Source organism: Xenopus tropicalis, chromosome 8 (genome assembly GCF_000004195.4).
Source record: "Xenopus tropicalis strain Nigerian chromosome 8, UCB_Xtro_10.0, whole genome shotgun sequence".
In the NCBI taxonomy this organism is placed as follows: domain Eukaryota; kingdom Metazoa; phylum Chordata; class Amphibia; order Anura; family Pipidae; genus Xenopus; species Xenopus tropicalis.
In genome coordinates, this window is record NC_030684.2 from 86,177,091 (window position 1) to 86,238,038 (window position 60,948).

Here is a 60,948-nt window from a genome sequence, read left to right on the forward strand (position 1 = left end):
AATTTTTTATCACAACGATAATGCTTTTAATAAATATACAAATTAGGATTCAGTGCTACTGAATGTGTCTGTAATGCATGAACATGATACAACTGCAGGTGATGGAAGAATTTCTCTCACTGTTTCTCTCTCTGTTGCTTGGTGTTTGACATGCACGGTTCAGAATCGTACACATACTGCCCTAAAGCACTTGCCCAATAGTCACTTTAGGCAGCACTGTGCACTTGTGACGCTGGCCAGCATCACAAAGGTTTAAATAAAGAGTGTTTAACATCTGCTTTTTGTCCACAAATCCATATTTGGTTGTATTTTAAATCATTTTCTTTAGGTTACTGCCTGCTCCTCCTGTTTCCAGTTTAGGCCTCTTTTGGGTTGATTAATTTCCACCTTATGACAGTTGGGGTATATTTATCATGCTGTGTAAAAAGTGGAGTGAATCATTACCGGTGAAGTTGCCATGGGCAACCAATCAGCAATTAGATTTCAACAGTTAGAAAACCAAAGCAAAGCATCTAAATGGCTGCTATTAGCACCATCACCAGTAATGTTTTACTCCACTTTTTTCACAGCATCATAAATATAGCCCTTGGTGTGCAGCTTCCCCTAAGTCCACCAATAAGAGCAGCCTCCAATGAAAAAAGGAAAGAACCTGCGTTTCATTTATCTTCAAGGCAACAAGTGACTCATGAGAGAAGAAAAGCAGCTCGATAATCTCAGTGGTGGGGTAAAACATATTTACAAATAGCTGGCATATGACCGATTGCTTAAAGAGGCTCAAAACACTGTCTTACAAAAAGAATATGCTTAATTATCATTTTCATTTATAGTATATCATAGATATTCTCCTACGATTGCAATGGATCTGCAAAAAAGTTCTATTGCCCCAAATAGGTTAAGCCACAGTAAAAAAAGAAAAAAACATTCACAGTGCTTGTCAGCAAGGGGAAATCACAATATTTATGTAGAAGAAACTACAATAGAGAAAAATATAGTCCAACAGATAGATTATAATTTCTGATATATGTGTAATGCATGTTCCTATACACACGGGCAAGTGAAGTTATCAAAGAGGGCACTGCTGTCTTTGTATGAGGGAGTGATTCAGCATATTGATTGTACTAAGTCAGAGGACTTGACTTGTGCCAGAAGACACGTCACAAAGATAAGGATTTGTCTAAATATGTACCCTATTAGCACAGAAGTACAGCCTAATAAATGTCTAACCCTTTCCTTATGTAGGTTGGCAGCACTCTCCCTAAATGGCCATGGCACGTGTACAATGAAACAGCACATTAGGCTTTAATAATACTGTATCTGTTTTTCTCAATCCTGCAGCACTGTACAACAGAAAGGGTGTATACAACAAACATACAAATTACTTTCTGTGCTGCCATCATAACCATTCTGGCAGAATACAATGATTAATGGATGTATTGCCACCTAGTGGCCACTTATATGAAAGCAGTTATAAAAAACCTGCATTTAGTATGTCAGCAGGAAGTGACCTATATCACAGGAAGTTTTAGGGGCACATTTACAAATCGTATTGGTAACGAAAAAGTCGCGACAATTTACAAAAAGTCGTAAAGGCGACGAACAAATCGCAGAAAATACGAAAAAGTCACAAAATGTTCGTTTTCCAATCGGAATTTTTCCAATTCGGATTCAGATTCGTGGCTTAGTAAATGTGCCCCTTAGTGTTTCAGCCTTATTTTGGATGTTATCTCCTTGTGTGGTGTTTCTTCCTCAGTCCTACGGACATCAATTGTCTGTAAGTGTTATTGCACCAAGACACCTATATACCTATGTAGAAGTGTGTTTATACCTGTTCTCTATATATACAGCATACTGATTGTTGTTGTTTGTATTGCATTTCAGTTTCACAAAAAGCCCGTAAAAATAAAATAGAATAAAAACTTTAGAATCCACCAATAAATATTACAAGAAAGGAACTTCTTCTGTTTATTGAAGATTCTGGCTATTGTTTAGCTGACTGTCTAGCTGCACATACACAGTCTAGTGCCTTGAGGGCAGTACACTTACAAATACGGATCAATACAAGATGGAAAGAGAGCCTAGTTCAATACAGGTTACAATCTTAAATGATAAAAATGCCTGGAAATGAAATCCCAGCAGTATTCGGCGGTACCCTATCAACCTATTGCCCTTTAGTTATAAAAAGCTGATTTAAAGTTAATGGAAGGACATTTACTGCAATGGGCAATGGGAGAGGGCATACTTTTTATCACAACGATAATGCTTTTAATAGATATACAAATTAGGTTTTAATATTACTGAATGTGTCTGTAATGCATGAACTGCAGGTGATGGAAGAGTTTCTCTTACTGTATCTCTCTCAGTTGCTTGGTGTTTGACATACATGGTTCAGCATCGCACACATCACAAAGGTTTAAACAAAGAGTGTTTAACATCTGCTTTTTGTCCACAAATTCATGTTTGGTTGTATTTTAAATCCTTTTCTTTAGGTTACTGTTATGAATTAGGTTTTTCTAGCACCCCTCCACTGCCTGCTCCTCCTGTTTCCATACACAGTAGTCAGCTGAGGAAAATCAATAGAGTTTAGGCCTCTTTTATGGTGATTAATTTCCACCTTATGACAGTTGGCGTGCAGCTTCCCCTAAATCCACCAATAAGAGCAGCCTACAAGGACTCCAATGAAAAGCGGAAAGAACCTGCGTTTCATTTATATCCAAGGCAACAAGTGACTCATGAGAGAAGAAAAGCAGCTCGATAATCTCAGTGGTGGAATGTTTCAGGGACTCAAGCAAAACATTCTGGAAGTCTTTTTCCATATTTAAAAATACTTTTCCTGTAGCTTCTCATATATAATCTACAAACAAATGCTATAGTAAGAATTTATATTTTCATTCATTTAATTAGATATAAACATTGATGTGGGGTAAAACATATTTACAAATAGCTGGCATATGACCAATTGCTTAAAGAGGCTCTGCAAAACACTGTCTTACAAAAAGAATATGCTTAATTATCATTTTCATTTATAGTATATCATAGATATTCTTCTAGGATTGCAATAGATCTGCAAAAAAGTTCTATTGCTCCAAACAGGTTAAGCCAAGCCACAGTAAAAAAAAGAAAAAAAAAATCACAGTGCTTGTCAGCAAGGGGAAATCACAATATTTCTGTAGAAGAAACTACAATAGGGAAAAATATAGTCCAACAGATAGATTATAATTTCTGATATATGTTAAAAGCATGTTCCTATACACACGGGCAAGTGAAGTTATCAAAGAGGGCACTGCTGTCTTTGTATGAGGGAGTGATTCAGCATATTGATTGTGCCAGAAGACACAAGTCAGAAAGATAAGGATTTATCTAAATATTTACCCTATTAGCACAGAAGTACAGCCTAATAAACGTCTAACCCTTTCCTTATGTAGGTTGGCAGCACTCTCCCTAAATGGCCATGGCACATGTACAATGAATCAGCAGATTAGGCTTTAATAATATCTGTTTTTCTCTATCCTGCAGCACTATACAGAAAGGGTGTATACAACAAATGTAGCACACCCTTGGGTGAGACTAATATGTATGGGTAACTCCAGCACACTCAGCGACACCCCAATGACTGACCACAATAATGGTAAACAATAAGATCCCTTTTTCTTTATTAAGTGTAACAAACAAGCAGCAGGGATCTGACTATAATTTACAATAGTAAAGCAATATATATATAATGATATACAAAAGTACAATAACACAATTTAAATTGCTATTATAGAGTATGCAGCAAATATAAACTTGTAATAGATACTAAATCTAATTCCCCTGTCACAGTCCCAGATGATTTGTGCAAGTTGGGGCCCTTGTTGAGTTTAATTTATTGGCCAATGACACTGTTCCTTTCGTGTGCTGGTTAGCAGTATAACTCTGAAACTTAGTAAGGAAACACTTTACCTCAAGGTGAGAAATCACTCGGCAAAGTGTATAGTTCAGCAACAGATGGGTTAACTCCTTAAAGGAGAAAGAAAGGTAAAAACTAAGTAAGCTTTATCAGAAAGGTCTATGTAAATACAGCCATAAGCACTCACAGAAACGCTGCACTGATTTCTCTAAAAAAAAGATTAGTTGTGTCTGTAATTCCTGTGCCACAGACACACAGCTTTCTGTTCTCTGATCTTTCCTGCTCCCCCCTCCCTCAAGAATGCTAAGAACTCACTCCCCCACTTAGGAATGTGCCAATCAGCAGGAAGCTGACTCATAGGGGCAGATTTATCAAAACGAGTTTGAATCCCGAATGGGAAAAATTCGGATTGGAAACGAAAATTTCTGAAGATTGCAAATATCACGAATATGCTTACAAAAAAATCATATTAGTCACGGTAATATCGATTCAAAGCCCCAGCAAGGTCCTCAGCTCTGAGGCATGCTGGGATATGTAGTGCTGTAAACTGTCCATGCAAACTATATATAAGGAGATGCAAGTTTGCTGTGGTGAGCAGTTGTTCATGTTGCTTTAGTTAGGAGTGTTACACTCTCCCCCCACCACAAATCTTGAGTCCTCTCAAGAGCAACATTATAGCATATATGACAGGTACATACATGTGTAGGTAACATAACTGAAATTTGTATATCTACAAAGTAAGGATATTGAAAATACACCACAGATCTACACTGGGATGGGGTGTCACCTGAAGAGTGTGCCTTAGAGGGAACATGGATGTAGGCACTTCTATGGGCCGCAATCATAGTCTTTTGACTTCAGAGAATCATAAGTAAGCCTTTGAGGTGGTCTGATTACTCTGGGTTCTCTAGTGTTAAACACCCTTGACTCTGTACATTCTCCATCACAGTTAACTCTGGAGCCAACATTTGTATCAGTCTCTAGTGTAGGAGGCAAGTTGTGTGCAAGTTCATGTACAGATTCATTTTCAGTTGTGATAGAGGTGTCAGGAGCAACCTCTGAAACCTGGAAAGGCATAACATCAAGATTTTATCTACTATTTATCTATTATCTACTGAATGGTAGTGTGTTGGGGGTTTCCTTAATGGAGAAGGATCTAGGGGTTTTTGTTGATAACAAGTTGTCTAATGCCAGGCAGTGTCATTCTGTGGCTACTAAAGCAAATAAAGTGCTGTCTTGTATAAAAAAGGGCATTGACTCAAGGGATGAGAACATAATTTTGCCCCTTTATAGGTCCCTGGTAAGGCCTCACCTTGAGTATGCAGTGCAGTTTTGGGCTCCAGTCCTTAAGAAGGATATTAATGAGCTGGAGAGAGTGCAGAGACGTGCAACTAAACTGGTTAAGGGGATGGAAGATTTAAGCTATGAGGTGAGACTGTCGAGGTTGGGGTTGTTTTCTCTGGAAAAGAGGCGCTTGCGAGGGGACATGATTACTCTGTACAAGTACATTAGAGGGGATTATAGGCAGTTGGGGGATGTTCTTTTTTCCCATAAAAACAATCAACGCACCAGAGGTCACCCCTTTAGATTAGAGGAAAGGAGCTTCCATTTGAAGCAGCGTAGGTGGTTTTTCACGGTGAGGGCAGTGAGGTTGTGGAATGCCCTTCCTAGAGATGTGGTAATGGCAGATTCTGTTAATGCCTTTAAGAGGGGCCTGGATGAGTTCTTGATCAATCAGAATATCCAAGGCTATTGTGATACTAATATCTACAGTTAGTACTAGTGGTTGTATTTATAGTTTATGTATGTGAGTGTATAGATTGGTAGGTGTGGGTTGGGTGTGCTGGGTTTACTTGGATGGGTTGAACTTGATGGACACTGGTCTTTTTTCAACCATATGTAACTATGTAACTATGTAACTATGTAACTATTTTCAATTAACTCAGGATTTTCTGGAATAAACTCTGGAGCATTTACATTTAGTTCTGTGGTGATTTCCTTACTATTAAAAGGTCTCTCTAAGTCTGTTTCACAGTAGAAACAGTTTAAGCCCCATTCCTCCTCTTCAGATTCATCTTCAATTGAATAGATGTGACAGTCAGTCCTAGGGACAGTAGGGTCTGATACTTTTGTGTGGTTTATCATCTACAGATCTGAGCTCTCTTACTGTTGGGCCAATAGGAAGTAGATGGTTCCTATGCCATGTTTAATAGGATGAATCTTCCCTTCAGGCCTGATCTGGTATACTGGAATGTTTGGAAGCTAAGAACAGATTATATAAGGTTGCAATCCCCATCTGTCAGCTAGTTTGTGTTTTCCTGGCATCCCCAGATTTCTTAGGAGAACTTTGTCTCCAGGCTTTAAGTCATGGAATTTCACTTTCTGGTCATAACAGGCTTTATTTTGCTGATTTCTATTCCTTGATGCTACTTGAGCCTTCTCAAAGGCCTGTTGCAAGTTTCTTTTTAGTCTTTCCACATAACTTTGGTGTGATTTAACAGGGGGATCATCCACAGTAACTCCAAAGGCCATATCTACAGGAAGTATAGCTTCACGCCCAAACATTAAGAAGTAAGGTGAGTAGCCAGTGGCATCATGCTCAGTACTATTGTATGCATGCACTAGGGTTGGCACATGATGGCTCCAATGTGTTTTCTGTTCTGATGTTAGGGTGCCCAGCATATCTAACAAAGTTCTGTTAAACCTTTTAGGCTGTGGGTCCCCTTGGGGGTGATATGGAGTTGTTCTGGATTTCTGCACTCCCAGTAGCAGTTCATGGACAAGTTTACTTTCAAAGTCTCTGCCTTGTATTCTATGTGGTAGCCCGTAATAAACAAAGAATTTTTCAACCAACACTTTAGCTGTTGTGTATTGACTGTTAATGTATGATCACTAGATGGTGCTGTTACATGTAAAAAACTGATATGTGTCATCCGGTTCTGCTAATAATTGTTTCCCCTAGCATTGCCTGTCTATCCTTTCCTTCCTCCCAACTTGTTCAGCCATGTTTTGTTCTAAGTAAAGCTTGTTCCACTACCAGCTGCTGTGAACCTCTTTTATAATACTGTGTCCAGAATACAACCAGCGCCGGATTTCAAATTCAGCCGCCCCTAGGCCGTCCCCCATTCGTGCCCCCTGCGCATGCGCGAACAAACCCCCCTCCCCCGCCGTGTCGATGCAAGCGCGCATGCACAGGCATTTAACTCCCATACGGAGCAGTGGGGAGAAATCCCCATTGCTCCGTTTGGGAGCAAAATGTCAAAATTTTGTTGCGGCGGGGCAGCATGCTGCCCCTAAATTTGTGCCGCCCTAGGCCCGGGCCTTTGTGGCCTCGCCACAAATCCGGGCCTGAATACAACACTGGCGACAAGGATTGGGATTAACACATTAAAAAAAATCTACAAGAGTCAGTGAGAAAACAGAAACCTTGAGACCTTATTGCTCCATAATGGTGTCCCTGGGCCACATAGAAGAGTTTGACAGTGCCAGGCCATCCTCCTGGGATTCCTATGCAGAGAGGTTGCATTTCTTTCTAGAAGCAAATAATGTGACAAACCCTATGCAGAGACGTGCAGTGCTGCTGAGTGTCATAGGCTCAAAGACTTATGAGATTGTGCGCTCTCTGGTATCCCCCGCTAAACCCAGTGTCTGCTTATTTGAGTAAATTATTAAGCAACTTAAAAATCATTTTGCACCCACCATATCTGAGACTGTTAAGAGGTTGCACTTTAACAGACGCAGCCAGCAGCCAGATGAGAGTATTGCTGCCTATATAGCAGAGCTGCACAGATTGGCAGAAAGTTGTAATTTTCGCAGCAGCTTGGAAGACCGTCTTGTGTGTGGGGTCAGGGATGCAGAACTGCAAACAAGGCTGCCAGCAAAGCACAACCTAACCTTCGCTTTGGCCCAGGAGAAAGCACTTGCTTATGAGGCTGCATATGTGCATTGCAAGGAAATACAGTCCTCATCCAGTTCAGTTATTGCACCGGAGCTGCATCAAGTGTATAACAAGCCTGATGTTAAACTGCAGCCTGCATTAGCACAAGTATCAGATCAAGCAAAAGTAATGTGCCATAGTTGTGGGGGAGGTCACCTGCGTGGCAACTGTCATTTACAAAATGCTGTGTGTCACAAATGCAAGCGTCATGGCCACATACAGAGAGTCTGCCGCCAAGATGATAATCTACAGAAACCCAAGCAAGCCAGAGCAAATCTGTCTGGGAATGCAACCCATATAGTGAAAATCCAAAATGACACCATTGAGAAGGAGGCAGATACAGGTATCTATGTCTCTGAAATAATAAATAGTGTTGAAAATCAGCCAATGCGCAAAAAGAAATACACTGATGTAATACTACAAGGATCTAAGTGTAGAATGGAGGTAGATACAGGCTGTGACTATTCCTTAATTTCAGAGGAAACCTTCCATGCATTATGGCCCACTAATTGCCCACCTATTTTACCATGTGACGTTAGACTTGTGGATTACAATAAAAAGCCTGTGGATGTTGTGGGCGCATGTTTTGTTAAAGTCCACTATGAAAAAGACAGAGGAAAACTACGCCTCATCATTACTAAAGGACAAAGAGCAAGTTTATTAGGAGCAGAGTGGTTTGAACCCCTGGGCATTCAGTTAACTGGAGTAAATTACGCAACAGCAGACTCTCTGCAAGCGGTCATCAAAGACTTTAGCAGTGTATTTGAAGAAGGCCTAGGTAAATTTAAGGGCTCACCAATATCATTCCTACTGGATCCCAAAGTTGTCCCAATACGCATGAAGCCACGGCCTGTGTCCATCCATATCAAATTCCTGCTGTCAAATTCTCAGCACCTTCGCTAAGGGGAAATTATTTGCCAAACTTGATTTAGCACAAGCATACCAGCAGTTGCCAGTGGATGATGCAGCTGCTGATGCACAAACAATTATCACACACAAAGGAGCATTTAAAGCTACTAGATTGCAGTTTGGCGTTTGCATTACAGCAGGCGTATTCCAGAAATTGATGGATGACCTTCTTTCCAGCCAGATCAGGGGGGAGGTCGGGCTGTTGATGCAGGGGCTTTTTTTTGTAAGGGGGTGGGACGGTATGGGTGCACGAATGATGTGCAGTTTTAGGTGTGGGGGTGGAATGCAATATTGATAAGGGAGACTGGGGTATCACCACGAGACCTAATGCTATAATTTATGGTGGGGCGACTAAAACTAAGGAGGAGAATGTCTATGAAGATTCTCATTCATCCAGGTCATGATATACAGTATCTAGTAGAATTAAGTCTAAAACAACTGGACTTTTCTGAGTTTTTTCTTGAAAACGTTTCACCACTCATCCGAGTGGCTTCTTCAGTTCAAATGACTGGTAGGGAATTCCCCGGTATTTAAACTCTTGATGGTAGTAGAGTCACAGACATCCAATCACAATGGTTCCATTGAACTTGTTCAGTTAGGTGTTAGCTGAAACTGACAGGTGTAAGAAGGTATGAGAATGCTCAGTACACTGTGTAAGTTGGAGTGCTGAATTAGAAGCACTCTAGCCCCATTTTACTTTAATAATAGCAGCAGCACATGATATGGTGTCGGGTGTCTCTCCACATGAGTTAAGAGTTGTTACATTTGTTGCAAGTTCTCCAAGGCATTTTCCCTGTTACTGCTCAGTTGGAGTTTGAATAGGGGGAATTAGATACATTTTATATGTCGGAGAAACTTGCAACATTGTTTCGTTTTGTTTTGTGTCAGCCTCAGTAAGTCAGTAGTGAGCAGTTGATGCTCTGTGATTAACATTTGGATCGCTTTTCACCCCCTGCAATTTTTAATTGGGATATTCTTTTTTCTATGAGGATCATTTTTTGGGGGGGGGGGTTTATTTAAATTAATAAAGGTTACATTTTAATTCTGATTTTTCCAATACTCTTTGTTAACCAACTGACCTAATAATTTAATTAAGTAACTGTGCATGTGATTGAAGTCTAGGAGGGAACACCTGCTTGGGTGTTTCCTAATTTGTGTATTCTTTCCAGCCTGCCAGGGGTGGTGCCATATTTTGACGATGTCCTCATTGGAGCAGACTCTGTGGAATCATTAACTGAAAGGGTGAGAGCAGTATTAAAGCGATTTTCAGATGCTGGATTAAAACTTAAGAAAGAAAAATGTGTTTTTGGGGTACCAATGTTGAGTTCCTTGGATACAAAGTTGATGCACTTGGAATACATCCAACAGATACAAAAGTGAAAGCCATTCATGAAGCTCCAGTTCCCAAAAATAAACAGGAGCTGCAAGCATTTCTTGACCTATTAAATTTATACCATTCCTTCTTGAAAGACAAAGCTACTGTGGCTGAGACACTGCACAGACTACTAGATAAAAATGCTACCTGGAAGTGGTCGGCCCTGCATGAGCAGGCATTGAATGATGCCAAGAGACTTTTATCATCAGTGTGTTAGTACATTATGATTTGCATAAACCTCTTACCCTTATATGTGATGCTTCTCCCTATGGAATAGGAGCGGTTTTAAGTCATACTCTAAGTGGTGGTCGTGAGGCTCCAATTGCATTCTATTTATGGACCATGAGTACCACAGAAAGGAATTATGCTCAGATTGATAAGGAAGCTCTAGCCATTGTGGCAGGTGTAAAAAAATTCCATGAGTACTTGTATGGCAGAGGTTTAGCTATTATTACTGACCATAAGCCGTTGTTGGGACTTTTAAAGAATAATGGGCCTACTGCACAGATAATTTCTCCACGCATGCTAAGATGGTGTTTATTGCTGAATGCTTATAACTATGAGTTGCAGTACCGTCCAGGGAAAGACATAAGTAATGCAGATGCGTTAAGCCGTTTGCCTGTAAACACTCCTGATTTTCAAGTACCGGCCTAGTCCGAGGTCCTCATGCTAGAGTCCTTACCCAGCTACCGACCCAGTATTGTCTTGAGTGTTGAACTGGGTATGGAGGGGGTGGCCAAAAATAAGTTTAAAAGAAGAGTTCACACCTTTTGAGAAACGCCAGCATGAACTCTCTGCATACAAAGGGTGCCTTTTGTGATAATTCCCAAAGCTGGGCAAACCCATGTTCTCAAAGCCCTGTATGAGAGTCACCCAGGTATTGTAAATATGAAAGCCCTTGCAAGAAGTTATGTCTGGTGGCCTAAAATGGATGAATGTATTGAAAAATGGGTAAAAAGTTGTGTTACTTGCCAATCCACCCGCCATGCCCCTGCTAAGGCCGGGGTACATCCATGGGAAGTGAAAAGGAGCCCATGGTCTCGGCTACATATAGATTTTGCAGGGCCATTTCAAGGTCAAACATTCTTCCTTGTAGTGGACTCCTTTTCAGAATGGTTTCAGTTGAATCTGCAACCACCCATGCAGTCATTCAAGTGTTGCGGAAATTGTTTGCCACACATGGACTCCCAGACACAATTGTATCAGATAATGGAGCACAATTTACATCTGCAGACTTTAGAGCATTTATGGAAAGTAATCTTATTCGTCATGTTACAACAGCATCATTTCATCCATTTTCAAATGGGCAAGCTGAGCGAATGGTCCAGACTACAAAGGATGCATTAAAAAGGATACTTGATGGTGACTGGAATTATAGACTGGCAAAATTTCTGTTGCAGCAGCATATAACTCCTTCCACTAGCACTGGCTGCAGCCCTGCAGAACTTTTGATGAACCAACGTCTTAAAACCTGTTTGGACAGACTGCATCCTGACCTGGCTTCAGATTTACAAAATAAACAGGAAGATCAATTCCATAAAAATGCACAGACCTCCACAGTGAGGATGTTTGAAGCAGGTAATACAGTGTATGCCAGAAATTATGCAATGGGACTAAAATGGATACTAGCAGTCATTGTTGAATTCACGGCCCTGTCTCATACAAGGTTAAGACTGCGGATGGCCGTGTTATTCAAAGACATGTTGATCAGCTGCGGAGCAGACTAGGGGACAATGCTTGTCCTAACACTGAGGGTAACCATGGCCAGTCTGGATTGCAAAGTGACTTAACTCCTCTAGCTTTCCCAGAGGAAGAAATTCCTGCAGCTGAACAGACAGCAGATGTACCTATGAGGGTACCCGAAAACACTGAGGCCAATCTACTAGGAGAGGTCCCACTGGAGCGGCCCCGAAGGGCCATTCAAAAGCCCCGCTACCTAGAGGATTATGTTATCTAGGAGGGGAGGGGTGTTGTGTATTGACTGTTAATGTGAGATCACTAGATGGTACTGTTACATGTAAAAAACTGATATGTGTCATCCGGTTCTGCTAATAATTGTTTCCCCTAGCATTGCCTGTCTATCCTTTCCTTCCTCCCAACTTGTTGGCAGTTCAGCCATGTTTTGTTCTAAGTAAAGCTTGTTCCACTACCAGCTGCTGTGAACCTCTTTTATAATACTGTGTCCAGAATACAACATTAGCTACTGTGATAGCATATTGATCTTTGGTTGGAAATTCTTGAGCATACCTAATGAAATGATCTGTGATTACTAGGATGTTGCTGATGCCACCTTTATCTGGTTCAAGTGATAAAAAGTCAATACACACAAGGTGCATGCACCTTTTACTTTCACTGGTACCCATAGGGGCATTATGGGTTTGTAAAGTCTTTCTCTGTATATACCGCAAACAGGACCTGCAGTATTTTTCCAAATCTTGTTTCATGCAAGGCCAGTAGAAGTGGTCTCTTACTAGTTCTAAAGTCTTTTCATAGCCCAAATGACCATGTTCATCATGTAATGACACAAGGACACTTTCTTGTTTTTGTGAAAGCAGTAAGTGCCATTTATCTTGGTTTTGTTTATTGGGAGCCCTTCTATAGACCATCCCATCTCTCAATGTTAGTCTTTCTCATTCCTTTATCAAAACTCTAGCCAGTTTTGAGTACTTCTGCTTGTATCTTTTTAAGAGCTTCCAGGCTACTTTACAGAGAAGGTCATCTCTTTGATCCCTTATTATATCTTCTTTAGAGAGAGGTGGTAGTGAGGTAGCCCGAATAGAGGTAATATTGCCATTGTGCAGGAATGCAGAAAATTCACAGTGCTTGTCAGCAAGGGGAAATCACAATATTTCTGTAGTAGAAACTACAACAGGGAAAAATATAGTCCAACAGATAGACTATCATTTCTGATATATGTGTAACGCATGTTCCTATACACATGGGAAAGTGAAGTTCAGGGAGTGATTCAGCATTTTGATTGCACTTGGTCAGAGGACTTGACTTGTGCCAGAGGACACAAATCACAAAGATAAGGATTTACAGTGGAGGAAATAATTATTTGACCCCTCACTGATTTTGTAAGTTTGTCCAATGACAAAGAATTGAAAAGTCTCAGAACAGTATCATTTCAATGGTAGGTTTATTTTAACAGTGGCAGATAGCACATCAAAAGGAAAATCGAAAAAATAACTTTAAATAAAAGATAGCAACTGATTTGCATTTCATTGAGTGAAATAAGTTTTTGAACCCCTACCAACCATAAGGCTGATGCCACACCAGGCGTAGGGCTGATTTTTTCGGCAAGCGGAAAAACGCTTGCCGAAAATTCAGCCCTACGCCTGCTACTTGTGCCTGCACCCGAATGAATGGGATACGCTCGGGTGCAGGCACATGTAGCCGATATACGCACGAAAACGCGAGACTTTGCATTCTCTCGCGTTTTCGTGCGTATATCGGCTACATGTGCCTGCACCCGAGCGTATCCCATTCATTCGGGTGCAGGCAAAAGTAGCAGGCGTAGGGCTGAATTTTCGGCAAGCGTTTTTCCGCTTGCCGAAAAAATCAGCCCTACGCCTGGTGTGGCATCAGCCTTAAGAGTTCTGGCTCCCACAGAGTGGTTAGACACTTCTACTCAATTAGTCAACCTCATTAAGGACACCTGTCTTAACTAGTCACCTGTATAAAAGACACCTGTCCACAGAATCAATCAATCAAGCAGACTCCAAACTCTCCAACATGGGAAAGACCAAAGAGCTGTCCAAGGATGTCAGAGACAAAATTGTAGACCTGCACAAGGCTGGAATGGGCTACAAAACCATTAGCAAGAAGCTGGGAGAGAAGGTGACAACTGTTGGTGCGATTGTTCGAAAATGGAAGGAGCACAAAATGACCATCAATCGACCTCGCTCTGGGGCTCCACGCAAGATCTCACCTCGTGGGGTGTCAATGATTCTGAGAAAGGTGAAAAAGCATCCTAGAACTACACGGGAGGAGTTAGTTAATGACCTCAAATTAGCAGGGACCACAGTCACCAAGAAAACCATTGGAAACACATTACACCGCAATGGATTAAAATCCTGCAGGGCTCGCAAGGTCCCCCTGCTCAAGAAGGCACATGTGCAGGCCCGTCTGAAGTTTGCCAATGAACACCTGAATGATTCTGTGAGTGACTGGGAGAAGGTGCTGTGGTCTGATGAGACCAAAATAGAGCTCTTTGGCATTAACTCAACTCGCTGTGTTTGGAGGAAGAAAAATGCTGCCTATGACCCCCAAAACACCGTCCCCACCGTCAAGCATGGGGGTGGAAACATTTTGCTTTGGGAGTGTTTTTCTGCTAAGGGCACAGGACAACTTATTCGCATTAACGGGAAAATGGACGGAGCCATGTATCGTGAAATCCTGAACGACAACCTCCTTCCCTCTGCCAGGAAACTGAAAATGGGTTGTGGATGGGTGTTCCAGCACGACAATGACCCAAAACATACAGCAAAGGCAACAAAGGAGTGGCTCAAGAAGAAGCACATTAAGGTCATGGAGTGGCCTAGTCAGTCTCCGGACCTTAATCCAATAGAAAACCTATGGAGGGAGCTCAAGCTCAGAGTTGCACAGAGACAGCCTCGAAACCTTAGGGATTTAGAGATGATCTGCAAAGAGGAGTGGACCAACATTCCTCCTAAAATGTGCGCAAACTTGGTCATCAATTACAAGAAACGTTTGACCTCTGTGGGTTTTTCCACTAAGTATTAAGTCTTTTTTTGTTAGAGGGTTCAAAAACTTATTTCACTCAATGAAATGCAAATCAGTTGCTATCTTTTATTTAAAGTTATTTTTTCGATTTTCCTTTTGATGTGCTATCTGCCACTGTTAAAATAAACCTACCATTGAAATGATACTGTTCTGAGACTTTTCATTTCTTTGTCATTGGACAAACTTACAAAATCAGTGAGGGGTCAAATAATTATTTCCTCCACTGTATCTAAATATGTACCCTATTAGCACAGAAGTACAGCCTAATAAACGTCTAACCCTTTTACTTATGTAGGTTGGCAGCACTTTCCCTAAATGGCCATGGCACGTGTACAATGAAACAGCACATTAGGCTTTAATAATATCTGTTTCCCTATCCTGCAGTGCTGTACAACAGAAAGGGTATATACAACAAACATACAAATACGGATCAATACAAGATGGAAAGAGAGCCTAGTTCAATACAGGTTACAATCTAAAATGATAAAAATGCCTGGAAATTCTTTTGAAACCCCAGCAGTATTCGGCAGTACCCTATTAACCTCCAACAGGTAGATTATATTATTATTTCTGATGTATGGGAAATACATGTTCCTATACACACGGGCAAGTGAAGTTATCAAAGAGGGCATGATTCAGCATATTGATTGCACTGAGTCAGAGTACTTGACTTGTGCCAGAGGACACAAGTCACAAAGATAAGGATTTATCTGAATATGTACCCTATTAGCACAGAAGTACAGCCTAATAAACGTCTAACCCTTTTACTTATGTAGGTTGGCAGCACTTTCCCTAAATGGCCATGGCACGTGTACAATGAAACAGCACATTAGGCTTTAATAATATCTGTTTTTCTCTGCAGCGCTGTACAACAGAAAGGGTGTATACAACAAACATACAAATTACTTACAAATACGGATCAATACAAGATGGAAAGAGAGCCTAGTTCAATACAGGTTACAATCTAAAATGATAAAAATGCCGGGAAATTCTTTTGAAACCCCAGCAGTATTCGGCAGTACCCTATCAACCTATTCCCCTTTAGTTATAAAAAGCTGTGATTTAAAGTTAATGGAAGGACATTTACTGCAATGGGCAATGGGTATTCTGACTCCAATTGCTGTGAGACCTCTCCCTGGGCCTGTATGGGCTGGGCACAACCACTGTGGCCGATCTTTGCCGGATAGCAGAACTCACCAGACTCTTGGAATCAACAAAGGTTCTTTATTTGGTGTGGGTGAACAAATGTTGGATTGGATTAACAAATGCCGGAGGTCAAAAAGGATTTTGCTTTCCTAACCCCTGGAGTAGCTCCTCACACATGGAAAGCAGGAGCAGGAATGGCATGATGGGAGGAACTGACATCACATATAAGGAGGGGAAATGGGAGGGTATACAGACGTAGAAATAAACAACTTGCAATTTGACCTTTGTCACTAGGTGGCATTATAACAATGTATATGCATATAAACCATTAACTTTAAACATAATACACAAATATTAACTGCTGGGGTATCTTTAGATACCACTATATTATAAACAGAACAGCAGTTATGAAAGTGCAAAATAAACATTAGTGCAATTTTGCTTGCAGATCCTTCCTGTGACCTGGAAGACAAAAGAAAAGAAACCAGCATGCAATGCAACAAACATGGCATTGTAAAACTGTATGTCTATAGTAGGTTTCCTTGGTTATCAATGATAGTCTTTTACTTTAAGCAAATTCAAAGCAAATTAAAGTTCAGTGCTCAAAAGGTAAGAGCAGTATAAGTTCAGTGATGGAACGACTGAAAGTCTTTGTGGTACCATCCTTGCAGCTTGCAAAAAATGATGAGTTGAGGCTTTGGAACCTTGCAATAGCACACTTAAGTCTTGTCCGCTTAGAGAAGCGTTCAAATAGCTGGTAACCTAAGTTGAATTCTTGCTCAGTTCTTGTAGCAAGGGTTGAAACATAAGGGTCAATCTCAGGATCTAGGAGACTGAAGACATCTGTAGTAGTTGTAGCCTCTGAGAGATCCAGTAAGACTTCAGGACCCATTAGCCAGGAAGTACCTGCAAAGATAACTGTGGACACTGGCCTGGTTGCATGGTCCAGGTAATATGCTAAATTAGTTAGCATATTATTTACAACTAAGAGGCAGATTTAGCAAAATGTACATTTAGAGCTTAATACAAAACCTCTAAAGTTTGAAAGTAGGCATCGGCAAAGGGGCATCTGCCATTGACTTCTACATGATCTCGGCTAGTTTTAGCTGGCGAATTGTCGGATTCAGATTTTTAGCCACTTTGACAAATCTCAGAAAAGTTGCAACTTTTTTTTGTGAATTTTAGTACTAAAAATCTGAATGGTTAGTAAATGACCCCTAGGTGTCCCTTGAACCTACAATTCAAGGCATATAATTACATGCTTTTCATTTGCATATTAGGCTCAACATGGATAATGCAGCACATAAAGGGAGCCCTCACCACCTGGTTTTCCTTTCACATACAAAAACAATATTTCCTGGGCCAAGGCCAGGGGCAAATTGATGTAAACAATTTCTGTAAAGTGCTGTGGTATATATAATTGCTACATAAATAAAGGACAATAAAAACAGCATACCTCTTTCCAAACAAATGAAATAGGTGGTTGTAGGTATAGGGATCATTGGGGTATTTTGATGACATGAGGAATTCCTATTGAGTATGAACATATTAACAAGTATTATTAATATTTTTGATTTAATCTTGACAAGCACAAAGTCCAAATTAGAATTACAAACTGCCTGCTTTGATCATATGGGGCCATGCAAAAGGAAGCTACATTTTGACAACATATGTATGTATTTATGTAGGGCCTGTATATGTATTGGTGATGTGGTTTAAAAAAGAGGTGTTTGGTTGAACAGAAATGGTAATTACTTGTTTGGCCCTCATACATCTAGGTACTATATTATATGTTTTCTACTGGACATCATGTTACTAAAACATGTAAGGTTCAGGTTTAGAGCGGATGCTCTATTAGTATTTCAGGGTGTGTCAGGATGCAGTTGGATATGGAGTTGCTTGCCACATGATGACATCCTCCTTGGATATTATAGTTTGTACATCAAACTCCTGCAGTGTACTGAAAGGCTTTGTTAGCTGTGTCTGGCAATGGAGGCATCTCCTATAACTTCCCATCTGCAGACCAGTAATCTGTCTGTAACCCTTGTAAGGCTGTGTCAGGGAATCATTTTATTAACTTATCTTGGCAATATAACAGAATACTCCTTAATGCATATTTGCGTAATAACACAAAAACTCCATTACTGTATTTCTATAATGATTTCTTTATACCAAATATTGCAATTCCATAATAAACTGACCGTATTAGATACATTTTTTCAATGCCACTTATTAAAACAAGAATGATGTCACCTGTGAAAAGACTCTTAATATGATGAATGAATAAATACATTTATCAGTGCAATGGAACTTCTGCAAAGGCCTGTATGCATTTAGTTATATTTTTATGAATGCTACAAAATATTATTTTATGCATAGTCACACCATTAATCAATAATTTGTCAAGTGTCCAGCCCATCTTTTCAGTCCAGGACTTAAGGGATTCTGTCATGTTTTCTATGGTGTTGTTTTTATTACTAAACTACACTGTTTACATTGCAAATAATTTATGCTACTACTTAATATTTAAAAGTTAAAAGTTGTAATATTGGTGTGTAGGCAGCCATCTCAGGATCATTCTGCCAGAACTGCAAAATAGAACTGCTTTCAGATAAGCTATTGTTTCTCCTACTTAATGTTGTCTGGAGGAATCTTGCCTGAACTTGGATTTTTCCTGCTTGGGCGCTATTCTCATACCTATCAATAGGTGGGGCATGGAAGGATTTTTATCAATGCAAAAAGTTTTTGCATTGCCAATTTTTTGGCAAGCTGTGTTTTTTCTTTCCCAGATTTAGTGGTTTCCCATAATTTACGCTGTTTTGATGCAGTCCTCTGGAAAACATAAAATTAGTGTTCCACTTTAGTTCATTTTGATCCATACAATGCAGAAACCTTGAAGCCCCTCCCTTGTGAGCTCTGAACTTAAAATATTCTCTTTTCTCAACTCAACAATTCATCCCATTCCTGATGGCAGGAATTCTCTGAGGCTTCTGTCTTTCTCTAGAACTCCCTGCCTCAAGCTATCGGACTCTCCCCTTTCCTTTAAATGCTCCCTAAAGACCCACCTGTTTAGGAAAGCTTATTCAGTGTATCTTGATTGATCAGACATCATAAATCATCAAAAATAATTTCCATATTCCTTATGTTTCTAATGTACCCTAACCCTTTAGATTGTAAGCTTTTGTAAGGAGGACCTCTAAGCCCATTTTACTCTGTAACCCTTATTTGTTAAATTATTGTAAGACCCCTGTTCATTAGAAATTAATGTAAAGGGCTGCATAACTTGAAGGAGCTGTATAAATAAATGATGATGATAATGTATTTGGGGATAAAGTTCCTACCATCTCACTGCATTTAATGTATTTGAGTTGTCACTCAATGTATTTCACATCACCCAATGGAAAACCTATTACTTGTGGCAATCTGATTACTCTCTGAAAAATATGAAAAATCATTTTCCCATTTGATCCCAGCAGGTAATATTTTTTACAAGTGGCGATCCAAATGTTAGTCAAGGGAAAGGTATTTCCAGATTTGTTGCCTTGAAGTAGCGCAGATCTCCAGGTCAGCTACCACCCTGAAGTTTTACGGCACTCTGGGACATCTGCGCTACCCATGATTGGTAAGCTTTTTTTTTTGTCAGTGTGAATTGTGGGCAGTAAAACATATAAATTAGATATCTGCCATAAAAAGCAGGTAAAGGCAATTTTCAGAGGTTACATGATTCATATGTTTAAAAGTCAGAGATTCCCACAAACAAAGGTAGTTTTAGGAGATTTGTTGCCATGAGGGCAACAAATCTCCCTGTGTGCCATCATCCTAAAGTTAATGGGAGGCAGTATTGCCAATTTTGCCTGTTTCTCCTCTCAATAAAATACAGGAGGCCATTTCTACCAGCAGTACTATTAGCCAAAAGCCAAACAGTGACAGCAGCATAGAAACATGGAGGTGCCATCAGTTCAGGCAACTGAATCCTTTAGCAGAGCTGTCAGGGAGCTGCTATCTTGTTACCTGCCCAGGGAACCTGGGAAAGGCCTCATGTCAAATTTCAACATTAAAAAAAATCTGTCTGCTTTGGAGTACTACTAACTAAAACATATTAAAACATGTTTTTGTGTGACAGAATCCCTTTAACTTACCTGTGTACGTGTGAATAAAATTATCTATACATGGACAAGTGGAAATGTTTTTATAATAACAAAACAGAGAGCATTTAAAGAATCACTGAAGTATTAAACTGTGCATGTTTCTTATATAAATTCACTTTTATGCTTGGTATTGATGTAAATATTACACATTTTTACCTTAACAGACTCTGGGCTGGTAGAATATATCATGACTCGGTGCAATATGCCCTGAAATCATACAGGAAAGTTGAGTTAATTAGGTAGATTACAAGTAGAATTGCTGATACACTTTCTGTTTAGCCCACTCAGTTGCACATTTGCTGCCACCATGACACCCCAGCACTATGTTAGCAGTATACTGTAGACACTAGAATGCTTGCAATATATGCACATAGCTTTATTTGCCTGATTGTGTAAGTTGCTGCATGGCAATTGCATTTACTTAAGGAGTTCCAGGTGTTCATTTTTCTGCAGGTTTAGGCACGACAATGGTATTGTTTGTTTTATGTCATCTCTGTGTTCCAATATTCACATAAGGACTGTTGCCCTAACAAACAGCATGTAATTACAACAAATGGCACACTCAGGGCCATCTTCAGGAGAGGGAAAGGTGGGACTGGTGTCCGTGGTCTTAAAAAATCTTGATCCGATGGGGGCCCGGACATATAGTGAAAGTTACACAAATTGCATAAAATACATATAAAGGTATGTTAACATGAACTGTTTATATTGGAATCAAGTTATTCTTTATGACCAAAAGTAGGTAGATGACTGCTTTTAAAGTCATACACTTTTTCTTCCACATTGCTTCCAAACAGAGCTTTGGTTTTATTTCTCATTCATCTGAAGAGTATATAAACTTAGTATAGGATGCATTATCCAGAGAACTATTATTTTAAACTTCTCAAACTATAGCAATGCCATTTTTGATACACAGTAATATAATAGATAAGTTCCATATTTTATAATACACGGTAATATAATTGATAGGCCCAGGTTTAGTTACCCATACTAACCAATCAGATGTTTGTTTTTAAAAAGCAATAAGAACTGCCTACTGATGTTTGCTTTTGTTTAATATAACATTAGCAAACATTCCCCTTTTAATTATGTTATTCATAGCCTCTTCTCTAAACAAACACGTTAGCCTTTATACCATTTTTAAGATTTATAAATGGTATATGCCATTTGGGATTCGTTTACTGAGTGATGGTCCTATGGACCAATTGGTGGATAGGAGCTAGAGTATGAATAATATTAGATCAGTGTATGAACAGTCTGTGGCTGGTGAAATGTCATAGTAGTAGAAACCAGTTTTAAAGGAGACATATACCATCATTTTTCAGTTTATCTTAAATTGCAGCTAACATAAAATAAAGTGTATTTTATACCTACTGTTGAAGAAGGCTGTGTAATCCCTGCACAAATGCTAAAGCCCCTCCCTTTCACAGGGCTTCCGGCTGGAAAATAGTCTGTCTTTAGCTAGGGCCGCCGGCCCTAGCTTCTTTCCTATACAGACGCTGCAGCCACTGAGAGAGGACTGGGCGTGAGACGTGGGCGGCGCCTTTGATGACGTCATTTCCCCGCCCACGTCAGTCACGCTGGGGTCCTTCTCAGTGCTGCTCCCGGCCCGCCCTGCTTTCCTGACTAGCGGCTCAGTTGAAGGAAGATTCGCTGCGTCTGTGACATGCTGGAATGTAAGGCACCTTGATTCTCTTTCTTAAAAAAAAAATTATTTACCAAAAAAAACGTTATTTACAATGAAGGAGTCAGATCTGTTTATTCATTAGACTGTACCTAATGATAAATGATGTGTGTTATTTGCTTGCAACTCCCTGCATCCATGTTAGGTTCCAATTATATATAGTTACAACTCCCTGCACCCAATCCTACAGTGTCCCTGCCCATCAGTATTACGTTCTGCAATCGCTATGAGAGTTTTTTTTTACATGCAACTCCCTGCAACTTGTACTTTGACACCTAAACTGTTTTTTTTTGGGTATTTTCCCCTGCAACAACTCCCTGCAACTTGTACTTTGACACCTAAACTGTTTTTTTGGGGGTATTTTCTCCTGCAACAACTCCCTGCAACTTGTACTTTGACACCTAAACTAGCTTTTTTGGGGTATTCTCTCCTGCAACAACTCCCTGCAACTTGTACTTTGACACCTAAACTGGGTTTTTTTTTGGGTATTCTCTCCTGCAACAACTCCCTGCAACTTGTACTTTGACACCTAAACTGGGTTTTTTTGGGGGGTATTTTCTCCTGCAACAACTCCCTGCAACTTGTACTTTGACACCTACACTGGCTTTTTTTGGGTATTTTCTCCTGCAACAACTCCCTGCAACTTGTACTTTGACACCTAAACTGGGGTTTTTTTGTATTTTCTCCTGCAACAACTCCCTGCAACTTGTACTTTGACACCTAAACTGGCTTTTTTTGGGTATTCTCTCCTGCAACAACTCCCTGCAACTTGTACTTTGACACCTAAACTGGCTTTTTTTGGGTATTTTCTCCTGCAACAACTCCCTGCAACAACTCCCTGCAACTTGTACTTTGACACCTAAACTGGTTTTTTTTTGGGTATTTTCTCCTGCAACAACTCCCTGCAACAACTCCCTGCAACTTGTACTTTGACACCTAAACTGGGTTTTTTGGGGTATTCTCTCCTGCAACAACTCCCTGCAACTTGTACTTTGACACCTAAACTGGTTTTTTTGGGGTATTTTCTCCTGCAACAACTCCCTGCAACTTGTACTTTGACACCTAAACTGGTTTTTTTTGGGTATTTTCTCCTGCAACAACTCCCTGCAATTTGTACTTTGACACCTAAACTGGGTTTTTTTGGGGTATTTTCTCCTGCAACAACTCCCTGCAACTTGTACTTTGACACCTAAACTGGGTTTTTTTTGGGTATTTTCTCCTGCAACAACTCCCTGCAACTTGTACTTTGACACCTAAACTGGGTTTTTTTGGGTATTTTCTCCTGCAACAACTCCATGCAACTTGTACTTTGACACCTACACTGGCTTTTTTTGGGTATTTTCTCCTGCAACAACTCCCTGCAACTTGTAATTTGACACCTAAACTGGCCGTTTTTTTGTATTTTCCCCTGCAACAACTCCCTGCAACTTGTACTTTGACACCTAAACTGGCTTTTTTTGGGGTATTCTCTCCTGCAACAACTCCCTGCAACTTGTACTTTGACACCTAAACTGGCTTTTTTTGGGTATTTTCTCCTGCAACAACTCCCTGCAACTTGTACTTTGACACCTACACTGGCTTTTTTAGGGTATTTTCTCCTGCAACAACTCCCTGCAACTTGTACTTTGACACCTACACTGGCCGTTTTTTTGTATTTTCCCCTGCAACAACTCCCTGCAACTTGTACTTTGACACCTAAACTGGCTGTTTTTTTGGTATTTTCTGCAACAACTCCCTGCAACTTATACTTTGACACCTAAACTGGCTGTTTTTTTGGTATTTTCTCTTGCAACAACTCCCTGCAACTTGTACTTTGACACCTAAACTGGCTGTTTTTTGGTATTTTCCCCTGCAACAACTCCCTGCAACTTGTACTTTGACACCTAAACTGGTGTTTTTTGGTATTTTCCCCTGCAACAACTCCCTGCAACTTGTACTTTGACACCTAAACTGGCTGTTTTTTTGGTATTTTCTCTTGCAACAACTCCCTGCAACTTGTACTTTGATACCCAAACTGGCTGTTTTTTGGTATTTTCCCCTGCAACAACTCCCTGCAACTTGTACTTTGATACCCAAACTGGCTGTTTTTTGGTATTTTCCCCTGCAACAACTCCCTGCAACTTGTACTTTGACACCTAAACTGGCTGTTTTTGGTATTTTCTCCTGCAACAACTCCCTGCAACTTGTACTTTGACACCTAAACTGGCTGTTTTTTGCTATTTTCTCTTGCAACAACTCCCTGCAACTTGTACTTTGACACCTAAACTGGCTGTTTTTTGGTATTTTCCCCTGCAACAACTCCCTGCAACTTGTACTTTGATACCTAAGCTGGGGTTTTTTTTGCATTTTCTCCTGCAACAACTCCCTGCAACTTGTAAAGATCAGGCAGCAGCACTTGACAGCTATGTGCAGACTGGTAACAGATACACAGGCAGGGGGGGGGGTGGGAGGGGCTTCCCTGCTACAGCAGAGTTCAGCCTGTCAGTCAGTGCTGTGACAATTTCCTGTGGGAGAATGAAGAGACACTCCCATCTCTCATTTCAGTTTAGCTTCAGAGGAGTGAAGATCTCTCTGCAGCTCTGATATAAAAACGATAAATCGTTTTTTTTTCTGCCAGATTACATAGATTGAAGAAAGATGAATCATATAACTGAATATGAAGGTGATATGAAATGTCTCCTTTAAAGAGAAAAAGGGAGGATCAGCTCAGACTCATTACCACTTATTCTTCAAGGTCTGGGGGGGATTCTGTTGCAAGATCCCGTGGCAAGACTAGGGCCCAACCTGGGTTTTCCTTTAGGAGGGGTTGTTCTATTGGCAGAAGGGTTTCCCCCAGTGTTTGTTAAGAATGAGGTTAAATCTACATCAGGTACATTGCTGGATGTGCAAGGCTCATACAGCTGTAGCCATAAAAGGTCTAGAGCTTCACGCTCTTTTACATCAACATATGATTCAAAAGTCTATTATATTAAATACTAAGACAACTGCACAATTATGTTTTAAAAAGTATGTTGTATACCTGGCCACCTGTGCCTGTGGGCCACAATATGTTATTAAAATGATATGTGCCATGTCTAAAATAGTCATGAAGCATATTAATGGTGTAACAAGAAATTATATGGACTCCGCAATATCCAGGTATCTAGAGTGCCATAATGGCAGGACCAATGTTTCCTTTCAAGTTATTGACAGGGCTCCAGGACATTAGGGGAGGTAACGGAGAAAAAAACCTGTGTAGCGAAGCCACGTGGATCTTTAAATTAAATACCATTCATCCCCATTGTTTAAATTCAGTTATTTTTAAACGGTTTGACTATTTTCATTTAACGGTTCTTTGAGGTAGAGGTTTAGATTTTATATGATGTTATAAATTAAAAGAACCATGAGGGGACACTGCAGCTTTTGATGCAGTGGCAATAAACCATGAAATGCATTAAGCTGAGGTTCTTTTCACTAAATGCTCCTTGTATTACTCCCACATTGATGTTTTCTAAGAAGTCTTAACCCTTTAAGTGCCACAGAAGGTAGATTAAACATTCTGTGGATAAAAGTACCTAAGAGCCACTCATCGTAGATTTGGGTCTGGGAGTGATGGAGTGGCTTTTAAAGCCGTTCTTTCCTTCCCCGCTCGTTCCTTAAGCCTTTAGGCAATGATCCTAAAAAAAAAATTTATTGCCACTTTGAATGGTATATTTGCTAACCGCACTGTGTTATTTTGGTGATTATATTTTTGATGATTTTGGTGCATTTTAGCCATTTTATTGTACTTTCAGATTTGCACAGGTGTTGTTCCTTTTTTTTTGTCCAACTTTTATTACATTAGGCATTGTTCTTTGTTACTTGTTTTTGCCCATGGAATTTTTGGTAAATTTATGCATTTTTTGCATCAAACTGTTCATTAGACCCCTGGCATTCCTATTTAGGAGGTTTTATGCTGGTACATTACTAAATGTCAGAATTGTTTGATTTAAAATTTTACACTGAGGAGCAAAAATATATATATATATTTAGATGTGGGTTGTGTGGCCATCACAGAGGCAACTTGCCTTACCTTATTTTATTGAAAATAAATATAATCAATAAAAAAATTGTTTTTTTTTTGTTACAACACACATTTACAGTTGATATTTTTACCAATATTTTAACATCTTTGGTGACTATATAATTTTATGCACCCCACCTTCTGCATTCCCACTTTGAGATTCTGCCACCATTTGAAAAATAATATATTATATGCTCATTGGGGCATTTCACACCAGCACCCACAATTGAGGGGTCAATTACCAGTGATAGCACAGTGATCATGCAATTTTCACCCACAGTAATATGCTCAAATTCCCATTCATTAAAGATACTTGAGTACTTGCACCTCTGTATACTTGCAAATTGCATTTGAAATTGCACTTTGCTCACTGCACTTGTAGTTCTAATTTACTCCATTTCTCATGCTGTCCAATGTTATTGATTTTAAATATTCCCTACAGCACCCACATGATGCACTTCACTAATACTTTCTACTAGAAAGCAGGTGCTTAGAGGGACTTTGCAAAACAAAGGTGCAAAGTTTGACACTGGTCTAATCATCAACAGCAACCAACCAGCAGGTAGCATTTACGAGTCACTAAAAAGTCACATATTGTGTTTCACAAATTTTTACCGTTTTGCACATTTTTCAGCAAAGCTAAATGGGACAGATTTGCTCATCGCCACAATTCACATCTTATTTGTTGCTATGGATAACTATACCTAGCAAACTTAGTGCCTTTCATTTCATATTAGTACAAATTTGCACTATGCAGTTGGGCTTGTAAGTGACTCTTATTATGTACTGTTTTGCAATCTCTTTTTAGAGCAGAAGTCCTAATACTGTGATTTTTTTCACCCTAAATTAATTATTTTTACACTTTTTGTACAATATTTGATCACTGCCTCTCTGTGGTCCAACAGTATTACAGATGTGATGCATAAAACCAATGTTAAAAGGGTAGCTAGACAAGTGAAAATAACCCAGAATGCAGCATTTCTTCCCATAATTCTAGTGTAATTGTAGCCATAAGGGTGATGTGCATACAATGCAATTGCAGGTTATGTGTAAAAATGCAATCAGGAGGTCTGAAAAATATTAAACTGTAGATTACGTAATTTCTCACTATGAGTCAAAATGATGCCTGAACGTGATTCTTCAGGAGTATGTATGGTGCATCTATTGACACAGCCCTCTGTGGGAACTCTAGACCTACCACCAACTGCAAGGCGGCAGTAGCTCCTAGGTTCCCCTATGGCAATAGGCAGACACAATTTGAAGGACCGATGTCTCAGAGCCAAGCTCAGCTATGTGGAAGTGCAAGGAGTTTGTTTGGCCCCAAGTTATCCTTAATAATTGTCTTTAATTTGCACATTTTACATAACCACAGGTTCAGTTAAAAATTACCATTAATGGTTAAATACATACTTTCATTGAATAGTTTCTCTCATTTGCATATTGGAAAGTTTATAAATTAGATAAAATGTATATTTTTTATTTCACTTATGTTTAATGTCTACTAAATACAGGCCAGATTACTGTCTTAGGACAATGTACCACATGGCTAAAGGAACACTTAGTGGCCTGTAGGTGGCACTGTAAGGCAACATTCCACTAACAAGACCTCATTCACAAACAAAATCCTTAATAGGAAAAAAACAGGAAGAGAGTGAGTTGTGTGTGGGTGTGTGTGTGTAGAAAGGACCAGAGACAGGGAAGGCAATATCAACAGAACTAAACAAAAGAAGAAGAAATTATTGGATTATCTGTCACAAGGAGAAAAAGAGAGAACTGACATTCCCATAAGAAAAGCAGAATTTCTAAGAATAACCTTTATTTAACCTTGGGTACAATGTGGCACTCTGTCATTGTGCACTGTTTATCATGGGTTTATTCTGGATTTTTGTTGATTATCATTGGGGCTGTCGTTGCTTTCCTTGCTTACTGTGCCTACATTAAGTATATGCACCTGAAGTATGATGATATTCCTGGCCCCCCAAGAGACAGGTAAGATTTATACCGTACTAGCTAACATTTAGGCTAAAGGCACAGGGCATTTTGACTGCCCCTGTCTGCCTGTCACTACACAGAGGGCAATTTCTATTGAGTCTACAAATAATATATCATTTTACTTTTACACCATTTGTTACCTTGTTTTCATTTTCCCCCAATCCCTGCACTAGCATGCTACAGTTTATGGGAACAGTTTACTATGTATGAACCTTCTGGATGTCCATAAACCTGGTACACCTGGCGTGCAGTTACAGAGAGAAAACAATTGCATGATAAAATATGATAAATTCTGTATTTTATTTAGTTTTTGAATTCGATAAAGGTGCAAATTATTTTATAATGACTATACAACTTTTTTTTAAGAGTTTGGTGTTTTGGACCTTGTAACACTTTGTAAAAGTGCAAAGGCTCATCAGACAAACTCCTAACTAAAGGTCCCCATACATGTTGAGATTTGCTCGCTTGGTGAGATCGCCAAGAGAGCAGATCTTAACCCGATATCCCCACCTACGGGTGGACGATATCGGGGAGCGTGTAGGTAAAAAAAATAAATAATTCAAATTATATTGGCGGCAATGGGGCAGTCGGTTCAGGGACTGCATCAACGAGCCGATGTGGCCCCTGATCCGACTGAATTTTCTAACCTGCCCGATCGATATCTGGCCAATTTCAGGCCAGATATCGTTCAGGCAGACCCCTCGTTTCTGCCCCTACATGGGCCGAAAAGGTGCCGAATCGGTCCAAGGGACCGATATCGGCAGCTACAATCGGCCCATGTATGGGGACTTTAAAAGACCATTTCCACATTCTTTTACATACATGTATATAAACGTATTGTGATTTATGATATTGCTTTCTTCTCTTTAGGACTTCTGTTTTATTTCGGCTTGCAATCTTTAAAAAATGTAAATTTTAGGTGTGAGGTGAATTTAGATGGTCTATAAGACAAAATTATAAACTGACTACATTGGCTTCTTAGTTACTGCACCAAATTGTGTTTCTCAGCACAAGATTAAAGATTTGGTATTATTGGTAAAAAAAAAAATTAAGAAACTTTGTTTATTCCTAAATATAAAACTTTGACATGAAGTGTTTGGGCAAATTAGTGACCAGAATATGTCCTTTAACCACTTGTTGCAACCACCAGGCAGTGTTAATTCTTTTTGCTGTGCGACAGACTTGTACTTCCTGATAAAGATTAACATTACTGTGTGCTTGCTTTTCAGCTTCCTGCTGGGGCACATCCCCACCTTAAGCAAAGCAGAAGAGAACTACAGTGTAGTGCATGACTTGTTTTTACACTGGTAAGTTTTCCTATGTGAGCTTGAGATACCAGCATTGGACAGAGACTATCTTCATTTCTACAGCATTCAAATAAACACCAAGTACCGATAGTCCTTTCCTGCACCAATACATTGTACTTGTGCAGTAGCTCCTGTAAGAAATCAGCCCATGCGCATTCCCTGTGTTTGTGAGCGTGCATGTGTTTCAGTAAACATCAGCATATAACCCTTGGAATGCCCATCCTCCCTTTAAAAAGTTTGCACATGCACAGAAGGATTATATCGGCATTTTCATGAAGAAAACATGGCGCTGACATCGGAGCAGTCTGTTAGAAAGTTAGCAGATGCGACCGCAGGATAAATACGTTTTTGGCAATATAAAGCTGCCGATTAGGTACAGCAGGAGGTGCCCTATGATATAGTTAAAACTTGTTATAAATAGTTTCCTTGTCCTTTAAGCTACTAAAAAATGCCGTCCCCTTTAAACAAAACAGGGATTGTTATTTTATAACCTACAATATGTTTAAACGCCCAACTATATCAAAGTCATTTTTGGTCTGGCAACTTTCTAGGTTGGCATACGTGGCGCCGCAATTTAATCAGAAGTTGCCTTCCCACCGGCGATTTACACTCTCCTCGGTGGGATGTCGCGCAGCAATTAATCTCCCCATCTGTCACAGCCCTTAAAGGAGAATGCAAGTCAAAATTTAAAAAGCATACTGCCCAATAGTCCTCCTATTGTTTAGTAAAAACACCACACTTTTGGCTCACCTAATCAAATATTTACTCAGTCACACTTACTTCACATTTTCTAGAACAGGCAGCCATCTCTAAAAAGGTATTCTCCCTTCCTTTCCCTCCTTGCTTCATACTGCACATGTGTTTCATTCCCTCCCCCCCTCCCCTCTGCCAGATCTGCTTCTGATTGGCTGGTGGGTATGTGTAGCTCAGAACAGGAGACAGGATCAAGTTACACACATGCTCAGAGAATAGGAAGGCTGCCGCTGGCACCTACAGGAAGGGGAGAGACATTTTAGTGATGTCACTGTAGGCTTCACACTGCTGTAGGCTGCCAGCACCATATCTCAGAAAAGCAAGCAGGGATCTGGGAATTTAGATATGCAGTAAGTACTTAAAAAGAATGCCTTTAGACTTACTTTTAATTTATATTTACCTTTCATTGTCCTTTAAACTTCCAGATGGTTGGTTTTTTTTTTATTGGCCTCCTGTATTTGGGGATAATGGGAGCTACAGTTGGCCAGCTTGAATGTATTGAACTATAAGGACAAATAATACCTGTCTGTCTAAATATTGTCCATACAGTATGTAATGTGTGAAAAAAATTCTATGATGCAAGAAGATGAGGCGGCAATGTGCAGGTAGATAATGCCAAAAAGAAAACATTCAGTTAGATGATGGAAAGGGGGCATTACAGAGTGAATCTACCATACATCCAGCAACCTGTGCAAAAAAAGAGTTATATATGTTATATGAATATGAAATTGCACAACTGTGGGCTCCTTTAATTTTTACAATGTAGCAAAAACAAATAGGGTTACCAGACCACTTGAAAATTCAGATATATGTCTAGAACAGTTATCCCCAACCAGTGGCTCATGAGCAACATGTTGCTTGCCAACCCCTTGGATGTTGCTCTCAGTGCCCCCAAACCAGGGAGTTATTTTTGAATTCCTGACAATTTTCCTAGCAAATTTTGGTTGAATAAAAACAAGATTTACTACCAAGTAAAGCCCCCTGTAAGCTGATAGTGTGCATAGAGGCTGCCTAATAGCCAGTCTTATTAGCCCTTATTTGGCACCTCCATGAACTTTTATGATGCTTGTGTTGCTCTCCAAGTCTTTTTACATTTGACTGTGACTCACGAGTAAAAAGAGGTTGGACTCCTGGTCTAGAAAATCCAGAACTGCAGCCCTGCAACATGCATTTATTAGAAGTGTCCCTGAATTTGTATCTGATCTGGTAACCTTTCAAACTAATCACTGATTGGTTCCTAGTGCCAACTGCAATTTAGCATTTATGTTTCTAAATCAGCCTTCACATGTACCTTAGTGCCCCAGCAGCCAAAAGATACCTTCAAAAACTATCTACACACAGGTACTTTTTGCTTGCATGTGCCCAGGGCCACCATTAGAAATATTGGGGCCCTGACAAGTTATTTATATGGGGCCTCCCATGAACACAAGCATGATGTGTAGTACAAAATTTTTTGGCCATGTCCCTTGTGTGCGCTACACCAGTGTCAGACTGGCCTACCAGGATACCAGGAAAACTCCCCAGGTGTTAGTGAGCCCTCCTGCTCCTGACCATTCAACCTGCTTCATGGTTATTCCCTATTTCTGAAAGGGAACAAAGTGGAGAATAGATGGAAGAATAGATGCTAGCATGTAAGTAAAAGAGACTAGGAGAATAAAGAGGTTGGATGAGGAAAGGAGTAAAAATAGTTTGAAGAGTGGGCCTATGGTCTAAGGTCTAAGGGGTCCCAGTCCGACACTGTGCTACACAAATGATACAAACTCACAAATTTTACTTGGAAAAAGACTCTGCTGGGGAAGGGGGCACAGACTATAGTGGGCAGCTGCAATGTGTATTTATGTATATTTTGTTCCCAGAGTTTAGGGGCCAAATGATCTTGTTGTTGGACCCAATAACTAGTCACTCCAGTGCTGAAAAGTTCATGTAGAAGACGCTTATATTATCCAGCAAATAGAGCCCAATATAAACAGCTGATGTTAACCTTTATATTTACAGTATCTTACGCAATGTATGTAACTTACTGTACACTATATGGCCGGGCCCCCATTGGATCAAGATTTTTTGAGACCAGGGACACCAGTCCCACCTTTCCCTCTCCTGAAGATGGCCCTGAGTGTGCCATTTGTTGTATTTACATGCTGTTTGTTAGGACAACAGTCACAAGTAAAAAAAAGAAAGTTCTTATGTGAATATTGGAACACAGAGATGACATAAAACAAACAATACCATTGTCGTGCCTAAACCTGCAGAAAAATGAACACCTGGAACTCCTTAAGTAAATGCAATTGCCATGCAGCAACTTACACAATCAGGCAAATAAAGCTATGTGCATATATTGCAAGCATTCTAGTGTCTACAGTATACTGCTAACATAGTGCTGGGGTGTCATGGTGGCAGCAAATGTGCAACTGAGTGGGTTAAACAGAAAGTGTATCAGCAATTCTACTTGGAATCTACCTAATTAACACAATTTTCCTGTATGATTTCAGGGCAGAAATATATGGCCCAGTTTTCAAAGTTAACATATTGCACCGAGTCATGATATTTTCTACCAGCCCAGAGTCTGTTAAGGTAAAAATGTGTAATATTTACATCAATATTAATTATAAAAGTTAATTTTTGTAAGAAACATGCACAGTTTAATACTTCAGTGATTCTTTAAATGTTCTCTGTTTTGTTATTGTAAAACATTTCTACTTGTCCATTTATAGAGAATTTTATCCACATGTACACAGGTAAGTTAAAGGGATTCTGTCACACAAAAACATGTTTTTTTAAAATCTATCAGTTAGTAGTGCTCCAAATTTTTTAATATTTAATTTTGAAATTTGACATGAGGTTAGCCATTTTCTTACTTTCCCAAGTTCCCTCAGCAATATGACTTGGGTCTGATAAACTGTAGTCTCTCTTTACTACTGTGCTGCAAGTTGGCGCAATATCATCCCCCTCCCTTTCCCCCTAGCAGCCGATGAGCAGAACAATGGGCAGGTAACAAGATAGCAGCTCCCTGACAGCTCTGCTAAAAGATTCAGTTGCCACTGTTTGGCTTTTGGCTAATAGTACTGCTGGTAGAAATGCCCTCCTGTATTTTAATGAGAGGAGAAACAAGCAAAGCTGCCAGTTCTGCCTCCCATTAACTTTAGGATGATGGCACACAGGGAGATTTGATGCCTTTACCTGCTTTTTATGGCAGATATCTAATTTATATGTTTTAATGCCCACAATTCACACACACAAAAAAAAAAAGCTTACCAATCATGGGTAGCGCAGATGTCCCAGTGTGCCGTAAAACTTAAGGGTGATAGCTGACCAGGAGATCTGCGCTACCTCAAGGCAACAAATCTGGAAATACCTTTCCCTTGACTAACATTTGGATCACCACATGTAAAAAATATTAACTGCTGGGATCAAGTCTAATCGTGGTATTAAATTTAAAAATCTTTTATTGAAGCTCGTGATCACTTATTTTAAGCCGTGTGGTATATAAATATTTAAAACAGCACGTGGTCACTTTAATAGCACAGTTAACACCTTACTGTGAGTTGTTGTTCACCAATATTTCTTCAATAAAGGAGTAAAATATCCTAGTATTTAAATACAGAGAAGGGGTTGTCTTTCATCCTCTCTCATTATAAACACCTTAAAAGCACTGTTCATTTTTGGTGAGAGTTGTAGTTCACTAATTTTTTATGTTAATTTAATGAAGCACAATAATCACTACAGTATTAAATGCTAATGTTTTTTATTGAAGTTGTGATCACATTTTCTAAGCTGCTTGGTACATAATTATTTCAAATAGCACGTTGTCACTTTAATAGCACAAGTAACACTTTATTGTGAGTTGCAGTTCACCAATACGTATTTAACAAAGGAGTAAACCAATCTAGCATTTTTCATTTAGCAATCAGAAAAGGGGTTGTCTTTTATCTATTTATTATAAATACAGGTATCGGACCCCTTATCCGGAAACCCGTTATCCAGAAAGCTCCGAATTACGGAATGCCCGTCTCCCATAGACTCCATTTTAATCAAATAATTCAGAATTTTAAAGCTGATTTCCTTTTTCTATGTAGAAATAAAACAAAACCTTGTAATTGATTCCAACTAAGATATAATTAATCCTTATTGGATGCAAAACAATCCTATTGGGTTTAATTAATGTTTTATTGATTTTTTAGTAGACTTAAGGTATTGAGATCCAAATTACGGAAAGACCCCTTATCCGGAATACCCTTGGTCCCGAGCATTCTGGATAATGGGTCCTATACCTGTATTGAGATCCAAATTACGGAAAGACCCCTTATCCGGAATACCCTTGGTCCCGAGCATTCTGGATAATGGGTCCTATACCTGTACTTGCAAATTATACCCCTCCTGGTTGTTTTGTGTGGAGAAAGGATGTGAGAGTTCCAGTTCAACACATCCAATCCATATATTTAACACAAATTTTATGTTTTCCAGAGGTCTGCATCAAAACTCTGGGAAACCACTAAATCTGGGGAAGTAAAAACTCAGCTTGCCAAAAAATTGGCAATGCAAAAAAAATAGCTTATCTGAAAGCAGTTCTATTTTGCAGTTCTGGCAGAATGATCCTCAGATGGCTGCCTACACACAATATTACAACTTTAAACTTTTAAATTTTAAGTAGTAGCAAAATTATTTGCAATGTAAACAGTGTAGTTTAGTAATAAAAACAACACCATAGAAAACATGACAGAATCCCTTTAAGTCTTGGACTGAAAAGATGGGCTGGACACTTGACAAATTATTGATTGATGTTGTGACTATGCATAAAATAATATTTTGTAATATTTTGTAGCATTCATAAAAATAAAACTAAATGCAGAAGTTCCATTGCACTGATAAATGTATTTATTCATTCATCATATTAAGAGTCTTTTCACAGGTGACATCATTCTTGGTTTTAATAAGTGGCATTGAAAAAATGTATCTAATACGGTCAGTTTATTATGGAATTGCAATATTTGGCATAAAGAAATCATTATAGAAATACAGTAATGGAGTTTTTGTGTTATTAAGCAAATATTCATTAAGGAGTATTCCATTATACTGCCAAGCTCAAGTTAATAAAATGATTCCCTGACACAGCCTTACTAGGGCTTACAGACAGATTACTGGTCTGCAGATGGGAAGTTATCGGGAGATGCCTCCATTGCCAGACACAGCTAACAAAGCCTTTCAGTACACTACAGGAGTTTGATGTACAAACTATAATATCCAAGGAGGATCATGTGGCAAGCAACTCCATATCCAACTGCATCCTGACACACCCTGAAATACTAATACAGCACCCACTCTAATCCTGAACCTTACATGTTTTAGTAACATGATGTCCAGTAGAAAACATATAATATAGTACCTACAGTGGTGTGAAAAACTATTTGCCCCCTTCCTGATTTCTTATTCTTTTGCATGTTTGTCACACTTAAATGTTTCTGATCATCAAAAACCGTTAACTATTAGTCAAAGATAACATAATTGAACACAAAATGCAGTTTTTAAATGAAGGTTTACCTTATTAAGGGAGAAAAAAAACTCCAAATCTACATGGCCCTGTGTGAAAAAGTGATTGCCCCCCTTGTTAAAAAATAACTTTACTGTGGTTTATCAATTTCAATTTTCAATTTCAATATCAATTTGTGTAGTCACCCCCAGGCCTGATTACTGCCACACCTGTTTCAATCAAGAAATCACTTAAATAGGAGCTACCTGACACAGAGAAGTAGCCCAAAAGCACCTCAAAAGCTACACATCATGCCAAGATCCAAAGAAATTGAGGAACAAATGAGAACAAAAGTAATTGAGATCTATCAGTCTGGTAAAGGTTATAAAGCCATTTCTAAAGCTTTGGGACTCCAGCGAACCACAGTGAGAGCCATTATCCACAAATGGCAAAAACATGGAACAGTGGTGAACCTTCCCAGGAGTGGCCGGCCGACCGAAATTACCCCAAGAGCGCAGAGACAACTCATCCGAGAGGCCACAAAAGACCCCAGGACAACATCTAAAGAACTGCAGGCCTCACTTGCCTCAATTAAGGTCAGTGTTCACGACTCCACCATAAGAAAGAGACTGGGCAAAAACGGCCTGCATGGCAGATTTCCAAGGCTCGTCTCAATTTTGCTAAAAAACATCTCAATGATTGCCAAGACTTTGGGGAAAATACCTTGTGGACCGACTAGACAAAAGTTGAACTTTTTGGAAGGTGCGTGTCCCGTTACATCTGGCGTAAAAGTAACACAGCATTTCAGAAAAAGAACATCATACCAACAGTAAAATATGGTGGTGGTAGTGTGATGGTCTGGGGTTGTTTTGCTGCTTCAGGACCTGGAAGGCTTGCTGTGATAGATGGAACCATGAATTCTACTGTCTACCAAAAAATCCTGAAGGAGAATGTCCGGCCATCTGTTCGTCAACTCAAGCTGAAGCGATCTTGGGTGCTGCAGCAGGACAATGACCCAAAACACACCAGCAAATCCACCTCTGAATGGCTGAAGAAAAACAAAATGAAGACTTTGGAGTGGCCTAGTCAAAGTCCTGACCTGAATCCTATTGAGATGTTGTGGCATGACCTTAAAAAGGCGGTTCATGCTAGAAAACCCTCAAATAAAGCTGAATTACAACAATTCTGCAAAGATGAGTGGGCCAAAATTCCTCCAGAGCGCTGTAAAAGACTCGTTGCAAGTTATCGCAAACGCTTGATTGCAGTTATTGCTGCTAAGGGTGGCCCAACCAGTTATTAGGTTCAGGGGGCAATTACTTTTTCACACAGGGCCATGTAGGTTTGGATTTTTTTTCTCCCTAAATAATAAAAACCCTCATTTAAAAACTGCATTTTGTGTTTACTTGTGTTATCTTTGACTAATAGTTAACGGTTTTTGATGATCAGAAACATTTAAGTGTGACAAACATGCAAAAGAATAAGAAATCAGGAAGGGGGCAAATAGTTTTTCACACCACTGTAGATGTATGAGGGCCAAGCAAGTAATTACTATTTCTGTTCAACCAAACACCTCTTTTTTAAACCATATCACCAATATTTATACAGGCCCTACATAAATACATACATATGTTGTCAAAATGTAGCTTCCTTTTGCATGGCCCCATATGATCAAAGCAGGCAGTTTGTAATTCTAATTTGGACTTTGTGCTTATCAAGATTAAATAATTAATTATTAATAATACTTGTTAATATGTTCATACTTTTTCAACTCAATAGGAATGCCTCATGTCATCAAAATACCCTAAGGATCCCTATACCTACAACCAGCTATTTAATTTGTTTGGAAAGAGGTATGCTGTTGTTATTGTCCTTTATTTATGTAGCAATTATATATACCACAGCACTTTACAGAAATTGTTTACATCAATTTGCCCCTGGCCTTGGCCCAGGAAATATTGTAGTCCAATCAACCTGCTTGTGTGTTTTTGTAATGTGAAAGGAAAACTGTGCAGATATGGGCAGAACCTACAAACTCCCTGCAAATGGTGCCTAGCTCAGAATCGTGCAATACATTTCCTTACTTCTTCCCTGCTACTCACTGTGCTGGTACCTGTCTACATAAGGAGCAGTGGTGTCTGGGGAGGAACAGGAGCTGGAGCTGGAGCAGTGACAAGATACAGAAAGGCCAGAACTCAGGGTTGGCTGACAACCCCACCACCACCATTGCACCCTAGGCATTTGCTTCTTCTGCCCTGGCTGCAGCACAAGGGAGCAATGAATCGAGCACTTGCCTTAACCAGGTGGTGTGGGCTCCCTTTATGTGCTGCATAATTAATGTTGAGCCTAATATGCAAATGAAAAGCATGTAATTATATGCCTTGCATTGTAGGTTCAAGGGACACCTAGGGGGTCATTTACTTTACTAAAGCTCACTCACATTCTATTTATTAATATGGGATTTTTAGAAGCATATTTATCAAATGGTAAGTTCTCTCTTTTGCCCATTGATAAATATATAGAACATGGGTGAGTTTTTATGTATTAAGCTCTAAACTTACATTTTGATAAATCTGCCTCTTAGTTGTAAATAATATGCTAACTAATTTAAATCCTCCAGTATCTTGTGTTGTAATTATATAAAATGTTTAATAAAAAAACATAGCAGATTGCGACTAACTAAAATTATCTTCTTTAGATTCCTGGGAAAGGGTTTATTAACTGATCCAGACCATGATCACTGGTACCATCAGCGTCGTATTATGGATCCCGCATTCAGTAACACGTGAGCTTACATGGATGATAATATACCCCCCGCTGTAATAAATGCATTACCCCTTTGACCACATAGATGCATTAGGCTGCAGGCCATGTGCTTTTATAAATATCGCAGAATCCATGCCTTTGCTGGAAGGAGACCTTCTCTTCTATTTCCCTACCTATGTAACATTTTACCCAACCCTACCAATCCTATACATCCAAACAGCCTTTCCACTCTCTGCACAGCTGCTATCACCAGTGCCTTCTCCTGTTCCCCACTTTAAAACTGGCAGTTCTGTCCGCCCCTTTTTCAACTTTTTCATGTACTGGAAAGTTAATTCCTTGTCGCTTAGAATTGTGCCTTTGTGGCACAAGGTGGTATGTTTTAAAATATGCAACAGAGACAGACTTATCATTAGTCACAAAACAAAAAGTCACAGAAAAAAATTGAGATCAGGTTTAATTAATAGATAGCTTAGTGGAGTGGTAGGGTACAATTTCTTTCGATAACATTTATGTAGGTTACTCTTTAATAATAAAGAGTAGCTTCATTAGCGCAAGTCCTCAAGTGAATCAAATAAAATCAAAGAAATGATGGCCATTAGCTATTATTTGATGCTCAGCTGAAGCAATATGCTTGTTACAGAGAACACTGGTTTGCAGGCCTGGGTTAGATCAGCTTTCTCTGGCAAATGTAAAATATTGGTGCAGGTAAGGGTCAAAAATGAGTAGTGAATAGTAAATGAATGAATGAATAGTAAAATGGCCCACCACTTCTAAAGAGAAAATTGTGCAGTGCAGCTAAAGCTGGCATGTACAATGCAGTTCTCTTGGTACCCAGTCTCTGTATATAAACCCATAATTGTACCTGTAGCCTGTAAATTTTCAGAAAAAGATGGGGAAGTCACCCTGGATTTCTGTATGGATATACTGTAGGATGTAAAGTAGGTTGTTTGAAGTGGTCAACAGCTTTGAGCCACAGACTGCACTTCCTTATAAAAGAAGAAACAGACACAAGCGCATTTACTATTATCTGTTCCCTTATGATACATTCATTTCTGAAAGATACCTTAAGGAGATGATTGGAATTTTTAATGAAAGAGCTGAACAAATGATGGAAAAATTAGAAGAGAAAGCAGACAGCCACCAAGAAGTCTCCATGCACAGCATCATCAACCGTGTTACTTTGGATGTCATTACTAAGGTTAGTTCACACCAGAGTTTGTCAGTTTTGTTTCCCAGCCTTACAAAAACTCCTAAAAACATTCCCCAGCCAAGGGTTGCCCATGATTGAAATGTCCCACTGACTCATAGGTGAAGGAAGAAAATGGTGTCTGTGTGTGGCTACGGTTATACTGTACCACTCAGCAGTGCAGAAGCGATCTAGCCAATTTTCTGCCTTTGGCACAACTGTACAGCTGCCACCTGCCATTTACTATAGATCCCCATGCTGCCTGGAGGAAAGATAAGATTTAGAAGCTTGGAAGGCCTGGCCAGGTTTGCCTCTTGTGATAAATTAATGGCAACCACCGCTGGTCATGTCACCAAATAAGTAGATTGGAACCATGCAATAAAATATTGAGATGGCAATTGGGGCAGTCAAATCATAGTCACTGGCTAAATTCTGGTTTCTAGTTAATATTAGAAATATTATGCAATCACACTTGTAATTTCTAAAATTGTTTTGGAAATGTGGTTTTGGAATAATATCTTTACCAAAGGCAAGTGTTAGTAGACAGTAGCCTCTTGCTGTTATGAAAAGGTGACAGTAATATTTTTATGCAGGTAGCATTTGGGATGGACCTTGGATTAGTAGAAGGAAACAAGACTAATTTTCCTAGTGCAATCTCTAAGGTACTTACAGGCATGATGCAGTATATTCGGAACCCATATATGCAGGTAAGAAGAAATACCTTTTCATTCATTATGTAGATGTATATTATAGAGATGTATTGACACTAGTGTTACTTGTTTATTATGGTTTTGCTTTTATTGACATTTAAAGGAACAGTAACACCAAAAAATTAAAGTGTATAAAAGTAACTAAAATATAATGTGCTGCTGCCCTGCACTGGTAAAAGTTGTGTGTTTACTTCAGAAAGTCTACTATAATTTATATAAATAAGCTGCTATGTAGCCATGGAGGCAGCCATTCAAAGGATAAAAGGCACAGGTTACATAGCAGATAACAGATAAAACACTATTGTACTCTACAGAACTTATCTGTTATCTGCTATGTAACCTGTGCCTTTTCTCCTTTTTTCCAGCTTGAATGGCTGTCCCCATGGCTACACAGCTGCTTATTATATAAATTATAGTAGTGTTACTGTAGCAAACACACCAGTTTTACCAGTGCAGGGCAACAGTGCATTATATTTTTATTACTTTAAAGCTCTTTCATTTTTTGGAGTTACTCTTCCTTTAAAGCAAAAATATGAAAAGCATCCTACTCTATAAATGTTGCAATATGTTCTTGTACGTTAAAGTAAAAACAACCTGGCTGCAATACTTAGAGGGCCGTATAACCCCTTATCAACATAGGTTCAATGAATAGGACTTGTACTGAACATACTTTTTGCCTATTGTTTTAATCAGAAAACAATCTATGGTTTTAGTTATTTCCTGAATTAATTAGGGCGAACAGGGAAATTGAAGCTACTCCATGTTTGGTCCCTGCTCGGTCAACAATAAGAATAGCAGTGCACAGATATTCCTCTGCCTAACGGCCTTCTGTTCATCTGTGCGAGGACCAAACATGATTTTTAAAAAGGGGGGGTTAATTTTTAAAAAGGGGGGTTTACTGCCCTTTTAATAAAACATTGTACTTTTGGTTCTCCTGTAATCATGCCTGTCTTTTCTAATACTATGTTTCCTATGGTGCTTCTTTAGTACTTTCCACAGCACTGGGCCTTTGTTCGAGAGGTGCAGGAAAGTGCAGACTTGCTGCGAAAAACAGGCAAGGAATGTATCAGTCAGCGCAAAAAAGCAATGCAAAATGGAGAAGAGCTTCCCAAAGACATCCTGACCAAGATTCTGCAGTGTGCTGGTATGGTATATGTAGGTTACATGCAGTATGTCCACACTGATAGACATTCAAGGTTTATGGTGGACATTTTTGAAAACTAAAACTGTCTGAATGTATTCTAGAGGTCCTTTAATTGCATTACATGTAGACAGCAAATGTGGAAATTTTCATACCATCTGCATAGCACACCCATGCTTCTGAGCTGGTTACTCCATTCTGATCTCTTCACTACCAGGGATCCTTTCATCAGATGCTTGTTAGTCTAGTATTCAAATGCATCTTGAACAGTTTATAGTAAAAGTACCAGCCTAACTAGAACTAGGTGAAATTGGTCAAAGTAGAACTGTAGCATTTCCTTGGTAGTCATAGGGTAAATTCAACATTCTATTATTGTGTTAAAGGACATGTAAAGCCTACATTTGCCTACAATGTATATCAGTTGGGCACATCACCCCCCACCCAAATGGCACCATTTGTACTGTATATATCCCCTCCGCTTGCCAGCACCATCACATTTTCATACAGCAAATAGCAGCTTTCACCCTGTGGCCATTTTTCCTCTGATACATAATTGGATACATTTAAATCTGCAAACAGCATACACACACACAGATCCTTATTCAGCATACATTTCATCAAGAATACAGGCTCACACAGGCAGGACTGTCTCTGATAAACGTTCTGCTTTGTTTGAGCTGAGCTCAGGAGAGTTGGTTAGGAGAAAAAAATTGAAGCAGACAGCTAGAGCTGAGTTTCTATGGGAACCAGCAATGTCTTCACTGGCTGCTAGACTGGGGGGCGTGTTTAGTAATCTGAGCTTAGAACAACTGAGCATGCCCACAAGCCAACAGCCAAAGCAAATTCCTGAGGGAGGGGGGGCGAGTGGGTTACAGGAGGAGAAGCAAATCTAAGTGATTAAGGAGATGTTGCAGCCTTACTTAACCCCTGGACAACCAGTGTGGCAGGTATTGAAAGATTTCAAAGAGGCTGTTCACTGATTACATTTTTGTGTGTGGGGTTTACATGTTCTTTAAGGAGTACAGCAGTAAAATCATATTCTGTTAAGTTGTGTTGAAATCAAGGCTACACATGGTTATGGCAAACAGTGCAAATTCCAACTAAAGCAAAATGCTACAGATACATTGGATTATTTAAACTGGCAGTCATCATCAGATTTGTCACAGTGAAATCATTTTGAAATTGCAGATAAACAGTTCCATGTGATAGGACAGGTAAAGGGGTAGCACTGTCTTTATGTTCATTCTCTCAGTGTACGCCATTGGCATATTACATATAACATTGTGGTAAAACTTGCAATTAAAATGTATTTAATTGGGATTTGTACAATTTGATTTGCATAATATGCTTAAAGGGTTCCTCTACCCACAAATTCATTTTTGTCTAAGGAAATTTCCAATATACAGTATATCCCCAATTGTATGTTTGCCAGGGGATCATGTCAAACTGGAATAAATACCAGAAAAACATGAAATATCAGACTGAATAATGCAGCTTTTCTATGTGTCAATTCCTAAAAAATGTAAAATCGGAAGGGTATAAAATCTGGGTTCTACTGTACATTTAACATTTTTAATGGATTGAAAGTTATTTGTAAATGTAACTGTGGTGTTTATCTCTCTGTTCTCTGGGTCTGACATTTAAAATAGGAGCAACTTCTCCTCCAGATCAATCGGCTTTTTCTCATCTTAGCTGTGGATCTCTCCAGTTCCTTCAGAGATACCCTTGATCTATTGGCTGCTTCTAACTAATGCCCCATTCAGAGTTACCATTAGGAATGGGGGGCCCTGTTTGCAGGGCTAGCAGTCCACATGGCGCTACCTATTAGCCAATCACAGTGCTTACTTTGCATCCCAAATAACTTTTTTTCATGCTTTCGTGGCTCACCAACACTTTTTTACATCTGCATGTGGCTTATGAATAAAAAAGGTTAGTCTTCCAACCCCCTATAACCACAATCTGTTCTTCCTACAACCTTTGCTAAAGGAGGCTGATCTTCTGGCTGTTAGAAAGATCAGTACCTATCTAGAACTGCCATTTCTGAGTTTGCACTCTAATCTTCCTGATATAATCTGGCAAAACCATATGTACCCCTGGGTAAATACTTAAACATAGCATTGTAGGTCTTGTTGTTTGCAGCATGCCTGTGACTGCAAATGTGGTTAGAGGTACTTTTCTTGGCTGCATTTGTGTCATTATTTGCATTCAACTTAACTATTATTAACAATTTCAATAGACAATATTTATGGGTAAATGTTACACGTTAGAAGGGCATATAACTGCTTCTTCACAAAAGTTACTGTTCGTGGATGGCTGAATCTGGCTGTGTTGCCCCACAATATAAACATGATGCCTCTCTTGTATTGCTCTGGTCTGTAAATAGAGCTGGAAAATGCTTTGGATGATGAGATCATGCTGGATAACTTCATCACATTCTTCATAGCTGGTGAGTATTTATTTTATGACTTAACTTTGCTTTTGAATTGCATTGCCATGTTCGTTTTTTATTAATGTTTTTTAAAAGACAATATAATGGCTCTACATATTATTGGTCCAGCATTGTAGCATAATTAGAATGACAAAACTAAAGAGGTTAATTTGGATGCTTGATTCAAATTATTAAAGAAAACATTACACCAAACTATATGTTGAGCTAATATTAAAACATTGTCTTTTAATATTGGAAGTATATTGGGTTTATATATTATTTATCTTTTATGTATAAAAGTACGTAATACATTTTACAATTCCTAGAATGTTTATTCAACAAATCTTATTTCATGCATATTTGCCCCACTCCAAAGAGAGCATCAGAGTAAAATATTATAGATTTAGATCACACAACCAAAACCAGGGATATCCAGGGCAGCTTCCCTTTACTCTGGGTGCAGAAAATCAGCAATAATTGGAGCAACACAACTTGCCATACAACCCAGTGCCTTTATTATATATAGGCACCCAATGGCCTGTGCATAGGTCAGTAGCTTTAGGGGGGTGGCCCTTGGGTGCCTATATAATCAATGACATTTAAAAAAATAAAAAACCCCAGCTGCCAGATTATACCTCTCTAAATCCGGCAGAGCTGTGTGAGTGAGGGAGCAGAGGAAGTGATGTCACTCACAGTTGTATGCATGATGTCACTTCTACTACCTAGGCTGGCACTAGACCTAAATCCAGCCCTTCATACACCTTAGGCACCCCTATAAATTTGGTCAAAAAGAACATGCAGAAATTGAGTTAATCTGGTATCAAATCTGCTGTAGAGTGCTGAGTAGTGCTGTATATAATATATATATATATTTATTTTCTATATATAAAATATATATATATATTTTTTTTTTACTTATAGACATACATAGAAAGTGCTTAAAAAACTTTCTTAGTAATCAAATTGTCTATTCTTACAAATATAGATAAATGTATTATTCTATTTAGAACAATACACAATGCACATACAAACATCCAATACTTTAGCTGCTGTACAATCCGCCACTGAAGTTGGGGCTGTTCAAATGTCAGTGCACCTGACATTAACTTGACTATCCAAGCTGTGGGTAGCATCTCTGTGAGAAAGGCTTGAATTCCCTATCTGCCATCAAATAAAGTACTGGTTACAAGGTCTTTTTGTGTGTTGTGTTGGTTTAATGCCCCCCTCCTTAAGGGGCATACAAAGGAATATTGTATGCATTTAAATATAATGTGCTTTTACCCTGCAGTGGTAAAAAATGTAGGTTATACTTTTGTATAATTTATATAAATAAGCTGTGTAGCTAGGCTAGGGCCATAACTTGAGATATACCGGTTTAGGGTACAATATGGAGATTTATAGGGGTTAGATATTATTTATGGCTCTCTACACTCTCTATAAAAAAACACTTTCATTTTAAAGAACACTGCTGCTGCCAGAAATAGCTGATTTACAGCAGCTGTAGAAATAAGAACAACCTGAACAGGTAAATTGAACTTTTTGACTACATGGTGATACTGGCCCTTTTATAAATCTTTTGATTTATATGTTATTCATAGGACAGGAAACAACTGCCAACCAGTTATCATTTACTGTTATGGAGCTCACCAGGCAGCCCGAAATAATCACAAAGTAAGTGTCAAGACTGATGGTCAAATGGATTTAATAGACTCTACATACTGAAATATCAAAGTGAAATAATACAAAAATAAATGGACCTGTATGTAAATTTAAATGCATTAGTGCCTTGTTCAACTGTAAAAAAAATCATTATCATCTATTTAAAAAAATACTTTCTTATATTTACCAAACAATAGAAATTTATGAAAGAAAAACCTTTCAGTTTTAAAATTACTACATTCACAATGAGGACTGTGCCTTTTTACCAACACATTTCCCTCTCATATACAGTATTTAGCTGACACCATGTTGCTATAGTAAGCTCTTCTTTTTGCCCATATGACTGTTATATCAGTGTTTATATGGTCTTTATTGTATACTGCAGCAAAATATGTTTGTTTTTGAATATATTTTTACATGCAGAATGCAGAAATGAACCAGGTTACAGCTGAACCTTAGTATATTGGCTTGATTTTGGCCAGGATTAAAGTAATTTAAAAATAGATTTCACTTCATTTAATGTGACCTTTCACTTTAGAATAATTAATAATAATTAATTTGAATTAATTCTAATTAGGGTGCTGTTGAGAAATGTCTTTTGTGTTTCATTTCCAGGCTACGTATGGAGGTGGATGAGGTCATTGGCTTCAAACGGGACATTAGTTATGATGATATACAAAATCTCAATTATATGACCCAGGTATGAGAAAATATTGCAGAAAAAAGACCAAAACAAAATGAGGGTTTAAACATAAAACTAATAGCATTTCTGATTTTAGGTTCTGAAAGAATCTTTACGATTTTACCCACCCGGACCAGGAACCTCTCGGTATATTAAGGAAGATACAATTTTTGAAGGCATCAAGATTCCTGGAGGGGTGCCCATTACTGTAAGCATGTAAATTGAATAATTAGGGTGTTGATAAAACACTGTTGCACGTATTCATCAATATTCGAGTTTGTTTTTCTAAATCGAATAAACTCGCATATCGAATGGTTGCTTATTTATTAATAAGCAAAACTCGTTTGAATAAAAAACTCCCATTGACTTCTATAGAAACTTGCAAACTTTTAGATGGCAAATTTTTACATTCCAGTTTTCAGGTTTTTAATAAAACAGAAAAGTTTTCAAACCATAACTGGAATTCGAGTTTCTTAAGCGCAAAAAGACTTGAATCGTGAAATAAATCACCCCCTGTAAGTTGGAACAGAAACACTAGCAAAGTATATTTAAATAGATCACAAAACACCTCCATTGGCCACAGTATAACTACTAGAGGGTAGTGGAAGCATACTAAGGGGCACTTTTACTAATCCACGAATCTGAATCCGAATGGGAAAAATTTGGATTGGAAACGAACATTTTGCAACTTTTTAGTCGCCGTTATGACTGTTTCGGAATTGTCACAACTTTTTCGTAGCCGTTACGACTTGTGCGAATTGTCGCAACTTTTTCGTAGCCGTTACGATTTGCTCGTATATTGTCGCGACTTTTTCGTATTGAGCGCTCGTAAACGGCGGGCAAAACTTTCAGACTTTGCATGATTTTGGAAGCCTACCATAGGACTCAATGGCACTCTGCAGCCCCAACCTGGCCCAAGGAAAGTCACGATACTGAAGCTTGAATGAATCCGAAACTTTCGTACTCGGCGCAACGGCTACGAAAAAGTTGTAACGGCTACGAAAAAGTCGCGACAATTTACAAAAAAAAAACGCAAAATACCGATCATTACGAAAAAAACACATTCGGACGCTTTTCGGACGTTCGTGGATTAGTAAATGTGCCCCTAAGGCTTATAGTACAGAGGGGGTTTCTCAGCTTGCTAAGAAGCCTCTGAATTAGCCACTGCTACTCATCATTCATTTGCTGCTTTTCCACCTGAAAATGACCAACTGAACAGGAGGAGGAAAGTGTCAGCATGGATCGATTCTCTGCCACTAATTGCTGTTACCTAGATATATGTCAGTGTTTCCCAGTTTCACTGAGGCTTGGAATTTTACTGGTTTTATAACAAATATGCTCTGTAATCACAGAACTGACAAAACTTGAATGACACTAGAGCCCAAAAATTGATCATTGCATTAATTTGCAAAGTACGTTGGTCAAGAGTTAATTTTGCATAATGAAAGAAAATGTAATTCTAAATAAGTTTCCAATATTTATTAAATACAGCAAACACTGCTTTCAGTTTTACTATTTTTAAAATTTTCTACACACATGTGGAGTCAATTTACAATTTTTCAAAGTTAAGGGGGAAAAAACATGATTGTGAAAAAATCCCACAACAAAATACGCACAATTTTTTTTGCAATAGTGCTTTTCCTTGAGTAGTACCTTATTTAAGAAAAAAACAACAAATCTCAAATGTTTCAGTAAACCTGAAAAATGAAGTTGAGAAAATTCCTATATACTTCTATATAAACTTGTCATCTTTTTCTTCTGGCGACTTTTTGTATTTTTTTCCTTTTGTAAGCTTAAAGCAAATTGGAACTCACACATTCATAAGCTACAACAAAAGTTTTCCTGGATGAGACTATTTCTTTCAGGCTCGAGTCTTCGCATATATAGGAGGCCTGGGTGTTGTGAAACTATAACTCACAGGATCTTCATCCCAAGAGCTGCTCACAGGCTAGCCCTAACTATCTGTCACAGCTATGAGCCCATTTATTAACCTTTTTTATTTTTCTTGATTCAGATTCTTAATGCTAAAATCGCTAAAAATTCTAATCTGACAATTCACCAGCTAAAACTTGCCAAGATTATGTAGAAGTCAATGGCAGAGGGCCCTTCCCTTTCCTTAAAGATCCTTCTTTTGTCTTTAAATTTTAGAGGTTTTGGATTTTTAATGCTGTTTTTTTGTGTGAGTTTTCCCAGCGACAATTCAAAAAAGTCGCAGTTGATGCAACTGTTTCTCTCACAGACTTTTCATAACAGATTTTTTTAGTAAATATCAGACATTCAAGGAAATTAGTTTAGTCGAATTTTAAAATAAAAAAAATGAGAAATGATAGAGTTTTAGTAAATCTCCTCCTTAGTGTGACCTATTACAGGGTATAACCTGATCTTTCTAGACATACACTTGGACCTAGGTTCCACTTAATCTCACCTTCCTGCCCAGGTGCACTTCTATACAAAATTGACCCTGGCCACATGGCTGCTCTACCTTTTATATAATAGAGCATCTAGTAGCCAAACTAGAGAAATACTTCTCTTTTAGAATGTATATATTTGTGTTGGCGTTTTTCTTGATTCTTGGAAAAAAAAACAAACACAATTTTTGATAAATCTGCCCCTTTAACTTCTTCAGCTTGACTAGTTATACTAGTCACAAAGTTGTATATAGGGAATAATATGATTAAAAAAGCCAAATTGTGCATATTTTTTTTTTTTTTTTATTTCTTTGAAAGGCACTGGCTTATAACAAAATACCATAAATACACATTATAACAAAATACCATAAATAAATGTTTTTCTTTTATTGAATGCTTGTGTCTAGTTTAACACATATGTCATGGGAAGGATGGAGAAGTTCTTTCAAGACCCATTTAAATTTGACCCGGAGAGATTCCATCCAGCGGCTGTAAAGTACGTAAGAGAACCATTCTAAAAGACAATTCAAAATTTAGCACTACATTAATCATTTGTCATTATTTTACATTTGATTTAAAATCAAATGATGACTAAATAAATTAGTGACAATCTTTTTTTTTCCAGACCATACTTCTGCTATTTCCCATTTGCATTAGGCCCTCGGTCCTGTCTGGGGCAGATATTTTCCCAAGTAAGGTTACTGCATATATAATTCTTATGTTGATCTTTATATGGTATCTAATCCAACTAGGCTCAAAAGCTACTCAAAAATACAATATATTGTGTATCATTTACGCAGTATCATTATTCACAAAGGCAGCAGATTCCTCTTTATTTACATCTCATTGTGCCCATATTCAAGCCTTTTATTACCTTATAATGCTTGCCACAACCAGATCAATTCCTTAGGGTGATGTCACACAGGGCCCTTCATTACCCGGCGAGAACTTTCATTAACTGCCACAATACCTGCACCTTCACTTTGAACCTTCACTTTGTATGTAAAGTACATTACATGTGGCAATCCCAGGTAATAACTCAAAAAATGCCTCCTTCTGTATTTTCAGGAATGAAAATTGATTACCAGAGATTGCTACATGTAATGTGTTATACATGCAGTTATTAAAATGGAAGCAAAGGGGCAGGTATTCTTAGGCGATTTATTACCCCTAGGGGAGGATATTTATTGCCGGGCACCCTGTCTGACATTGCCCTTGGTTTTCTTTTTGGTTTTTTTCTTTTAGGTATTATCTAAATGAGCAGATGTTTGTGGAATGGGGGTGAGAGAGAACCTATAACTTCATTGGTAGCAAGTGACCTCCCTGACAATGGCACTACATGGAAAGATTTCCTGTATTGACACATTAATAGTACTCTGATAGTAATCACACTTGAACTGTGTCATCATGGGCCACCGCTAAGATTGCCATCCGGCCAGTATTTCACCAGCCTAACCTGGACTACAGGAAACTTTTACTCAAGATACAGAACCTGAAGTGGTTTAAAGCAGGACAGAAGCTTAGTGTACTTATGTATCTGCTCTGCAAATTAGTGCAAAGAGGGGTGAATACAATTTTATAATGCAATACATTAAATGCTAAGTACTTAATCATTTTAAGCCACTCCTCAACATGCCCTGGTCAGACATGTACCCAACTCATCAAAATCTCACCCATTCTGGGTAAGCCCCTTTTGGGGTTTATATCTTATATCTCCTTACTAAACAGTGGGAAATATGAGGTATTTAAAAGAGAACTATACCCCCTGAATGAATATTTAACCAACAGATAGTTTATATTATATTAAGTGACCTATTAAAGAATCTCACCAAACTGGAATATATATCGGTAAATATTGCCCTTTTACATCCTTTCCCTTGATCCACCATTTAGTGGCAGAACTCTGTCCATTAATTGGCTAATGTGGCATGTATGTGTGCCTTGGCTTGTTAATATTTAGGAGTACCCAATAGTATATACTTCAATATTTTATTGAAAATGGTTTATTTAGATGAAGCAGAGTTTTACATATGAGCTTGTTTATGCAATATATTTTTTTAAAGACCTATATTGCTTGGGGTATAGCTTTCCTTTAATATTATTCTGCTGAAAAGTGAAATTGACTAACTAATATTTAAATATTGGGAGGCATGAAATCGCACAGTGGATTTTTATAAACAGAACATGTATCTTCTCAGGGGTTCTGCTTGGCTATCCCAGGCATGACAAACATACATAGCTAAGGTTCCTAATGGACTTTAAGCACATTGATGGACTAAAGCCAATTCAAATTTTTCTTTTTTTTATCCTGACCAGCTGGAGGCAAAGGTCATTCTAAGCAAACTGATACAGAGATTTGAGTTTGAGCTAGTTCCAGGACAATCTTTTGAAATAAAGGACACAGGAACTCTGAGACCCCGTGATGGAGTTGTCTGCACTCTGAAGTCCAGGGCTTGATCCAAGTTAAACATGACAACATACTGGAGTAAAGCTGATGATCCTGATATACCAGATTTGAACAACTCAACCTTTGTATGAATCAGTGTGTAACACGGTAGAACCTTTGGATCTGCTTTCTGTTAGGTCTGTGCTGACATTTTTTTAGGATGATATTTAGAGGAATATCTTACTCTCTGTCTACCTAAACCTTGTTATTAAAGTGCCCACAAATAAATATGATGAGTAAGCAGAAGCAGAGGAACTGTCACTGCTAAAATCATGCACCTACTATAAATTGTAGGCTATGTTTAATAATATTTCTTCACAAATATGTTTATTTTTTTATAGTTTGTTGATGCATAGCAGATAAATTCCCCTGCTGTAATTTACAAGGAACATTATTACAAAGTGACCATAAAGAAGCAGAAAAAGCAGGCTTCCTTTTCAGACATGGGTTAAGTAACGAGAAAAGACATACACTTGATCAAGGCACACCATATAGAAAGTTAAAATAAACCTTTATTTATATGACTTCTAAAAGAAATTGGTTTAAAAATATGTACTGGGGACGGGAAAATTAAAAGAAAAGGCAGCCCTATGTTTGTTGGAATTAGAACAGTTTCACTTTCTATGTTGCAACATTGTAACAGTATCGCAAAAGGAAAAATCTTGCTCTGCTGGAATTGCTACTAAGAGACAGTAAGTGTTGGGGGTCTGCTAATCTAGCATGGATAGGTCACACTGTATCAATTGTGAGCTACTAGCATGTATTAGTAAGGTGAATATAGGTTTCACCACGGTGATACCTTTAAAATCCCAGATCCACCCTATGTTATTCACACCCAACTGAGAATGTATGGGAGTTATAGTTAGTGTTCCATGCCCGGGTCAGGGTCAGACTATATTGTAACGGCCTTACAGGGGAAATTAGTTGTTTTAATAAATCAGATAGAATTCTATTATAGAATTGTGCCAGAAGGAGCTGAATTAACGGTTACATTGCTCACTGCATAGTATACCGGGTTACAGTTAACCTTTATTACGTCACTATACTTCAGTGCTTGAAATTGAATCATCCGTCAGAACACAATTATTCTCTCTTCCAGACGGCGCAGTTTAACTCTTTATAATATCTAGAAGTTATTCGAGAGTAGCTGGGTACAGATAGAGTTCTTTAACTTAGCCAGTATCTTTACCGGAATTGAATATCATATACATAGGCTTACTGTATAGTCTACCCAACCGTTTGGCGCGGGGAACTCCTTGTCCGCACTTCAGCTTAACAAGTGCGTCCCGACAAGTGAGTCATCCGGCACCGAATATATTACAAGCCCGACTAACCGTACTATTAGCTAGCTATATGGTAGACGCGGGACCGACTTCCACTTTTCAGACATAACATCAAATGCCCTTCCCTGAAAAAACTTCTCTTTCATATTATGCCTACGCCAGCCATGCAACAGTTCATTCATGCTTAAATAATTCCTACTTAGTTTCTAGATGAACCTGAGGCTTCTTCTTAAAGGGGAAAACAAAAACTTTTCCTAACTCCAAAATTTATTGAAAGGGTAGCAACTTTTCTGGGGCATGCCCCTTCATCAGACATATACAACTATGTTCTAATGCAGATTCCCCTGCCACAATTAAGAAGGTGTATACCTTTTGGGCGGCCAAAACATGGAATGCTATGGATATTTTGTTGATGTTTGTCCTGGATTCCTGGCCACAAAGGGTCAGACTTAGAATGACACTATTTTATTAAGTGTATCTGTTACCCAGAGCACTTGGGACTGGGTGTTGGAGATTTGACAGTTGTTTAGATTTCCTGTGTGTCAAGTCCTTAGCGGTCCAGGAAATAACGTGCTTTTATTCCCAACCTAAAATAACTATGTAGCTAGTTTACTGTTATATAACACAAATAAATTGCAAAGGTTTTATCAACCTGTGCAAAAAAGAAAATCCTTCCTTAATAACATAGAAATCACACACATGTCCTATGGAGTTACATAAAAAGCCCATCCACCGTGTTTATTTCTGGGCTTAGTTGATCTTTATTTCACATGAAATGTATTTCCCAAGAGCTGTGGGTTGTTCACCACTGAGTGGCAGCACTGCTACATCACTAAGCCAAAATAAATCATAAGCTGTTTAAAAAAGGATTGTGTTTTTGATAAGACAGGGCTTCCCTAAATGAAATATTATGCATGATGACGTAAGTTATGCACCTACGTAGCCTGAATTTAATGGAATGCGCTAAGCAGAATACTACGAATGAAAAACCAGCACAACAGAGCGATTACAAGCACGGTGAGCCCTGCGTAGTTTATTTGTGAAATGCAAATTTTCAGGGGAACACCTCCTTATCAAGCATGCAGACCAGTGTTGCAATAATGAATATACAGACAAAAGTTAACATAATCAATAGGATGGAAAGTAACATGAAGTCCAAAAATGCTAATCCAGATCAATTACGTCAAAAGTCTCAAAAGAACGTTTCTGGGTTTAAGCCTGAAATATAATTCCATCCAGAGGGCACATAGGCCAGTAACTACAGAGGAAACAACAAAATATATGAAGCACTGCAGCACATCTAGATACAAGTGAAATATATTGAGATGAAACTGTAGCAAGCAATAATCTATCACCTATCTTGTCATCATAGTTACAGATATATTGTCCTTGAATCCAGACAAGTTCTTTTGTCATTGACTTTTGAAACTTTTCACTATTGAAACTTAATTGATCTGGATTGGCATTTTTGGTACTTCCAGACCAAGATGGCAGCTTTTTGGGTTGGTTTGGTGCCAGCTGAAGGGCCTGCCTGACCGCTATCCATTTGAAAATCGGTAAGATATAAATCGGGCATGTTTGCTGTCTGACTGGGGACCCCATCTGATGTGGTTCTTGTCCCAACAGCCTGCATAGTGGCAATTACAGTATGATCTGATTGTTGGCCTGAGGATCAAATGATAGGGGATAAGTCTGATATTGCCAGACAAACTGATCTTTACATGTATGGGCAGCTAATGAAAGGTGGTGGTGTGCTGTTGCTTTGTTTATTTGTTTAGCAAATGAGTAAGGCTGAAAGTATACAAAAGTATTGGTTTCTTAGTGAGCTTGGCAAATGTCAGTGAATACAGTATGATGACTTTGTATGCACTTGAATAGTGTTTAAGCTTATGTCTGTATGTGTTTGAATAGGGAGATAAAGCACCACATAAAACTTTTGAGAGAGAGTAGGGAACTGCATATCAGCATGGCTATGGATTAGGAGAGGACATTTGTCACCTGTGTTTTAAAACCATTTATACTCCAGTGTAAGATAAAAACCAATTCAAATGCAATAGCATCCTTTATATAGTGCTGACACATTTATACAGTGAATTACAGCAATTGTTCATCATTTACATCAATCTCTGCCCTAAGGGTTAGAACCCACAGAGCGAGGTACTCGCCCACAATAGATCTCTGCTATCATGGGCGAGTAACTGCTCCAATACAACAATAGAAGTCGCCAGTGGAAAGCCCTTTGGAGCCCTATGGTTTCCGAAGTCATACAAAGTTGTCTGCAGGGGGAAGCTTTGCACGACTTCAGATTACCGAACGTATGTGAAGGGCTTTCCACTAGCAACTTCTATTGTTGCTGGTGGAAAGTCTTTACAGAGTGGTTACTCGCTTGCGATAGCAGGCGACTTACTCGCTCTGTGGGTTATTACCCTAAGGGTGAAGACACATGGGGTTACTTAGTAGCAGCTACTTGTCACAGCTACTAAATGCCAGAAAATACCCTGCCATACACAATACTGAGAATTGCCTCTGCTATAACACATAGAGACAGTTATAAGTAAATGATCAGCATTGTCTATTTCTGTAGCCATAACAAGTAGCTGCTACTAGTAGCTCTGTGTGTCTTCACTCTGGGGTTGATATCACAAGGGGCATTTTAGATCTGCATATTTCAGTCAGAAGAGAGGTGCCCAAAAATGACTTTACGAGAGAGAGAAAGGGGGTCAAGAATTTCCAATATTGATGGTTGCCACTAAAGTGAAGGGGAAGTGGCAACCATCAATATTGGAAATTCTTGACCCCCTTTCTCTCTCTCGTAAAGTTTATTAGGATCTGAATAACCTGCCGGTATGTTTCTTGATATGTAGGAGAAAATTCACAGAGACTCAGGAAACAGGTTATATTTGAACCCAGGAGTACAACTCGGCAGCACCAACCACAGAACCACTGTTCCACACTATAACAAGCAAAACGGGAAAACTGAAAATATCTATACCCATACAGCACAGGCAGGTATAACACAAGGGCTCATTTATAACCCTGGACACAAATACTACAGCACTATGGGATGCAAAATCACCCCTTAGTGCTCACTCAAGAAACACTTGTGCCCAGGGGTTTGCAGCACCTGTTGTTTGTCATTTGTACCCTGCCTCATCATCAGTAATTGAGCCGTTTGACCCACCCTGGATCTTTTCATGAAATTGGCATACTGTATATAGAACCACAATAAAAACACACATAATCAAACACAATTAAAACCCATGTTGATCTAGCTATGATGTAATACCCACTACTGTATATACATTCATTTGTATTGCAGAGCTTGCATTATTTTTCAAAGGCTCTTTGTTTAGCCTTTATATGTTGGATGCAGACCGTATTTTGATTTAGCATCAATAGAAACATGTCAAATATTTTGTATCCTGTATGAAGTGTGTTCTGAACATATGATTTTATCAGTGTCTGAAGCAGTCATTAAAATGTCTCCAAACACAGGACTGAAATTCCTAAACTGAAGTATGCAAGGTATGACAGCCCACATGAACATGATATATAATGCAATCAATGACATGAACGCAAATTCTGAGAGTAATTAAAGCTCTTATGTGTGCATTAAGTTCATTCCTGAGAACTGGCATCCCACCGTACAGGAATGTAGGAGTTAACTGATCATAGTTTTATCTATGGGCGCTGTACCAATGGGTACACTGAAATGCTGAATGTGTTTCAGTGCATAGACAAGTCATCTTGCTAAGAAATAATTATAAAAGCACAAATAAAAAATGAAGGCCAACTGCAAATTGCCTCAGAGTGTTACTCTCTGCATCATACTAAAAGTTAACTCAATGGTGAAAAACCCCTTTAAAAAAATCCTAACTTGCCCTACCCCTACTAAAAGGCTTACTTGTTAGCACTGAATCCAATTTCCCAGACACAATCAGAAATGAGAAATAGCCAGTAATAGCATGTACTGAGTTGTGTGAAAGTGAATAAAACAGGCTGTGAGTTTTACTGTAAAGCCTTTACTTTAGCTGGAAGTATAACACATCCTGAATGCCATTGTAGCACAGCACAACTGGAGAGAGTCCAGCCATTCAGCTGCCTAATGAACATTAATGGAGAGTTACAATTATCCTTGACTTAAGAATGCAAACAGCAAGTGCAGAGTCTGATCCCTATCACACTGTTCAGTCTGGCAAGGAATCTGCACTGTTGCCTAGTGATAGAAAATAAGCTTCTCTTATCAGCACTACTAAGGTTTGAACAATGGATGCTATTGGGCTGAATAGGTAGAAAATGAGTTAATTTGCGCTGGCTTGGCACTGGTATTTGGCAGCAAACCCACGTAGCTGATATTGGACAACAAGATTTTTTTTATGACAGATTGCTCCATTCACGACAATGTTTAACCATGGTGTTTCCTTCAGCAATGCTTAACTTCTGATTTGCCAGACTGCTACACATGCAGGGAACCAACGGTGACACTACAGAGGTGTTCTTTATTTATAAGCATATGCTTTAGAATGATTGTTTCCAAGCAGAAAGTTACAATATGCTCTATTTTAAGTATGGTTGCATTCATACATCGGCTTTAGTTATCCTGAGCAGATTCTTCCATGAGGTAACCTTATCTACTGGTGCCCAGATTCTCTGAAAAAAAATAATGGAATGCAGTTATGGGAGTGCTTTTGTGCCATAGCCATAGTGTCAGATTAAGCCTTCTGATACACACATTTTTGAGTTTGGTGTGTGTTTGAGACACAGATTTAAGTGCACCTAAATGTATCAGCTAACTGATTCCATTATATTCTGCCTTGTTGTGCTCATGAGCATTCAGGGCTTCATTTTATGCATTTCTATAGAGGTGTGTTTAAAAGACAATAGAGGCTTTGCATTTGGAATTGACAAAAAGGCATCTAGAAGCATGTAAATGCAATATATACATTTTTATTTGCTCAGTATGCATTTCTGACACATAACACATACAAATGCCCTTGTGTAAGAGCCTGAAAGAACTCATCAGGTCAGGTGTCAGTGTAACCTGAAAGGGATAATTCACCTTTGAGTTAACTTGTAGTATTTTTGTTCAGCAACTCTCCATTTTGCCATTTCAGCAGTTATCTGGTTGCTCGGGTTCAAATTGCCTTAGCAACCAGGGAGCGGTTTGAATAAGAGACTGATATATTTATTAGAGGACCCGAATGGAGAAATATGTAATAAAAAGTAACAATAACGATAACATTGTAGCCTCACAGAGCAATAGTTTTTCGCAACTGGGGTCAGCGACTGAAACTTGAAAAGAATTAGAAGGCACATAACTCAAAAACTATAAAACCTAAAAAGTTGCTTAGAATTGGCCATTCTATAACATACTAAAAAAGTACTGTTACTTTTTTTTTTACCAGGAGAATGTTTACTACCTTGTTCAAGAGACAGAACCAGTAGTGAATGCTCACAACAAAAAGGGCCATATATCAGATGCAATTACATTATGTTTAAATAATGTTAACATTGAAATTTACTTTACTATATACTGAAATTAAAAGTCCTTTTTTACCCTAATATATTTGGACCAAGACCCTCTGTAACACATTAACTTGTTTATTTTCATTAAAATTCATATAGTTGTTTGACCCTAGGCCTGGACTGGCAAATGACAGAGGGGCTGCAGAAAGATGTCACAGTCACTAATTAGTGGTTGGTTGGGGCAGTTTGGCCCTATTTTCAATCCCAATCTGGATCTTTAAAACCCTGTCACTGAGTTGACACTCCAATAACAATAAGGATTATATAGGAAAGACTTTGCCCACAAATGAAGTGGTTATTTCTGTTGTGCAATAACAGGCTACTATAAAAAGCGGATGTTCGGCTCCGCATTATATACATTATACTGCCTGGGTCTTGAAAAGAAGATTTACTCCAAAAGGCTCCATGGGATCATATAAAATTACCTATATAATCACATTTCTAGACACAGCATATTTAATTAAGTTTGTTTCATAAAGAGTTAAGCGACGTAGTTTACATTCATCTTGGCTCACAGAGTTAAACTTTTGAGTAATATTCAATAGTTCGTTCCTGCTTCCCTACAGGCCTTCTCATTGGACTGTCCCATCCCACAATGCTGCGGAGCAGACGCTTGTTGCCTAGGTCTGTACGCCCGCGGTACTGAGGGAGGAAGGGGTGGGGTTGGTCTGTGACTGGGCCTTTGTGCTCCTTGCGGGCCGTCTGGAGGTGGGCAGGTACGTGTTTGTAGTTATAGTCATTAAGGGCACTATGTTTTGCTGCACTTCTTCTAGATTACCTAAAACCTACCTACATTTTGGTATAAGACGTTTTTCATAAAATTGTTTTCCAGCGCACCCCACGTCTCCAGGGCCCCTTAGCAGGTATTCTAAATAAAACAAACTACTAATTCTCATTTAATATACCTGACATTGCAGCTCAGCCGTCAGGTGCTGAACTAAAATTATGCTTGATGCTAGTTTTATTCATTGGAAAGAAATATATAAAAATATAGAAAAGTTGGTAATTTTATCCAAAAGGCTGACAACCCTATCTCAGAATTGCCAAACACCATTTAGCTGGGCATTCTGTGAGTTGTAGAAAAACATGTCTGGTAGGCCAGAGGCTGCCTGCTATTGTATGTAAATCCAGAGGAATCGAAAGACATTAAGGATTTAGCGTTATTGCATTTAAATATTTTTTTAAAATTTAATTTTGATGTGAAATTCTGACTATCATTAACAATCTTCTTGTGGTGGTTTGTATGAGTATGTTGGATTTTATAAACAAATAATTGTCACAACTGGGAAATAATCTGGCGGACATTGTACCCACTTGTAGCAATGTTAGAAAATACTCATGACTAGTGATTTTTATTATTATTAACATTTATTTATAAAGCGCCAACATATTCCGCAGCGTGGTGAGCGAATCTGTCCCGCAAAAATTCGCGAAACGGGGGAAATGTGGTGTGCCCAAAAAAAATTGTAACGTGCGACAATTCTTTTGACGCGAGAGACAATTCTTTTTGGGGCAAGACAATTCTTTCAATGAGCGACAATACGTTTGACGAGCGAGACAATTCTTTTGATGTGGGTGGCAATTTTTGGACACGCAGTGAATTTTGTTGCCTGTTTCGCAAAAAAATCCACAAATGGCAAAACACAGAAATTCGCTGAAAATCCATGACTGCCAAATTTTTTCGCCCATTGCTTCTCATGACTCTGGTCATGTAGAAATGCACTGTTTTTTTCTTCATTTCTTATGCATTGGTTTGCAGCTTTAAAGCTTTTGAAATACAGTGGAGGAAATAATTATTTGACCCCTCACTGATTTTGTAAGTTTGTCCAATGACAAAGAAATGAAAAGTCTCAGAACAGTATCATTTCAATGGTAGGTTTATTTTAACAGTGGCAGATAGCACATCAAAAGGAAAATCGAAAAAATAACTTTAAATAAAAGATAGCAACTGATTTGCATTTCATTGAGTGAAATAAGTTTTTGAACCCCTACCAACCATTAAGAGTTCTGGCTCCCACAGAGTGGTTAGACACTTCTACTCAATTAGTCAACCTCATTGAGGACACCTGTCTTAACTAGTCACCTGTATAAAAGACATCGGTCCACAGAATCAATCAATCAAGCAGACTCCAAACTCTCCACTGTATGTTTGCTTTTACCCTAGAATGAAAACTGTTAAAAGTACAACTTTCCTAGGGACCCTTTCCAGTCTGCTTCCTCTGTGCTTTTTTGTTGGCCTTTTGTTCTTTTCCCTAGCAAAGTTTAGATGGAGGAATGGTTCAGGTGGCACAGACACAGAGGATGGAATACATAGGTGCTCCTTCCTTCCCTGGTTAAAGCGATACTGACACTTCAAAATATTTATATACATAAAAAGTTACCTATACGTCATGTTGATCATTTTTCAGTGGTAGGTTTGCTTTTGCAAGTAACTGTAACTGTAAATTCCTAAACCTGACTGTTTTGCCAACCTGACTATCCCTTCTGAAATTGTCAGTTATAGCTTCTAATGCTAACAACCTGCTTCTGCACAAATATGGCAGCCCCCTCATAGAGAAACATGGGGCATCAGATAAATAATTTAAAAGCAGCTGGCAAATACTTTTAATGCATAATTAAAAATAGCATGCAAAGACAAGGTTATGAGAAAAGATTACATTTCTGATGTCAGTATCTCTTTAAGTCTACGACATGAGCCTACATCCATCTGGCAGTGCTCCTGCCCTTACTTTGTGATTGATATCCTTACAGTTGGCACTTGTTTAATTTTACATCATTTTGCTTTTAAACTGCCAATGGAATTTGTGATATCAATCCCATAAAGCAAGAAAGACCTTATAGTCACACAGAACCTGTGTACTATAATTATGGCTAGAAGAATTATATGACTATTTACAAAACCCATTAGGAGCTAAACCTACATTTCAGACCCTTCCAGTCCTCTGCTCTACTGAGACTGCATATTTGATTGCTTCCCAGTCTGCCTTAGGCTATCTGTACATTGTAGGAACCATTTCCTACCATACAATAGGCTCACAGAGTCATTCTATCCCACCCTCACCTTTACAATTGTGAAGTTATAGGTTCTGGGATTTGAAGTCCCGGAATCATGTATGTCTGTATAATATATATATATATATATATTTATTTTTGGAAGGTCAGATAGTGTTTATGCACCTTTTTGGCATGTTTCTAATAATACAGAAACCTTCAAACTGTCTAAAATAATTTTAATTTAAGAACATGTATAATAATTGTAAGCTTCAGATTTATATTAGTTGACAGCCTTTTGAATCTGTTAAGGGTTGTCCCCTGTTTTCCCACAAT

General features: G+C 38.7%; 1 protein-coding gene and 1 pseudogene across 3 annotated transcripts; both read left to right on the plus strand.

Annotated features, from left to right (window-relative positions):
• The first annotated feature begins 7,334 nt into the window (after positions 1-7,334).
• Positions 7,335-12,064, plus strand: LOC105948085 (annotated as a pseudogene).
• Positions 12,065-27,504: 15,440 nt separating this feature from the next.
• On the plus strand, positions 27,505-52,961 carry LOC100145328 (cytochrome P450, family 46, subfamily A, polypeptide 1-like). Of its 3 annotated transcripts, none has more exons than XR_004219444.1 (16): positions 27,505-27,862; positions 29,095-29,172; positions 32,415-32,496; positions 37,166-37,239; positions 38,085-38,171; positions 39,212-39,350; positions 39,932-40,045; positions 41,036-41,192; positions 43,573-43,635; positions 45,216-45,288; positions 45,892-45,976; positions 46,056-46,166; positions 48,774-48,862; positions 48,992-49,058; positions 50,683-51,255; positions 52,201-52,961. XR_004219444.1 is itself a non-coding variant. In NM_001126803.1 (15 exons), the coding sequence occupies exons 1-15, from the start codon at positions 27,708-27,710 to the stop codon at positions 50,821-50,823; spliced, it is 1,515 nt and encodes a 504-aa protein (NP_001120275.1). In that variant the 5' UTR covers positions 27,579-27,707; the 3' UTR covers positions 50,824-51,058. The 3 variants fall into 3 exon arrangements, 1 of the variants encoding a protein (NP_001120275.1); XR_004219445.1 differs by lacking the exon at positions 52,201-52,961 and adding an exon at positions 49,612-49,930 and having other exon boundaries at positions 50,683-50,771; NM_001126803.1 differs by lacking the exon at positions 52,201-52,961 and having other exon boundaries at positions 27,579-27,862; positions 50,683-51,058.
• Positions 52,962-60,948: the final 7,987 nt, after the last annotated feature.

What these genes read in the sequence shown, in the direction of transcription:
- LOC100145328 (NM_001126803.1), top strand. Translation starts at nt 27,708, where the DNA reads ATGTGGCACTCTGTCATTGTGCACTGTTTATCATGGGTTTATTCTGGA. An exon ending in CCTGGCCCCCCAAGAGACAG is followed by an intron (nt 27,863 to 29,094) that starts GTAAGATTTATA and finishes CTTGCTTTTCAG; the next exon opens with CTTCCTGCTGGGGCACATCC. An exon ending in TTCGGAACCCATATATGCAG is followed by an intron (nt 40,046 to 41,035) that starts GTAAGAAGAAAT and finishes GTGCTTCTTTAG; the next exon opens with TACTTTCCACAGCACTGGGC.